This window comes from Hordeum vulgare, chromosome 6H (assembly GCF_904849725.1).
Source record: "Hordeum vulgare subsp. vulgare chromosome 6H, MorexV3_pseudomolecules_assembly, whole genome shotgun sequence".
Classification (NCBI taxonomy): domain Eukaryota; kingdom Viridiplantae; phylum Streptophyta; class Magnoliopsida; order Poales; family Poaceae; genus Hordeum; species Hordeum vulgare.
The window spans coordinates 539,225,099-539,297,187 of NC_058523.1; the positions used below are offsets into that span (position 1 = coordinate 539,225,099).

General features: G+C 45.2%; 4 protein-coding genes across 4 annotated transcripts; 1 reads left to right on the forward strand and 3 right to left on the reverse strand.

The window, feature by feature from the left end:
* Nucleotides 1-21,409: 21,409 nt before the first annotated feature.
* Nucleotides 21,410-22,963, reverse strand: LOC123401326. The gene is made up of 2 exons (XM_045095110.1): nucleotides 22,043-22,963; nucleotides 21,410-21,937 (listed from the first exon to the last, which is right to left on the reverse strand). Exons 1-2 carry the CDS (start codon nucleotides 22,961-22,963, stop codon nucleotides 21,410-21,412), a joined length of 1,449 nt encoding a protein of 482 aa, XP_044951045.1.
* Nucleotides 22,964-23,812: 849 nt separating this feature from the next.
* On the forward strand, nucleotides 23,813-24,176 carry LOC123401332 (elongation factor 1-alpha). The gene is given in 2 exon segments (XM_045095117.1): nucleotides 23,813-23,932; nucleotides 23,934-24,176. Coding segments are annotated over 2 exon segments (327 nt in total). The 5' UTR covers nucleotides 23,813-23,848.
* A 703-nt stretch (nucleotides 24,177-24,879) lies between these two features.
* Nucleotides 24,880-27,194, reverse strand: LOC123401330 (putative F-box/FBD/LRR-repeat protein At4g00315). The gene is made up of 3 exons (XM_045095115.1): nucleotides 26,690-27,194; nucleotides 25,708-26,601; nucleotides 24,880-25,610 (listed from the first exon to the last, which is right to left on the reverse strand). Exons 1-3 carry the CDS (start codon nucleotides 26,720-26,722, stop codon nucleotides 25,083-25,085), a joined length of 1,455 nt encoding a protein of 484 aa, XP_044951050.1. The 5' UTR covers nucleotides 26,723-27,194; the 3' UTR covers nucleotides 24,880-25,082.
* An 8,270-nt stretch (nucleotides 27,195-35,464) lies between these two features.
* LOC123401331 (NADH-ubiquinone oxidoreductase chain 4-like) lies at nucleotides 35,465-36,130 on the reverse strand. Its single transcript, XM_045095116.1, has one exon. It carries the CDS (start codon nucleotides 36,005-36,007, stop codon nucleotides 35,480-35,482), a length of 528 nt encoding a protein of 175 aa, XP_044951051.1. The 5' UTR covers nucleotides 36,008-36,130; the 3' UTR covers nucleotides 35,465-35,479.
* Nucleotides 36,131-72,089: the final 35,959 nt, after the last annotated feature.

Consider the following 72,089-nt stretch of genomic DNA (forward strand, 5'->3'; position numbering starts at 1 on the left):
GTTGCATGTTTTACGTGGTGACCATGGGTATCTAGTAGGATCGCATCTTACTTACGCAAACACCACAACGGAGATATATGAGTTGCTATTTAACCTCATCCAAGGACCTCCTCGGTCAAATCCGATTCAACTAAAGTTGGAGAAACCGACACTTGCCAGTCATCTTTGAGCAACGGGGTTACTCGTAGCGATGAAACCAGTCTCTCGTAAGCGTACGAGTAATGTCGGTCCAAGCCGCTTCAATCCAACAATACCGCGGAATCAAGAAAAGACTAAGGAGGGCAGCAAAACGCACATCACCGCCCACAAAAACTTTTGTGTTCTACTCGAGAAGACATCTACGCATGAACCTAGCTCATGATGCCACTGTTGGGGAACGTCGCATGGGAAACAAAAAATTTCCTACGCGCACGAAGACCTATCATGGTGATGTCCATCTACGAGATGGGATGAGTGATCTACGTACCCTTGTAGATCGTACAGAAGAAGCGTTAGTGAACGCAGTTGATGTAGTGGAACGTCATCACGTCCCTCGATTCGCCCCGCGAACAATCCCGCGATCAGTCCCACGATCTAGTACCGAACGGACGGCACCTCCGCGTTCAGCACACGTACAGCTCGACGATGATCTCGGCCTTCTTGATCCAGCAAGAGAGACGGAGAGGTAGAAGAGTTCTCCGGCAGCGTGACGGCGCTCCGGAGGTTGGTGATGACCTTGTCTCAGCAGGGCTCCACCCGAGCTCCGCAGAAACGCGATCTAGAGGAAAAACCGTGGAGGTATGTGGTCGGGCTGCCGTGGAAAAGTCGTCTAAAATCAGCCCTAAAACCTCCGTATATATAGGTGGGAGGGAGGGGACCTCGGCTGAGTCCAAGGGGGAAGGCTCCCCCCCCCCAAACCGAGTTGGACTTGGTTTGGTGGGTGGGAGTCCTTCCTTCCCTTCCCACCTCCTCCTTTTTTTTCTTTTCTCTTTGATTTTCTTTCCTAGGCGCATAGGGCCCTTTTGGGCTGTCCCACCAGCCCACTAAGGGCTGGTGTGCCACCCTCAAGGCCTATGGGCTTCCCAGGGGTGGGTTGCCCCCCCCCCCCCGGTGAACTCCCGGAACCCATTCGTCATTCCCCGTACATTCCCGGTAACTCCGAAAACCTTCCGGTAATCAAATGAGGTCATCCTATATATCAATCTTCGTTTCCGGACCATTACGGAAACCCTCGTGACGTCCGTGATCTCATCCGGGACTCCGAACATCATTCGGTAACCAACCATATAACTCAAATACGCATAAAACAACGTCGAACCTTAAGTGTGCAGACCCTGCGGGTTCGAGAACTATGTAGACATGACCCGAGAGACTCCTCGGTCAATATCCAATAGCGGGACCTGGATTCCCATATTGGATCCTACATATTCTACGAAGGTCTTATCGTTTGAACCTCAGTGCCAAGGATTCATATAATCCCGTATGTCATTCCCTTTGTCCTTCGGTATGTTACTTGCCCGAGATTCGATCGTCAGTATCCGCATACCTATTTCAATCTCGTTCACCGGCAAGTCTCTTTACTCGTTCCGTAATACAAGATCCCGCAACTTTCACTAAGTCACATTGCTTGCAAGGCTTGTGTGTGATGTTGTATTACCGAGTGGGCCCCGAGATACCTCTCCGTCACACGGAGTGACAAATCCCAGTCTTTATCCATACTAACTCAACTAACACCTTCGGAGATACCTGTAGAGCATCTTTATAGTCACCCAGTTACGTTGCGACGTTTGATACACACAAGGCATTCCTCCGGTGTCCGTGAGTTATATGATCTCATGGTCATAGGAATAAATACTTGACACGCAGAAAACAGTAGCAACAAAATGACACGATCAACATGCTACGTCTATTAGTTTGGGTCTAGTCCATCACGTGATTCTCCTAATGACGTGATCCAGTTATCAAGCAACAACACTTTGTTCATAATCAGAAGACACTGACTATCTTTGATCAACTGGCTAGCCAACTAGAGGCTTGCTAGGGACGGTGTTTTGTCTATGTATCCACACATGTAAATGAGTCTTCATTCAATACAATTATAGCATGGATAATAAACAATTATCTTGATACAGGAATTATAATAATAACTATATTTATTATTGCCTCTAGGGCATAATTCCAACAATGATATCATAGCAAGTCACAACCATTCATAAGTAGCCATACATGAGTTTTATCCATTACATTAAATCTCCAAAGACTAAAAAATGACGAGAATAAAAATTTAACTACGATACATTACTCCCCCTTTGGCACCAAGTACCAAAAAAGGAGCCATCAATAGCACCAACCAAACACAAAGCTCATCACCATCATCATCAGCATCATCAGCCAAACCACTGCCCCCAGCCTCGTCAAAGAATTCAGACCACTCAGGACCAGAAGGGAAGCCAAAATCAATGGAAGGAGCAGCAGGAGGGGCCTCATCATCACTCACATCAAGAGCGCCCGAGGCTCTCAGACAAGCCTTGAGGGCATTCTGGGAGGAAAATAAGCGGGAAACCACATCATGGGTTTGACCACACTGAAAGGAGACAGCCTTCATCAAAGCAGAGTGAGTTTTGCCAAGGAATTTGGCAATGCGACCGAGAGAAGCGGAGCTAGATGAAGGGGTGGCGGCCCGTGCAGCAGTGCGGCGAGTGGTAGTAGAGGAAGAAGGGGCGTTCTTGGGAGCAAAGTCATCCGCCATGTGAGCGGGAATGGACCACTTGCGATGGATGTGAGTGGTGGCCACAGAGAAATCAGCAACGTGGTTAATAAGTGCCTGGATGAAAGGAGCGTGAGGAAAGGCTCGCTTGTACTGAAAGCTAGCAAGCCGAATCTCATGCCATAGGAAATGGGGCACATTGATTTTGCTCTTGGGGTTCTCGAACAAGTGGTACATGATGTCGATACAATAGCCACTGCAAGAACCCTTATCACCCATCTTGGGATAGATGGTGCGGATGACACACTGAAAGATAATGAAGTAAGGTGAGCGCCACATGGATACCTGGTTAAGGTCCTTCAGGCGCTCATCCACATCAAGCTCACGTAGTGGTTTGATTAGGTGTCCACACACGTCAATAGTCTTAGGTGCATGGTTAGGATCATCCTTATGTATTTTATAACCGGAATGGGGAAAACCCAGTGCGGCAACAAAAGTAGCATAAGTGGCTTTGAAGCGAACGTCAGAGGTGATCCAGGTGACAGTGTTGTCGGAGCCAAAATGACATGTGGCATAGAACTGGTGAATAGCAGCAGCATTATAGTCGCAATGAAAAGCAAACGGGGCGGCAAGCCCCGATGACTCAATAAGCTCAATGGCACCCGGAAATTTCACCGGGTGCATGCGAATATGCTCAACATCAATGTAAAGATGATTAGATAACCCCTTAGGAACAATGACGGTGGAAAAGATGTCCGCCTAGACGTTTGTGCGGAAACGTGAATCCGTAGAATCACTGCCGACCTCGTATTGATTTACGTCGCGGCGGAAAGTAAGATAGGAAGCTGCCCCAAGTGTGGTGAAGTTTGTGATATTACGACCTAACGTGGCAGGAGGCTCTAAGGAGATGCGGCGAGCTTCACCTGCAGGCTGGGCAGGAGGCGGTTGTGGCATGTAGGACGCCCTGCGAGACCCGAGCTTGGACCTTCGAGCGACGGGTTGAGGAAGTTCCTCGGCGGCAAGCTCCTCCTCGAAGTCGGGGTCAGCATCATCAGACGGCGAGGGAGACGGCGAACGCCGGGGCGGAGAACGCCGGGCAGTCCGTTTGAAGGGACGGTGTGGCTCATCCGATTCCGACCCCGTGTTCATAGGGGTGCGAGAGGATGAGCCGGCCACGGTCTTCCGAGCGGTGTGCTTGGTCTTTCCCATGAAGCCCTACGCGGATGAAAAATCCCCAAATGAGGAACGAACATGGAGATACATGGGAGAAATCAAATCCAACGCGAAAGGAGACAGAGGAGCGACCTGAGGATGGATCCCGCGAAGAATACGGAGGAAGAAGTAGGGGATCCGCGGAGGAGATCGGCTGGATCTCGAGGATGGCGGCGCTGGGGAGGAGCTCCTCGAGCAGTTCCCTGGGCTGGCGGCGGCGGCAGGGGGAAAAGGGGGCGCTAGGGGTTAGGGCAAAAGCCCAGCCCTGCGCCCAGCTTTATATAGGGGCCCCGAGGCGTCGGACGTCTGAGAGGCGTCGGACGTCCGGAGGTTGTTCTTCCGTCGGACGACCGACACTGGTCGGACGACCAGAGGAGGTTTTGCCGCGTCGGACGTCCGAGAGGCGTCGGACGTCCGGAGGATGTTCTGGCGCCGGACGTCCGAGAGAGAGGAGAAGGGAGAGGCCAGTTCTAGTAATTTTTGTTTTGATGATGATGACTTGCATGGTATATATAAAAAAATACGAGCACTGTTTTCCTAGAAGCATTACATGCATGAAATGATCTGTGCGTACATTGTAAGCTTAAAAACACATAGAATTACGACGCACTCCTCCTAAATATATGCGCACATCAAGACACAACCATAATGTGAGTGTATGTATGTGCGCAAGATTTCAACATATGTTGTCAAGCTCCAAGATACCAAGTTCCCGCCTAAGTTGACAGAACCTAGCTATGCTAAGTGGCTTGGTGAAAATGTCGGCTAACTGCATGTCGGTACCCACATGGGTAATATCAATGTCACCCTTTTGCACATGGTCTCTCAAGAAGTGATACCTAATATCAATATGTTTTGTGCGAGGGTGATCAATGGGGTTCACGGAGATCTTTATGGCACTTTCATTATCACAGAGAAGAGGAACATGTCGATACGTGATACCATAATCCTTCAGTGTTTGCCTCATCCATAGCAATTGAGTAGCACAGCTTGCGGCTGCAATATATTCGGCCTCGACCGTGGAGAGAGAAACACAGTTCTGCTTCTTCGAGGACCAACTTACCAACGAGCGTCCAAGAAACTGACATGCACCGGAAGTGGATTTCTGTCCCACTTTATCACCGGCCCAATCCACATGAGAATACCCAATAAGATCAAACTTTGCATCCTTAGGGTACCATAAGCCTAACTTTGGGGTGTGAACAAGGTATCTAAGAATGTGCTTAACCGCCGTGTGATGGCTTTCCATGGGGGAAGCTTCAAATCTAGCACATATTCCTACACTTAACATGATGTCTGGTCTAGATGCGCAAAGGTAAAGCAGCGAACCAATCATGGAGCGATAAGTAGATGGGTCAAAAGGAATACCGTTTGAGTCTTCATTTAGAACTACATCGGTGGCCATGGGTGTCTTCATTGGTTTAGCATTTTTCATATCAAATTTCTCAAGAATGTCCTTGAGATACTTAGTTTGAGACAAGAAAATCCCTTCTTGAAATTGTTGTATTTGAAAACCAAGAAAGAACTTCAAGTCCGTGTTGAGTGACATCTCAATGCTCTTGGTCATGGAGGCCGCAAACTTGTTGCACAAATGGATGTTAGGAGAGCCAAAAATGATGTCATCTACATAGATTTGGCATAAGATCAAATCACCATTTTCCCTCTTAGTAAAAAGAGTGGGATCGATCACCCCCACCACAAAGCCATCATCGAGTAGGAACTTCTTAAGATGATCGTACCAAGCACGGGGTGCTTGTTTAAGACCATAAAGTGCCTTGTGAAGTTTATATACATGGTCTTTGTGATGAGGGTCAACAAACCCAGGTGGTTGTGATACATATACCTCTTCTTGTAGAGGACCGTTAAGAAAAGCACTTTTCACATCCATTTGATGCAAGGTAAAACCATTGAAAGCAGCATAGGCCAATAAAATGCGAATGGACTCAAGACGAGCAACAGGGGCGAAAGTTTCACCAAAGTCCAAACCTTCAACTTGGGAGTACCCCTGTGCTACTAACCTTGCCTTGTTGCGTAGAACAGTCCCGTTCTCATCTTCCTTGTTCTTGAAAATCCATTTAGTTCCATTGACATTATGTTCCTCAGTTGGTGTTCTACCAATGACCATATTTCATTGCGTGTGAAACTGTTTAGCTCCTCTTGCATAGCAAATAGCCAGTCATTGTCACATAATGCATCCTGAACCCTGTGTGGCACGGTACTAGAGACAAACGAAAAGTGAGCACAAAAGTTTGTTAATTGTTTACGAGTCACTCTACCTTCCGATACGCCTGTGAGGATTTGATCAATATCAACACGACCGGCCACATGTGGCATGATGGAGGTCAAGGTTTCACAAGGTTCAACTTCGTTTCCATCATCAATGTCCTCAACATATGGATCATTTATGTGCGGAGAAAGATATTCCTCTTCGCGTTGCACCTGTTGAGGTTCATCATCAAGCATACCCATACTTTGGTCTATCTCTTGAAGATCAACTTGTTCTTGAGTGTCATCAGGATGAGAGACATGTTCTCCCACTTGATCCTCAACAACTGGCATGATGGGTGTGCTAATATCTTGTGGAGGTGCGGGCAGTGAACTGTCTTGAGGATGCGAGATATTCTCATCATCTTCATCATCATCATGGGGTCTTTGTTCCATAGGCAGAAGTGCACCTACACCCATGTTTAAGATATCTTGTGGGGAGTCTTCTTCACCTGCATCATTTAGATCAACTTTCTCCCCATGGAAGCGGTTAAATTCATCAAACGTCACGTCACAGGTTTCTATAACACATCCAGTGGATTTGTTGTAGACTCTGTAGGCGTGAGAGTTTGACCCATAGCCAACAAAAATACCCTCAGTTGTTTTGGATTGAAATTTCCCTAACCGTTCCCGTTTGTTGAGGATGAAGCATTTGCATCCAAACACACGAAAGTACTTAACATTGGGCTAGTTCCCAGTTAGGAGCTCATATGGAGTTTTCTCCAATATTGATCGGAGGAAGAGCCGGTTTGATGCATGACATGTTGTGTTGACGGCCTCAGCCCAAAAGCTATGTGGTGACTTGTATTCATATAACATGGACCTTGCCATCTCCACAAGTGTCCGGTTCTTCCTCTCTGCCACACCATTTTGTTGGGGGGTGTAAGGTGCGGAATACTGATGTTCAATCCCCTCATCACTAAGAAATTCTTCTAGGGTGTAGTTCTTGAACTCAGAGCCATTATCACTTCTTACTGCCTTAATGTCCTTGTCAAACTTCCGCTAGGCTTGTTTGGCAAAGTCAATGAAAGTGACCTTCGTCTCGTCCTTGGACTTGAGAAAGAACACCCATGTATATCTTGAGTAATCATCAACAATGACTAGGCCATATTTTTTCCCTCCAAGACTTGCCCATGAAGGAGGCCCAAATAGATCCACATGAAGGAGCTCTAACGGCCTCGAAGTGGATACAACGTTCTTGGGTGGATGTCTTGATCGATGTTGCTTCCCAGCTATGCATGCACTGCACACACGATCTTTCTTAAAAGATACATTTGTTAGTCCAAGAATGTGATTACTGTTTAAGAGATTTTGAAGATTTTTCATGCCAACATGGGCAAGCCGGCGATGCCACAGCCATCCCATGTCGGCCTTGGCCATTAGACAAGTTGTATGGAAAGTGCTCTCTTTCGAGAAATCAACTGTGTAAAGGTTGCCATCCAACTCTCCAACAAAAGCCACTTCAAGAGTGTCTCTCTTAAAGACTTTCACATCCATTAGTCCAAATAGTGTGTCATAACCGACGGAAGCCAATTGGTGAACTGAAAGTAAATGATATTGAAGAGATTGGACAAGCATGACATTTGCAATAGACATGTCATTAGTGATTGCCACCTTGCCCAAACCAATTACCTGCCCTTTCGACCCTCCACCAAATACAATGCTCATGTATGGTCGAATGGCTTGCATGAAGTCATAGAGCAAGTTACTATCTCCGGTCATATGATTGGTGCATCCACTGTCGATCACCCATTTTGCTCCATCGGAGAAAACAACCTGTAAAGAATTAAGACTTGGGTTGAGGTACCCATTTTGTCATGGGGCCTTTCACATTAGTTACAAGAGTCTTAGGGACCCAAATAGCATAGAATCGAAATGCATTACGGGGACCAACGAATTTAGCATATACCTCTCCTTCCTTTGATTTGCGTAGTACATAGGATGGCGGCATGAATTTGGTTGTCTTGTTGTGAGTAGACGGACCCCTAGTGGCCGATCCACTCAGAACCTTACCTTTCTCCGTGTGTCCCTCTGGTACAAATATTTCCTTAAGAGGAGTGGTACACTTCAGAGGAGATGCACTTTTCTTGGCATTGCTTGGGTTGAACCCAAGCCCTTCCTTGGCGACACCTCCATTGTGTCGACTTAAGATCTTGTTGGAAACATGCCCTAGAGGCAATAATAAAATGGTTATTATCATATTTCCTTGTTCATGATAATCGTCTATTGTTCATGCTATAATTGTATTAACAGGAAACAGTAATACATGTGTGAATAAATAGATCACAATGTGTCCCTAGCAAGCCTCTAGTTGGCTAGCTCGTTAGTCAATAGATGATCATGGTTTCCTGATCATGGGCATTAGATGTCACCGATAACGGGATCACATCATTGGGAGAATGATGTGATGGACAAGACCCAATCCTAAGCCTAGCACTAGATCGTATTGTTCGTATGCTAAAGCTTTTCTAATGTCAAGTATCTTTTCCTTCGACCGTGAGATTGTGCAACTCCCGGATACCGTAGGAGTGCTTTGGGTGTATCAAACGTCACAACGTAACTGGGTGACTATAAAGGTGCACTACGGGTACCTCCGAAAGTGTCTGTTGGGTTGGTACGAATCGAGATCGGGATTTGTCACTCCGTGTGACGGAGAGGTATCTCTGGGCCCACTCGGTAGAACATCATCATGAGCTCAATGTGACTAAGGAGTTAGTCACACGACGACGTGCTACAGAACGAGTAAAGAGACTTACCGGTAACGAGATTGAACAAGGTATAGGTATACCGACGATCGAATCTCGGGCAAGTTCTATACCGACAGACAAAGGGAATCGTATACGGGATTGATTGAATCCTTGACATCGTGGTTCATCCGATGAGATCATCGTGGAGCTAGTGGGAGCCACCATGGGTATCCAGACCCCGCTGATGGTTATTGGCCAGAGAGGTGTCTCGGTCATGTCTGCCTGTCTCCCGAACCCGTAGGGTCTACACACTTAAGGTTCGATGACGCTAGGGTTATAGGGAATTGTTGTACGAGGTTACCGAAAGTTGTTAGGAGTCCCGGATGAGATCCCGGACGTCACGAGGAGCTCCGGAATGGTCCGGAGGTAAAGATTGATATATAGGACGGATGGTTTTGGACACCGGAAGTGTTTCGGGCGTCACCGGTAATGTACCGGGACCACCGGGACCACCGGAGGTGGTCCCGGGGGACCACCGAAGGGGGGCAACGACCCCGGGAGGCTAGATGGGCTAAGTGGGGAAGGGAACCAGCCCCTAGGTGGGCTGGTGCGCCCCCCACCCAGCCCATGCGCACCAGAGAAAAGGGGGAAGGGGGAACCCTAGCATAGGTGGGCCTAAGGCCCACCAGAGGGGTGCGCCACCCCTCCTCCCTGCCCTGGCCGCCGCCCCCTCTCCCATATGGGGCTGCCGCACCCCTTGGGGGTGGGAACCCTAAGGGCTGTGTCCCGTCCCTCTCCCCCTACATATAGTTGAGGATTCGGGGCTGTTTGACACACGGTTTCATCTCTCTCTCGGCGCAGCCCTGCTCCTCTCCTTCCTCCTCTCTGCCGGCGCTTGGCGAAGCCCTGCCGGGAGACCTCGTCTCTCCACCGACACCACGCCATCGTGTTGCTGGACTTCTTCCCCAACCTCTCCCTCCTCCTTGCTGGATCAAGGTGCGGGAGACGTCACCGGGCTGCACGTGTGTTGAACGCGGAGGTGCCGTGTTCGGCACTAGATCGGAATCGCCGCGAGTACGACTCCATCAACCGCGTTCTAGCAACGCTTCCGCTTAGCGATCTTCAAAGGTACGAAGGTGCTCTTACCCCTCTCTCGTTGCTGGTCTCTCCATAGGAAGATCTGAATATGCGTAGGAAAATTTTGAATTTATGCTACGTTACCCAACAGTGGCATCCGAGCCAGGTTTTCTATGCGTAGATTCTATGCACGAGTAGAACACAAAAGTTGTGGGCGATGATTTGTCAATTTTCTTGCCGTTACTAGTCTTTATTCTTTTCCGGCGGTATTGTGGGATGAAGCGGCCCGGACGGACCTTACACGTACGCTTACGTGAGACTGGTTCCACCGACAGACATGCACATCGTGCATAAAGGTGGCTAGCGGGTGTCTGTCTCTCCTACTCTAGTCGGATTGGATTTGATGAAAAGGGTCCTTATGAAGGGTAAATAGCTTTGGCATATCATCGTTGTGGCTGTCACGTAGGTAAGAAGGCGTTCTTGCTAGAAACCCAAATCAGCCACGTAAAACTTGCAACAACAATTAGAGGACGTCTAACTTGTTTTTGCAGGGTTTGACATGTGATGTGATATGGCCAAAGTTGTGATGTTGCATGTATGATGTATGAGATGATCATGTTATTGTAATAGGTTTCACGACTTGCATGTCGATGAGTATGACAACCGGCAGGAACCATAGGAGTTGTCTTAATTTATTGTATGAGATGCAACGCCATGTGCTTACTACTTTTACTTCATTGCTAACGGTTAGATATAGTAGTAGTGATAGTAGTAGTTGGCATGACGACTTCACGGAGACACGATGATGGAGATCATGGTGTCACTCCGGTGACGATGATGATCATGCGATGCCTGAAGATGGAGATCGAAAGAGCAAAGATGATAATGGCCATATCATGTCACTATATGATTGCATTGTGATGTTTATCATGTTTTACATCTTATTGCTTAAAATGACGGTAGCATAATAAGATGATCCCTCTTAAAATTTCGATAACGTATTCCCCTAAGTGTGCACCGTTGCGAAGGTTCGTTGTCTCGAAGCACCACGTGATGATCGGGTGTGATAGATTCCAACGTTCGCATACAACGGGTGTAAGCCAGATTTACACACGCGAAACACCTAGGTTGACTCGACGAGCTTAGCATGTACAGACATGACCTCGAATACAAGAGACCGAAAGGTCGAACATGAATCGTATGGTTGAATACGATCAGCATGAAGTTGCTCACCATGGTGACTAGTCCGTCTCACGTGATGATTGGACACGGGTTAGTCAACATGGATCATGTATCATTTAGATGACTAGAGGGATGTCAATTTAAGTGGGAGTTCATACTTAATTTGATTAAATGAACTTAATTGTCATGAACTTAGTCTAAAAGTTGTCTTTATAAATATTGTAGATGTCCAACGTCAACCTCAACTTCAACGCATTCCTAGAGAAAAACAAGTTGAAAGATGATGGTAGCAACTATGCGGACTGGGTTCGCAACCTGAAGCTCATCCTTGAAGCAGCTAAAAATGCTTATGTCCTTAATGCGCCGCTAGGTGACCCTCCCGCTCCCGCAGCAGCCCAGGACATTCTGAACGTCTGGCAAGCGCGGAGTGATGACTACTCTCTGGTCAGGTGTGGCATGTTATACAGTTTAGAAACGGGGCTCCAAAGGCGTTTTGAGCAACACGGGGCATATGAGATGTTCCAGGAGCTGAAGCTAGTTTTTCAAGCTCATGCCCGTGTCGAGAGATATGAAGTCTCTGACAAGTTCTTCAGTTGTAAGATGGAGGAGAACAGTTATGTCAGTGAGCACATACTCAAAATGTCTGGGTTACACGGTCGTCTGACTTCACTTGGAGTCGAACTTCCGGATGATGCTATCATTGACAGAATCCTCCAGTCTCTCCCACCAAGCTACAAAGGCTTTGTGCTTAACTACAACATGCAAGGGATGGAGAAAACCATTCCCGAGTTGTACTCGATGCTTAAATCTGCAGAAGTAGAAATCAAGAAAGAGCATCAAGTGTTGATGGTCAACAAGACCACTAGTTTCAAGAAAGGCAAGGGTAAGAAGAACTTCAAGAAAGACGGCAAAGTTGTTGCCGCACCCGGTAAGCCAGATGCCGGGAAGAAGAAAAAGAACGGACCCAAGCCTGAGACTGAGTGCTTCTATTGCAAGGGAAAGGGTCACTGGAAGCGGAACTACCCCAAATACTTAGCGGACAAGAAGGCCGGCAATGTTAAAGGTATATTTGATATACATGTTATTGATGTGTACCTTACCAGCGCTCGTAGTAGCTCCTGGGTATTTGATACCGGTGTTGTTGCTCACATTTGCAACTCAAAGCAGGAACTGCGGAATAAGAGGAGACTGGCCAAGGACGAGGTGACGATGCGCGTCGGGAATGGTTCAAAAGTCGATGTGATCGCCGTCGGCACGCTACCTCTACATCTACCGTCGGGATTAGTTTTAAACCTTAATAATTGTTATTTAGTACCAGCTTTAAGCATGAACATTGTATCAGGGTTTTGCTTAATACGAGACGGCTACTCATTTAAGTCAAAGAATAATGGTTGTTCTATTTATATGAGTGATATGTTTTATGGTCATGCTCCGTTGGTGAATGGTTTATTCTTGATGAATCTCGATCGTGATGTTACACATATTCATAGTGTGAGTACCAAAATATGCAAAGTTGATAATGATAGTCCCACATACTTGTGGCACTGCCGCCTTGGTCATATCGGCGTTAAACGCATGAAGAAGCTCCATACTGATGGACTATTAGAGTCTCTTGACTTTGAATCATTTGACACATGCGAACCGTGCCTCATGGGCAAGATGACTAAGACTCCATTCTCAGGAATAATGGAGAGAACAACCGACTTATTGGAAATAATACATACTGATGTGTGTGGTCCAATGAACGTTGAAGCTCGCGGTGGTTATCGTTATGTTCTCACTCTCACCGATGATTTGAGTAGGTATGGGTATATCTACTTGATGAAGCACAAATCTGAGACGTTTGAAAAGTTCAAGGAATTTCAGAGTGAGGTTGAGAATCAACGTGACAGAAAAATTAAATGTCTACGATCTGATCGTGGAGGAGAATATTTGAGTCACGAGTTTGGCACACACCAAAGGAAGTGTGGAATCGTTTCACAACTGACGCCGCCTGGCACACCGCAGCGCAACGGAGTGTCTGAACGTCGTAATCGCACTTTATTAGATATGGTACGATCTATGATGTCTCTCACCGACTTACCGCTATCATTTTGGGGATACGCATTAGAAACTGCAGCATTCACTTTAAATAGGGCACCGTCTAAATCCGTTGAGACGACACCGTATGAACTATGGTTTGACAAGAAACCTAAGTTGTCGTTTCTTAAAGTTTGGGTCTGCGATGCTTATGTGAAGAAACTTCAACCAGAAAAGCTCGAACCCAAAGCGGAGAAATGCGTATTCATAGGATACCCCAAGGAAACTATTGGGTATACCTTCTATCTTAGATCCGAAGGTAAAACCTTTGTTGCCAAGAACGGATCCTTTCTAGAGAAAGAGTTTCTCACGAAAGAAGTAAGTGGGAGGAAGGTAGGACTTGATGAGGTAATTACACCTCCTCTCGAACAGGAAAGTAGCGCAGCGCGGGAAGTTGTTCCTGTGGCGCCTACACCGACTGAAGAGGAAATTAATGATGATGATCATGAAGCTTCAGATCAAGTTACTACTGAACCGCGAAGGTCCACAAGGGTACGCTCCGCACCAGAGTGGTACGGAAACCCTGTGATGGAAATCATGTTGTTAGACAACGGTGAACCTTCGAACTATGAAGAAGCGATGGCGGGCCCGGATTCCAACAAATGGCTTGAGGCCATGAAATCCAAGATAGGATCCATGTATGAGAACAAAGTATGGACTTTGGTGGACTTGCCCGATGACCGGCGAGCCATAGAAAATAAATGGATCTTCAAGAAGAAGAATGATGCAAACGGTAATGTAACCGTTTACAAAGCACGACTTGTCGCAAAGGGTTTTCGACAAATTCAAGGAGTTGACTACGAAGAGACTTTCTCTCCCGTGGCGAAGCTGAAATCAGTCCGAATCATGTTAGCAATTGCCGCCTTTTATGATTATGAAATTTGGCAAATGGACGTCAAAACAATGTTCCTTAACGGGAACCTTAAGGAAGAGTTGTATATGATACAACCAGAAGGTTTTGTCGACCCTAAGGGTGCTAACAAAGTGTGCAAGCTCCAGCGCTCCATCTATGGGCTGGTACAAGCATCTCGGAGTTGGAAAATTCGCTTTAATGAGGTGATTAAAGCGTTTGGGTTCATACAGGTTTACGGAGAAGCCTATCTGTACAAGAAAGTGAGTGGGAGCTCTGTAGCTTTCCTCATACTATATGTGGATGACATATTATTGATGGGGAATAATATAGAGATGTTGGAGAGCATAAAGGCCTATTTGAACAAGAGTTTTTCAATGAAGGACCTTGGAGAAGCTGCATATATATTAGGCATCAAGATCTATAGAGATAGATCGAGACGCCTCATAGGTCTTTCGCAAAGTACATACCTTGACAAGATATTGAAGAATTTCAATATGGAAAACTCAAAGAAAGGGTTCTTGCCAGTTTTGCAAGGTATGAGATTGAGTAAGACTCAGTCGCCGACCACGGCAGCAGATAGAGAGAAGATGAGTTCTGTCCCCTACGCTTCAGCCGTGGGCTCTCTAATGTATGCCATGCTATGTACCAGACCTGATATAAACCTTGCCATAAGTTTGGTAGGGAGGTACCAAAGTAATCCCGGTGCGGAACACTGGACAGCGGTCAAGAATATCCTTAAGTACCTGAAAAGGACTAAGGAAATGTTTCTCGTTTATGGAGGTGACGAAGAGCTCGTCGTAAAGGGTTACGTCGACGCTAGCTTCGACACAGATCCGGATGACTCTAAGTCACAAACCGGATACGTATATGTGTTGAATGGTGGGGCAGTGAGCTGGTGCAGCAGCAAGCAAGAAGTCGTGGCAGCATCTACATGTGAAGCGGAGTACATAGCTGCTTCAGAAGCGGCTCATGAAGGAATTTGGATGAAGGAGCTCATCACCGACCTTGGAGTGGTTCCAAGCGTGTCGGGTCCTATGACACTCTTCTGTGATAACACTGGAGCCATTGCCATAGCCAAGGAGCCCAGGTTTCACCGGAAGACGAAGCACATCAAGCGCCACTACAACTCCATCCAGGACCATGTCCAGAGTGGAGTGATAGATATTTGTAAAGTACACACGGATCTGAATGTTGCAGACCCATTGACTAAACCTCTTCCACGAGCAAAACATGATCAACACCATAATGCTATGGGTGTTCGATACATCACAATGTAACTAGATTATTGACTCTAGTGCAAGTGGGAGACTGGTGGAAATATGCCCTAGAGGCAATAATAAAATGGTTATTATCATATTTCCTTGTTCATGATAATCGTCTATTGTTCATGCTATAATTGTATTAACAGGAAACAGTAATACATGTGTGAATAAATAGATCACAATGTGTCCCTAGCAAGCCTCTAGTTGGCTAGCTCATTAGTCAATAGATGATCATGGTTTCCTGATCATGGGCATTAGATGTCATTGATAACGGGATCACATCATTGGGAGAATGATGTGATGGACAAGACCCAATCCTAAGCCTAGCACTAGATCGTATTGTTCGTATGCTAAAGCTTTTCTAATGTCAAGTATCTTTTCCTTCGACCGTGAGATTGTGCAACTCCCGGATACCGTAGGAGTGCTTTGGGTGTATCAAACGTCACAACGTAACTGGGTGACTATAAAGGTGCACTACGGGTACCTCCGAAAGCGTCTGTTGGGTTGGTATGAATCGAGATCGGGATTTGTCACTCCGTGTGACGGAGAGGTATCTCTGGGCCCACTCGGTAGAACATCATCATGAGCTCAATGTGACTAAGGAGTTAGTCACACGATGACGTGCTACGGAACGAGTAAAGAGACTTACCGGTAACGAGATTGAACAAGGTATAGGTATACCGACGATCGAATCTCGGGCAAGTTCTATACCGACAGACAAAGGGAATCGTATACGGGATTGATTGAATCCTTGACATCGTGGTTCATCCGATGAGATCATCGTGGAGCTAGTGGGAGCCACCATGGGTATCCAGACCCCGCTGATGGTTATTGGCCAGAGAGGTGTCTCGGTCATGTCTGCCTGTCTCCCGAACCCGTAGGGTCTACACGCTTAAGGTTCGATGACGCTAGGGTTATAGGGAATTGTTGTACGAGGTTACCGAAAGTTGTTCGGAGTCCCGGATGAGATCCCGGACGTCACGAGGAGCTCCGGAATGGTCCGGAGGTAAAGATTGATATATAGGACGGATGGTTTTGGACACCGGAAGTGTTTCGGGCGTCACCGGTATTGTACCGGGACCACCGGGACCACCGGAGGTGGTCCCGGGGGACCATCGAAGGGGGGCAACGACCCCGGGAGGCTAGATGGGCTAAGTGGGGAAGGTAACCAGCCCCTAGGTGGGATGGTGCGCCCCCCACCCAGCCCATGCGCACTAGAGAAAAGGGGGAAGGGGGGAACCCTAGCATAGGTGGGCCTAAGGCACACCAGAGGGGTGCGCCACCCCTCCTCCCTGCCCTGGCCGCCGCCCCCTCTCCCATCTGGGGCTGCCGCACCCCTTGGGGGTGGGAACCCTAAGGGCTGCGCCCCCTCCCTCTCCCCCTATATATAGTTGAGGATTCGGGGCTGTTTGACACACGGTTTCATCTCTCTCTCGGCGCAGCCCTGCTCCTCTCCTTCCTCCTCTCTGCCGGCGCTTGGCGAAGCCCTGCCGGGAGACCTCGTCTCTCCACCGACACCATGCCGTCGTGTTGCTGGACTTCTTCCCCAACCTCTCCCTCCTCCTTGCTGGATCAAGGTGCGGGAGACGTCACTGGGCTGCACGTGTGTTGAACGCGGAGGTGCCGTTGTTCGGCACTAGATCGGAATCGCCGCGAGTACGACTCCATCAACCGCGTTCTAGCAATGCTTCCGCTTAGCGATCTTCAAAGGTACGAAGATGCTCTTACCCCTCTCTCGTTGCTGGTCTCTCCATAGGAAGATCTGAACATGCGTAGGAAAATTTTGAATTTATGCTACGTTCCCCAACAGATCTCATTGAGAGTCTTTTGTCCTTGTGCACATGTCATGAGACCTCTGTCTAGCTGTGCCCTTAACGAACAGTTTTCCTCAAGGATAGATGTCAGTTCACTACTAGGGTTAGTAGTGCAGGTATCAACATTGATAATATGTGAGGAGTAGGCCTTAGCTAGAGTGTCAAGATAAGTGACCTTAAGTGCCTCAAAGCTCTTTGTAAGAACTGTGAGTTTCTCTTCCTTGTCTTTGAGAAACAAGGATAGACGCTCACAGTCCTTAGAAAGAGAAGCATGAGAGTTCACAAGTCGGTCTTTATCATTTAGTAATTCTCTGCACACATTTTCAGCCTTTTTCAAGGAGGCAAGATCATTAGCATGTTTATCAAGGTTTTCACCTACTTTTGAACATAATGCATCATTTTGTGCTTCCTCATAAAGGACTTTCTGCTCAAGGAGTTCATTTCTCTCCTTCTCCTCAGTGACGAGGGTTTCGAGTTCCTTGATGGTATTGGTGTGCTTACTCACCATTTCCATAAGTATGCGAAACATAGTGAGCTTCTTTCCTTTAAGAGAGCACATAAATTTTTTCATTTTAGCAAACATGGGATGATCTAAATCATTATCCTCATAATGATCTTCCGCATCAAGATACTCATCAGAAGGGGTAGAAACTAGACTGAAAGAGTTTAACCATGGGGTTACCTTAACCTTGTCATGGGAGCTTTGGTCTTCCCCATCTCCCATGGCAGTCTTTGCCATCAAACACTTGTGAGCGTTGCCCTTGTAGTCCTTCATATAGTTGTAGTGAACAACATCACCACTTTTGTTGACTAGCCTCAAGGTACTCTGTGTATCTTGAGCTACTCCTGCAACTCCACCAACATCTTCTGGATCTGATTCTTCTTGTGCAACCATTGCTCTTCCATCTATCCTCTTGGACTTGGAGTTCATAGGGTTTGGTAACTTCTTCTTTACAAAGGTCTTTGGAAACCTTGGTTTGTCTTCTCTCTTCTCATAAGGGCAGTCGTTGGAGAAGTGGTTGGTTTGCTCACAGTTATAGCATTTCCTTACCTTCTTCTTTGGAAATCTTCCCTTGAACTTCCCTGCACTGAACTTCTTCACAAAGAGAGCAATGTCCTCAAATGATGGGCTTTCATCAGAGTCAACATCATCACCATCTTGACAGTCATCATCACCTTCTTCTTCTTCACTTTCTTCTTCGTCATACTCATGCTTGGCTTTCAAAGCAAGATTGATCTTTGATGTTGAAGTGCCATGCATGGCTAGGTGCTTTGTTGCATTTGCCTTTGACTCTTCAAATAATTGGAAAGTGGATATGATGTCATCCGGAGTCATTTTTTTGAAAGCATGATGTTGTCGCATGTCCCATACCATTTGATGGTGATATGGAGCAAGAGCGTGAAGTAACTTGTCCACAAGAAATCTCTTGGTCAGATTGAAACCATCTTGCGTCTTGTCACAGTCACATGACTCAATGTCTGCGGCGAGATTCATGAGCCGTTCTAGTAGTTGCTTGGGAGATTCACCCTTTTCCATACAGAAATTCTGTAATTGCCCCTTGGCAATTTCGTATTGAGCAAGACGAAGAGTGGAGGTACCGGTCTTGGTCCTTATGATGCTGTCCCACAATTCCTTGGCACTTGTGATGTGAATGTAAGGTCTTCGTTGCTTGTCATTCATTCCCTTTCTTATGCACATGATCACAGTGTCATTGAGATGCTTGTCATAAGTTTCTCTGGGCGTGAGGCATCTTGGATCAACAGGATTGTACCCATGCTCGAGGATGTCCAACATCTCATCATTGGCGTACCTAAGATGATCCTGCATACCAACTCTCCACAAAGCAAAATCGGAATTGTCATCAAGCAAGGGAGGTTTTCCTCCAGGATTGTACTTAGGTTTCTCAATTTGAGATTTAGCATAAAGCCATGGAACACTGGTTTGGTTCCTCTCCGGAGGAGGTTGGCCAAATGAAGTACCGTGCACGTGGGGCCCTGAGGCCCTCGGGGACGTGGTTGTCCCCGTGGTTAGTGTTGCTAGTCTCATTTGAATTATGGACTCAAGAGAAGCATCATGCTCCTCTTTTTGCTTGGCAAGGGCCCGTTACAGGTCCTCAGAGGTGAAAGACTTGACTTCCGCGGAAGTCCCGTCCCTCTGCACTGGAGCTACCGCAGCTGGATCCACGTCCATCTCACTCTAGGGCGGTTAAGCCACACAAATAGAGCACGAGGCTCTGATACCAATTGAAAAGGATCGAGATGGACCTAGAGGGGGGGTGAATAGGTACAAATCCAAATTTTAATAATTACTTAGCAATTTTAGGCTAAAGTGCGGAATATAAGTGTAAGCCTAATAATTGCTATGACAAAGAGTAAGCTATTAGGAGTGAAGCAAGGCAAGCGGTAAACAATAAGCAAATACAAGTATGTAATAAGGATTAACACAAGTAGAGAGTTAGGGTTAGGAATAACCGAAACTCCGAGAGAGACAAGGATGTATCCCGATGTTCACTTCCTTGGAGGGAAGCTACGTCACCATTAGAGGGGCGGATGTTACCACGAAGGCACAATTCCCTTTGTCTGTCGGTATAGAACTTGCCCAAGATTCGATCGTCGGTATACCTATACCTTGTTCAATCTCGTTACCAGTAAGTCTCTTTACTCGTTCCGTAGCACGTCATCGTGTGACTAACTCCCTAGTCACATTGAGCTCATGATGATGTTCTACCGAGTGGGCCCAGAGATACCTCTCCGTCACGCGGAGTGACAAATCCCGATCTCGATTCGTACCAACCCAACAGATACTTTCAGAGGTACCCGTAGTGCACCTTTATAGTCACCCAGTTAAGTTGTGACGTTTGATACACCCAAAGCACTCCTACGGTATCCGGGAGTTGCACAATCTCACGGTCGAGGAAAGGACACTTGACATTAGAAAAGCTTTAGCATACGAACAATACGATCTAGTGCTATGCTTAGGATTGGGTCTTGTCCATCACATCATTCTCCCAATGATGTGATCCCGTTATCAATGGCATCTAATGCCCATGATCAGGAAACCATGATCATCTATTGACTAACGAGCTAGCCAACTAGAGGCTTGCTAGGGACACATTGTGATCTATTTATTCACACATGTATTACTGTTTCCTGTTAATACAATTATAGCATGAACAATAGACGATTATCATGAACAAGGAAATATGATAATAACCATTTTATTATTGCCTCTAGGGCATATTTCCAACAATATATATATTTCTACTGGAGTTAATCCAATGAAAGATGATATGTGCCTTGTGGACATATGCACCACGAACTCTATACTCAGGGAAGTCCAATGTCTCCACTCTCATTGAGAAAAAGGAGATATTTTAAATTCGCTAAACACGATGAGGTATTTTTGGCTCAACTTGAGTCATATTTACTATCCCTCGGGGTACTCGAGTAATGTCAGGATGCTTTATTGCTCCTGGTTTAACTCATACCCTACTAAACTATAGAGGTATCCATCAAAATAGTTTCCATAGCGAAACTTATGATGACAACAAAGAGAAATGACTTCTCTTTATCATATGCACATTCTCTATGTATCATTTGGATTGTACTACATATACTACAAACCTATAGCACATGTTGCGTACGAGATAGTTTTCCAGAGTGTCTTGTACCTGACAAACTTGGCATACTCGCCTTGGTCATCGAGACATTGGATTGAAACCGAAACTATGAGCAATTCCAATAGTTTATGATTATTATGTTGCTAAAATCTAACAACATTGGATTTTAGGTGTACTACAAGTGACGCAGGGTAGCTAATTTTAAGGCTCGCACACTTTAAAAGCTACGCTGAACCACTCAGACTCCTTGAACGCATCAAGTCGAGGTGAGTGGCTCTTCCCATCCATTGATTAGACTATTCAGGTATTCCGCGGTTCTAAAGAGACATATCTACATGATGGTCTTAAGTGTGTGCTTTATTCACACAAAACCATTGGCTCATTATCCTCACATCGATTTCAAGAAAATTAAATGGACAAATTGTAAAATTCTCTTCGTGTGCCTTCTCTTTGGCCCTTGGATTGAAGTTTAGCAATTTGTCATAATGTCTAGACTCAAAATGGTTTTGTATAATCCTTTATCCAAAGAATTAAGCTCACTGCATTAAGTTTATTGCAAATTATCCAGCTACAAAGACAATAGAACAGATGACTTGCAAAAACGTCTTACATTTACGAACAAAGGTTGTACTACTACATATCATAGTAATGACATGCATCTCATTTTTTCAATTAGGACCGGAAGTGAACCATAGCATGCGAAGCCAAATCCAGCTCCTCAGTTATCCGTTTCCTCTCCTCCGCAGTTCGTGGATATGTTGATGGGCAAACCTTGTCTTTGATCTCGGGATCCAAGTCACCACAACGACCACACACCTTCCTGTCGTATAGAGATATCTCTGTTATATTAATCGCATGTTCCACAACACACCTGATGTATTGCATAAAATTCTCGTCGGGTTGAAAGCCATAGATTATGAGCTTAGCCAGATTCTTGTGCTTGAAATCCGGGGCACATGGCTTCCACTTCACATCTGCCTTGTTGCAGTAACCATATTTCTTCCGAAACTCTTTGTTTGTCATCATTGCGCACCAATGATCCCATACTGTAATGCACAGCTCGTTTAGGGAGGGTGCAGCTTCAAGAATAAACATTGTCCAAGCTAAATCACACCCTTCAGGAAGATTGTCTAGATTCACATGATGTAGTTTGTTGAGCACAGGCTTGAGCAGTTCCGGGCATTCTGGTAGAACCCAGATCTGGGAAAAAAAAGAAGAAAAAAAATTAACAAACTTACTTCTGTTACATATAACAATCACAGAGTGAGAATGGACATATATATGATTCAAATGATTAATGAGTACCTTTTCACTTCTAAAATCCAGATGCAGATCGCCTACGGAAGGAACATTGGCAAGGAGCTGACTTAATTCGATAGTCTTGTCCAAACGGATGGCAGTTTTAATAAGGTTCATCTTTGAAAGCTGTGGTAGAAAACCAAAATACATCGGATCCTCATAAGAGAACCAATTATTATAGGTCAACCGCTGGAGTTTTGGTAGAGATATCAGCTCAACTCTCCGAAATTTCCCATACTCGATCTCAAGCTCAACAAGTTGAGTGTGTTCTACTTGCAGCACAGAATGGATTCCTGAGTCGCAATCAGTTAAATGCAAATACTCCAAGAGCTTGCAGGTGCTGAGGATGTTAGGAATATCCAGTTTACCAAACCTCATATTTTCCAGCCACAGGCGTGTAAGGCCAGCAAATGCATGCGGACAAGCATCAAATAAATAATTGAACTGATTTGCAAAATGGAGGAGATCATCAGAAGAGCACAGGTCATAACGCTTCAACGTTACAATCTCAAACTCAGCAGCATCAATCTTCTGGGTTGCCATGGCGTGGGCAACCGATTTGGCAATGGTGAGAGAGTCAAGTTTCACCAAGACAAATCTGATTCTGAGTTTAGTAATGGTGATGTCAGGACTCCTTATGCGCAAGATGTTATCAGTTACATGAGCCACAGCACAGTTCGTTGCCAGCCCTTCCCTTTGGCTGAAAATGCGAGGTGGTTTCAGATGGTGGCCTGGAATGGAACTAACACTCAGAAAGAAGCGCGAGAGCATGGTGGGGAGCTTCAGCATTCGCTTCGAGAGGATGCAGGTCCTTATAGCATCGAGTGTGTCCACCCTCTCCAGAATATTGAGCAGAAGGTCATTTGGGAGCTTGCTAAGCCTGTCTCCGTCATCGGCAGTTGCTCCGTTGCAAGCTGATTTCTGCATTGCATTTATAGTTAGAACAACAAATTATAACCCTTTTGAGGATGAACCTTACGATGAAGGACAAACACCAGGCACACTTACATTCCGCCTGCGACGACCATTCTTGTCGCCAGCAGCGGCTTCGTTGCCAGCTGATTTCTGCATATACCATTTAATAACAGGAAAAAAACAACAAATCAGCAGTCTAGCCATGAGGATGAATCGAAGGGAAGGACAAACATCAGGAACAAAAGAAGTAGCACTTACATTTCGTCTGCGGCCACCGCTTTTGTTCATGGCTGATCGGATCAGCTTTAACGTATCTACCTTATTGGATCTGTGACAGCGGCGAACTCCTGAGCTGCCCTTATTCGAATGCCCCCTCCTCCTCCTTTATTTAGACCGCCACAACAAAGCAGACTAACGCCGGCGAAAAACAAGTCGGGGACGCCAATTTAGAAGCGGACCCTCCTACTTCGACTCGGCCGGGTCTCGTCCAAAAGGGAGGAGATATCTTTTTGAAAGGAGATTATTCAGAGGAGATGGAGGAGGATCCGGATTACAACTTGTCAACAGACAGGCTCTGGATAAAAATCGCTCCTTTTGGGCTGCCCCCGCCGCAATATCCGAAATCCACATCCTCTCTTCCTCGAATGCACAAGGAAATCAAATCTTCTCCCGCCTCCTTCTTCCGCGAGATTATTCCCACCAAAACGCAGCCAGGCATAATAACGCAGGCAGCAGATGTGGTGGCCGGCGGCGCGGACGGCAGGGCGTGGGTCGGGGTTGTCACAGGGGATGGCGGCGGAGGAGAGTGGTGGGTGGCCGGCGGGCCCACTAATCCCACTTTGTTGCATCCAACTCCCTGCCAAGGAGGCAGCCAACTTCACCTCCCAGGTCATCATTATGAACCACCCTGGTCAGATTGGCAATGGCTACGCCCCAGTGCTGGACTGCAACACCTCCCACATTGCTGTCAAGTTTGCTGAGCTGGTGAGTGGTGACCAAGATCGACAGGCGATCTGGTAAGGAGCTGGAGGCGCTGCCCAAGTTCCTGAAGAAGGGTGATGCCGGTATCGTGAAGATGATTCCCACCAAGCCCATGGTTGTGGAGACCTTCGCCGCCTACCCTCCTCTTGGCCGTTTTGCTGTGCGTGACATGAGACAAACGGTTGCTGTTGGTGTCATCAAGGGCGTGGAGAAGGAGGTTACCAAGGCTGCCATCAAGAAATGAGTGATCCACTTTAACCTGTAGTGTAACGTCCTTAACTGGAGAATTTCTGGTGTCCGTTGTTACAAGTGCTTAACTAATGAACTGCAGTCTGTCTCACGTAGTGCGATTCTCTGGTTTTGTCGGAAAATATTCATAATGTCCATGTTAAATAGTACTCCTACTTTGCTTGCTAACCTTGCACAAGTTTTAGTGTAGACCTTTCTGGAGAATTTAGTGTGCTCAAATCATCCGTTGTAAAAAGTGCTTGAGCAAGAACTTATGAATTGCAATCTGTCTTACGTTCTCTAGGTTCTTCAGAAAATATTGGTATTGTTTTCAGCAAATCTAGTTGCTGTGTGCCAAAAAGGTTTCAGTGATGTTTTGAAAGTTGATGCAGAGATTACATAGATAAAGTAATCAAACAACGTGTCACAATGTACTTGCATATTTTTTAGTGTAAAATCTTTTACTTGGATTCTCACAAGATTTTTTTTCCTTGGATATCTTTTTGTGTTCTTCTCTGGTTTGTCAGAAATATCAAAGTATTTGTTTCAGCACATATGGTGCTTGTGTGTGATGTTCAGAAAATTAGTTTAGAGGTGGATGTGTGTAAAAGCAAATATCTGATCATGCACAATTTTCCTTCAAAAGGAACATCAGAGCACATACCATTGCAATGCATTGTCAAATGATTATTTCAACACTGGTATGGATAAAGATGAACTGATGTCAACTTGTTTACAATAGTTCACAATTATTATTTCCATGCATCACAAACACAGAATACTTCCCAATAGTGCAAAAGCTTCAATTGAAAGGAAAGCAAGAGTACAAGCATAAGAACTACTGAATTATGGAGTTTCATGAACTCCTTCCAGTTATGAAGATGATATTACAGATGACTTAGAAACTGCTACATTTTTTCAATTAGGACCGGAAGTGAACCACATCAACAAAAGACAAACCCAACTCCTCTGTTATCTGCTTCCGCTCCTCGGCTGTCGGTGGATATCTTGATGGACATACACTGTCCTTGATCTCAGGATCCAAGTCGCCACAACGCCCACACACCTTCCTGTCATACAGGGATATCTCTGTTATATTAACTGCATGTTCCGCGACACACCTGATGTATCGCATAAAATTGTCGTCAGGTTGGAACCCGTAGATGGTGAGCTTAGCCAGATTCTTGTGCTTGAAATCAGGGGCATATGGCTTCCACTTCACGTCTGCCTTTTCGCAGAAACAATATTTCTTCCGCAACTCTTTGTTTGTTATCATTATGCACCAATGATCCCACACTGTGATGCACAGCTCTTTCAGGGAGGGTGCAGCTTCAAGAATAAACATTGTCCAAGCTAAATCACATCCTTCAGGAAGATGGTCCAGATTCACATGCTGTAGTTTGTTGAGCACAGGCTTGAGCAGTTTTGGGCATTCTGGCAGAATCCAAATCTGGTATAGAAAAAAACAATTAACAAAATTACTATTGTCACATGTAACCATCATAGAGTGAGAATGGACAGATATGATTCAAATGACTTATTGGTACCTTTTCACTTCGAAAATCCAGACGCAGATAGTCTATGGAAGGAACATTAGCAAGGAGCTGACTTAACTCGAGAGTCTTGTCCGAACGGATGCGAGTTTTGATAAGGCTCAGCTTTGAAAGCTGTGGTACAAAACCAAAATACAATGGATCCTGAGAAGAGAACCAATTATCATAGGTCATCCGTTGGAGTTTTGGTAGACATATCAGTTCAACTCTCTCAAATTTCCCCTGGTCGACCTCGAGCTCAACAAGTTGATCGTGTTCTACTTGCAGCACAGCATGGACCCCTGAGTCGCAATGGGATAAACGCAAATACTCCAAGAGCTTGCAAGTGCTGAGGATGTTGGGAATGTCCAGTTCACCAAACCTCATATTTTGCAGCCACAGGCTCGTAAGGCCAGCAAACGCATGCGGACAAGCACCAAATAAATCATTGAACTGCTTCCCAAACTGGAGGAGGTCAGCAGAAGAGCAGAGGCTATAACGCTTCTTCGTTACAATCTCAAACTCAGCTGCGGCAACCTTCTGGGTTGCCATGGCACGGGCAACAGATCTGCCAATGATTAGAGAGTCATTGGGCAACAAGAGAAATCTAATTTTGAGTTCGCTGATGGTAACCTCCGGGCTCCTTGTGCTCAAGATGTTATCAGTTACATAAGCCACAGCATGGTTGGTTCGGAGCACTCCCTTGAGGCTGAAAGTTAGGTAGAGGCGTGAGAGCATGGTGGGGAGCTTCAGCATTTGCCTGGAGAGGATGCAGGTCCTAATAGCATCGAGCGTGTCCACCCTCTCCAGAATGTTGAGCAGAAGGTCATTGGGCAGCTTGCTGAGCCTGTCTTCGTTTGCGTTGCTAGCAGCGGCTTCGTTGCGAGTTGCTTTTTGCGTTGCGTTTAGCTGGAACAACAGATAATCAGCATTTTGAGGATGAACCCTAGGTTGTGTACAAACTACAAACACCAGGCACAACAGAAGCAGCACTTACATTGCGTCTGCGACGACCGCTTTTGTTCTTCATGGCTGATTGGATTGGATCAACAAGCGGTTTTGGCGTATGTGCTAATTGGATCTGTGACAACGGCGGATGCCTGAGCTGGCCTAATTCGAATCACTCCTGCGGAAGGGAGGAGGAGGAGGGGAGAGGGAATCCTGATTACAACCCTCTCAACAGACGGACTCCGAATTAAAATTACTCCTCTCTTCCCCGATTGCACACGGAAATCAACTCTTCTCCCGCCCCCGTCTCCCGTGAGATTACTTCCCCCAAACGCCGCCAGGCATGACAACACAGGCAGCAGAGTTGGTGGCCGGCGGCGGAGGAGAGTGGTGGTGGCCGGCTGCGGACGGCAGGGCCGGGGGCGGGGTGGTCGCAGGGATGGCCGCGGAGGAGAGACGTGGTTGCCGGCGGCGGACGACGAAGGGGGTGGCAGCGGGGTAGAGTGGTGGTGGACGCCGGTGGAGAGGGCCCAGGGAGGGTTGCCGAAGGGATAGATCCGCACCATCTCGGGCTCTCGGCCATACCTGGCCGGGCCGGCCCGGCACAGCTGCCGAGGCACGTTTATTAAACGGGCTGTATCGTGCCGGCCCACATGTCCGGGGTCCAGGCCCAAACACAGCACGGACGCTATACGGGTCGGTCCATCGACACGTCAGGTCCGTTGGCCTGCTAGGATGTTACTATTTTAAACCGTTATTTGGGATGATTTTAATCTGTTCGGCTATTATTTGGATCGATTTTAATATACTGAGCTGTTTTTTGGTTAATTTTGACCTATTGGACTTTTTTTTAATCTTACTAGCAAAAAACCCGTGCATTGCACCGAAAAAAAACTCGCACTGTTCACATCTTTTTTTCAACATGACGCCCTTCTGTGTCGCGTGCACTCTCCCGTGCACCAGGCTGCTCATGTGTTCGCGACTACCACGAACCTGCTGGCATCTTTATGTGCGTGTACGCGAGCAGATGCGAGCGCACTCTGCCGCGCACCCGGCTGCTCCATTGCCGATAGTAACAAATCTCTCTCTTTCTCTCTCGCTCGGTCGTTCCAACTGGTTTCAAATAGATCGCCCTGCATAAAAGCCACTCATTTCTCCCACTCGCTCACTCTGTTTCTGCTCTTCTCCTCATCATCCTCTCTGCCACTAACCACCTCCCTCTGCATCATACCCACCTCCCTCGTTCCCTCCCCTGTTTCTCGCTTTTCCCCCGCGACCGAATCTCGTGCGGCGCCGTCTGCCTCCAAGTCCAATGGTGAACCAGCGGGAGCTCTACCACCGGATCCTCGACGTCCCCAGGGGCACCTCGTTGCAGGGGCTTCGCACCGCGTACAAGGGCCTCGCCAAGAAATGGCACCCGGACAAGCACCCGTCGGCCTCCAAGCCCGAGGCCGAGGCGCGCTTCAAGGCCATCACCGAGGCCTACGAGGTGAGTGCCCAGCCGCCTCATCCCCGGTCATCTCCCTGCGTGCGGGCGTCGTCGCCGTGGGAATCGCGTTCCTGATTCGATGTGCTCGCGCGCGTCGGCGTGGGCTTCTTTTGGTTGTGCAAGCGCTCCTGGACCAGCGCACCGTAGCTCCTCCATCCATCGGAATCCTGCGAGAAACTTCAGAGCTTCAACTACTAATTAGGAATAATTATGTCAGAGTTGCTGATTCCTCGCCGTCCCAAGCCGCCGCCGTCGCTCGCGTGTCGCTCGCCCACAACGACCATCTCGGGCTCTCGGCCATACCTGGCCGGGCCGGCCCGGCACAGCCGCCGAGGCACGTTTATTAAACGGGCTGTGTCGTGCCGGCCCACGTGTCCGGGGTCCAGGCCCAAACACGGCACGGGCGCTATACGGGTCGGTCCATCGGCACGTCAGGTCCGTTGGCCTACTAGGATGTTAGTATTTTAAACCGTTATTTGGGCTGATTTTAATCTGTTCGGCTATTATTTGGGTCGATTTTGATATACTGGGCTGTTTTTTGGGTTAATTTTGACCTATTGGACTTTTCTTAATTTTATATATATTAAAAAATAAAAATAAAAATTTAAAACGATAAACGGGTCGTGTCGTGCCGGCCCACGTGCCCAGCCTCCAGGCTCAGGCATGGCCCGAGGCGTGCTTCGTGTCGGGCCCGTGTCGTGCCGGGCACGCGGGCTGTCGGGCCGGGGCCGTGTCGTGCCAGGCACGCGGGCTGTCGGGCCGGCCCGGTTACACGACCCGTTTGACCAGATCTGCTCTCAGCTATGCTTCCCAGTATGCATTTTTTTTCTTTTTACGGAAATTGTTTTTGGAGGCCAAACTCTATGAAGGCCTTCAAATGCAAAATTCAAAATTCGTGAAAATTTATATTATTGCATGTTAAAAACATTTGTTAAAAATACAAGAATAAATGAAGGCATAACACACATGTATGTAAATTTTCAGGACAAATTACGTTGAAATGTGGCCTTTGCAAAAAAGACAAATCTAAATCTTTTTAACATATGATACTATTCATCCTTCGAAGCCATACATTTATCTTTTTGTATAGATCGTATTTTAAGTTATTTGATCTTAAAAAATTACACAGTACAAATAACATTGATGTTTACTTGTAAAACTTTTTTTTAGATTTCTTTGAAATCTGGGATTTTGAATTTTGAATTCTTCAAAACTTACGAGTTCCACTATGCTCGGTCACCAAAGTTTCGTTCTCATTTTTTTATAGTTATTTTTTTTTACAATTAAAATCTTAACATGGCCGAGTTTCTGGGCAACATGGTTCGCTTCTCTAGGGCAGTGCAATTTTTATTTATTTTTTGTTGTGAGAGAGAGAGCTCCTGTAGCTAAAATCCTAGATTTTAGAGCCCAGAAACCTTCATTCTTCGTATAAAAATAAAACAATTTCTAAACTAGCACCTAAATCTTAACACCCTAATGAATCTTCTTCGTCAATTTTTCTAACTTTTGATTTGCATACTTCATTTCAACTACATATTTACACACATGGCAAATCCAAACTTGATAATTAACGTTCACACAATTCACGGTCATTACAAATTAAATAATAATAATAATTTAATTATTCAAATTCAAACACACAAAAAGGTCCAAATGAAGTAATAATCCAAATAAAGAGCATTATAGAAGCACAACAATCAAGTGTTATGAAGTTCCCACAAGTGTTCAACAAGATCATCTTGGAGTTGGATATGTACTTGTCGGTTCTCGATACTTCAATGCGCCGCAAGGAGCCTTCATATCACGTTTGCATTGTGTTCCGAATCGATAGGATCCCCTTCGAAGATGTATTGAAAGTTCTCTCGTAATGCCTCTCTCATTCTTAATGATCAAGTTGTGTAAGATGATGCAACATGTCATGATTTTTCATAGGACAATGGTTTTCAATACTTGGCAGGGCTACGAATAATTCTGAAACGGTTTTGAGCCACGCCGAAAGCTCTCTCTTCATGCCGACTCTTGACATGGTGTAAGGTGGGGCCTTTTGTTGACTCGAGGACGCTTGTCTTCCATGTTGAATTTGATTTTGAAAAAGTAGAATACAATGAAAAAGGCAAAAAAATACATACGCAATTTGTCGAACACTTTGTTGTCGGGCTCCTTGTAAAGAAGCCAACCCCAACGTATTACATCAGCAGTTGCCACCACCAAAGCTAGCAGAAGCTCCATCTCCCATCATCTCGGTCCAAGACATCCGTGATTGCAAGGTCCCCCCTTCTAATCTCCCAATATTCCCTCACCTTCTCGTCCATCCCATTGGGGTCCATAATCATGATCCGGTTCTCCTCAACAATGATTTCCTTCCTCATCTGGGTCTCCTCGAGAAGAAGCCTACAATCCTCAAAGTCGGCCTTGTGCTTCTCCTCGGCCAACTTGTTGTCTTCATTTTCTTGAACTTATTACCACTTTTCCATCTTCTCTTGTTGCTTCTTCTGAGCCAAATCCCTGCTCATTTGCAAAGCTTCAGCCGCCATTGCCTTTGTTGTCAACAACTAATCGATTTTCTCCCCCGTGCTTATGGCTTGGCCACATACACCTTTGCCCACTTCCTTACATCTGGCCTCCCCTTGCTTGCCATTGGCATTGTAGTACGCCTTGTTTCATCCTCCTCCTCCTCGTCGTCATCCTCATTGATGGAGGGGCTACTTGATCTTGCTTTGTTTGGGCGAGGACCTTCTAGATCCCTTAATTTCCACTTCACTATTTTCTAGAAATTCCCAACAATGTTGGAACATAAATGGTTTGCCCTTGGAAGAGGCCATTTTCCCGTACCTTTCTTGTGCAATAAGATTGTACATTCACAAATTTGGAAGAAGACAAGCTTGAGCACATTCATACAAGACACATTCACCAAAAATGAGACGATGTTATACAAACAAAGAACTCGCATATTCATGAATGGTGGAGACATTTGGAGGATCATTCCCCAACTTGCTCCAAACAACCACTCCACCAACTACAAAAACTTTTGATCAAATTATATATGCCTTGTAGAGATCTCATTGTGGGACTTGATGTATCTCGCATAAACCGTTGGAACAAGTCCTCTGGTTTGATCATTTCCGGTCACCGCATCAAGTGAGATTTTTTCCATGCACTCACCAATTCCATGTCTCATCATTTGTGTAATCCATTTTCCTCTTACCTTTTTGACTATGTTGGTTTTGGGAAGAATCAAACACTTCCTCAACATCCATCGAGTGATCATAAGCATTCATTCAATAAAATTGATCAACTGATGCAAAAATCTAGTATGACTGGTTTCACCCTTGGCATGAACTATAGGTGTCCATCGGCATCGGCATCGACATCTTGCTACTGGCCCTCGTTGCCATAGTGGCGATGTGCTCGTGCTGCTGAAGTGTAGGCCGCCATGAGTGTTGGAATTAAATATGCCCTAGAGGCAATAATAAAATAGTTATTATTATATTTCCTATTTCAAGATAATCGTTTATTATCCATGCTATAACTGTATTGAATGGAAACATAAATGCATGTGTGGATATATAGACAAAACTGTATCCCTAGTGAGTCTCTAGTTGACTAGCCTGTTGATCAAGGATGGTTAAGGTTTCCTAGCCATAGACAAGTGTTGTCACTTGATGACGGGATCACATCATTAGGAGAATGATGTGATGGACAAGACCCAAACTATGAACGTAGCATATGATCATGTTATTTTGTTGCTATTGTTTTCTGCATGTCAAGTATTCATTCCTATGACCATGAGATGATGTAACTCACACACACCGTAGGAATGCCTTGTGTGTATCAAACGTCGCAACGTTACTGGGTGACTATAAAGGTACTCTACAGGCATCTCCGAGGGTGTACGTTGAGTAAGCATGGATCAAGACTCGGATTTGTCACTCCGTGTGACAGAGAGGTATCTCGGGGCCCACTCGGTAATACAACATCACATATAAGCCTTGCAAGCAATGTGACTAAAAAGTTAGTCACGGGATCTTGTATTACGGAACGAGTAAAGAGACTTGTGAGTAACGAGATTGAAATAGGTATAGAGATACCGACAATCAAATCTCGGGCAAGTAACATACCGAAGGACAAAGGGAATGGTATATGGGATTATATGAATCCTTGGCATAGAGGTTCAACCGATAAGATCTTCGTAGAATATATAGGATCCAATATCGACTTCTAGGTCCCGCTATCGGATATTGACCGGGGAGTGTCTCAGGTCATGTTTGCATAGTTCTCGAACCCGTAGGGTCTGCACACTTAAGGTTCGGTGACATTTCGGTATGGTTGAGTTATAGGTGCTGGTGATCGAAGTTTTGTTCCGAGTCCCGGATGAGATCCCGGACATCACGAGGGTTTCCGGAATGGCCCGCAAACGAAGATTGATATATAGGAAGTTGGTATTTGGATTCCGGAAGAACTTTGGGCATTGTCGGCAGTGTACCGAGAGTGACGAACCTCTCCATTCTGGATGAAGGAAAGGAACGGAAGTAGATCGATCCTCAGATCATGGGATCACGGTACCCCGAAAAAGCTCCAGTCAGGAAAGCTAGGGCTCTGAGCTCTTATCCCTTCATGGGTAAGAGCGAAAGCCCGCAATCCTGAGTTCTAGGCTGCTTCAGTAGAGTTAGCAGCCGTAAGCCCAGGATAGGGGAGACATGGCCTTTAGGCCATATCGACCCGATGCCGAAGGACTGTTCCTAGCCTCGAGGAGTGAATCCACGAGGCGTGACTGGAGTCACTGAGGGGTACTGTGATCCGTAGAGATGAGGTGAGATCTACCGGAGAGGGAGAAATAAGATTACGTGGAGTGGAGTGTACTCCTCCAGCGAGTCCTGTCTTTAACTTAGCTTTCTTTTCCGTTGTCCGCTGAATTAGTTTCCTGTTCAAATCTTCCTTTTAAAATAGTAGGGAAAGCTAGACTTTATCTATAGAATAGGTCTAGTCTTTTCCCTTCTACTCGTTTTGGAAGGGGGTTCGGGGGAAACCTTTTTTCGGAAAAAAGAACCGAGTCAATTTGCCCAAATTTTCAATTTGAAAATTTCATTTGAAAAAAGTCTATACCTTTCTTTAATCTTTCCGGTATAGCATCGCGTCGGTCGATGTCGCGGAGTCCAATCCTTTTTCGGACTGGAACTCAGTGGGTTCCAGCAGCTAGGTTACACTGGAGAAGAACCACTCCATGTGCCGTCTCGTTCTCAGCGGTTATAGTCTCTTTTTCACTTCATTACCAGGGAAAATGGAATGACGGTGATCCAATCTCTGGTCTATTTGTCATGATATTCCTGGTTGACTGAAGGAACGCACATTCAAGGAATGTGTGGTAAGGCAGGTTGCCTTGCACTGCCCATTATCCCTGGGGGATGGTTATTACTCGATAGGATCTTAATGGCACTTCGAAAGCTAGTCTATCGAATGTTTGTCGAAGCAACTGTCGTACGCGCTGAGAGTTCACAGGTCAAGCTATGCCAATTCCAAACGGCCTAAGTTGGAATGAAATTCCAGATCTGAAATAGGATCGGTTTCAGTACTTCCTAGTTTTTCTGACTAAGTGCGTTAGAGGAATGACCTAAAGTAAGGTTTCCAGTTCGTTACTTGACTGCTCCGCGTTAACGGAAAAAAATAGGAAAAGTTCATTTCTTTTTTCTCGGTTAAAGTGCAAGGAACTTGAATAGGGTCCTACTTGTTTTTTGTGGAACGCGTTTGAAGGCGGATTCCTTTAAGAAAAGAGGCCTTGTGGTACCTAAAATATCCCTTGTGAAAACAAGGCTTCGATAGGTAGGGTCTCAAAGAGGCCTCCCTCGTTCTTGCTCGTAAAATCAGTATCTCCTTTGGTTTTGGTTTTTTTGGGCTTCCTAAATTTTAGGAAATCAAGCTGTTCGACCACAGATAGGATCGGTAACTCGGTAAAAGCCACCGTTTCAAGTGCTTTTTTGAGCAAGGAAATATTGGTTTTATTCGGAAAAGTTGCTTGGTGCAAAGCTAGGGTCAACATAAAGTTTCCGACGTTAGGAGGAATTCCCGTGAATTGCAAGATTGTATTTCCATGGTATGCATGTTTGGGTTCACATGACCCAGCCGGGGAGGCCTGATTTCATAGTCAAATGCGTGAAATACAGGGACTTTGGGTAGGCACTTTGACGGCAAAAGAGGCAAAAAAGCAATCCATAGAAGGATTTGGCGCCACTCACTAAATTCAGTGGTTAATAAAATTTGTAAATCGGTGGTTCCTGTTTGGAGAAGAATCAACAAAATAGCTAATAGCATAAAAACGGATCCAAGTAAAGTATATAGGAAAAACTGATATGCTGCCTTGATCTTTCTTTGTCTCGAACCCCATACCCCTATAATGATGGTAGAGTCAAGGGTGGCCCCAAAGAGGAATTAACAGGTGGTAGTTGGTCGAAGCTCCAGTGGGTAGCCACTCCCTTCTCCGAGAACCGTACGTGAGACTTCCGCATCATACGGCTCCGTCCCGAGCTTCCGTCGTCGGCCCTTGTCATTAGACCACTATGCTTGTCTTTTCCGCCTTGACTCTCGAATCTTTTGCTTCTCGGGTGGTGGCGAACAATGCTGCTTGCGTAGCGGGAGATGCCCGCCCGTCGTTTAGGCCTGCTTCCTGCCCGAAAGAAGGCTAGCCGGACTAGTGGTAGGGGACCCGACCATAAAAAACCCTACCCTATTCTCGAACCCTCTGCCGAGCTCTACCCTGCCCACATTTATTTGGAAGGGGGCCAAAGAAATGTCTCCACCTGCTGCCAATAGTATTTCTTCAGAATTCTACTGAACGGGTCGATCCACCCCTCCGTTTGTTTTAGCAACTTATCCTAAGGTCTCTTCGCCAAGAACTCTCCGGCAACGACAGAGGAACTAACCTGCCTGCAGTGGCACGGCAATTTTTTTTTGAAATAAGACCTGAACGATTATCACTACCCTCTGTAGCTTACGAGTTTACGTCCATCCCTGGTCAGGTACAGTTTCCTTTATTTTTATCCCTTGTAGTCGTTACCCAAATTCGCGCAAGTGTGTCCACACCCCCCTGACTTGACGAGGAATCCATTCTCGCGAACAAACACACCCCCTACACACACCTAGGAGCACCCCTTCGTGCATATCCATACAAGACCTGAGTAGGCGGGTCGAGGTCCTACGAGGTGCCCACTACTCGGAGTACCCTCTCACCAAAAAAGATGTGTGGTTCGGTGGTTCGACCAGAAAATGCTATGCTTACGCACAAGACTACCCCTCTTCCCGAAATCTTCGTGGGGACCTTTACTACTTTACGACGACGGGGGACCGCCCGTAGGGGCTTTACTGCACAAGGCCCCTGCAGAGGAAAAGCTTGATCCCAGTGAATAGAAGATGCTCAACTCCGCACAACATAGGGATTGTCACGCTTTCGGAAAGAACACAGAATAGTAGAGGATCCTGCATGCAGGACACAACGATCATTAGAAATTCACGAATTATAAATGTTGTAATATACTCTTTCCCAAAACTTCTCATACCAGACCAACCCACTGAAATGCAAATAGGGATCAGAAATGTGGTCAATATCACGAAGAATAATGGAAGACCGTCTATACCCATATACAAATGGATGTTTTCATAAGGAAGCCATCTAAGGCTTTCCACAAATTGAGATTTGGCCGTAGAAGGATCGAATTGTATCCGAGGAACATGGGGATACAAAAAAGTAATAAGAGAAACACACATACCAATCAATCGTATCTGTCTTGTTGAAGAATTTGGAATGAAAAGAGGAGTAATGGTTCCTAGCACGGGACAGAGAATAGGACCACTTAGATCGAAATAGCATTCACAGAAATGTTCTAACATAGAGTAGAATTGAACATTGAAAAGATTAGTTGACAACAGTCAATCAAAAGATGGGGCGCCAAATTACTAAACAATAGGGGTCTTTCTGTGCAAGTCAGTTGAACACCGTAATTGATGAGTGAGTAGGTGGGTTAGGTGCACCTCTCGCCCAGTGGGAAGTCATGAGGCTAGCCCCCCCCCTCAATGAAGAAGTAGTGGGCCTCCCTGCCCACCCACGTATGCGCCTTTATTTAGACTCTAACTAAATATTATACTGAACTTTATCCGGGAATCTTTCTAAAGAATCCATCTGGCAAAATGAAATTTGTCGATTTCAATCTAAGGTGCACCTTGCCTTTTTCAGGTAGCTTTGTTACGCTTATTCAGCTAGGTGGGGCATTGGTCATAGCTGAAGTCGACGGGAAAAAATAAGGTAATGAGATGATGGTGCCATCAAGAAGTTTTCGACGAACGTAGTAGCGGCAAATGAAACTCTTGCATGAAAGTCCGGATTTGACGCAAGATGAATGGCGTTGGCGGTTTTCAAATGAAACCCGCGATCAAAAAGTCACCAACGGAGCCATACAATCTATCTAGTAGTGTGCCATGGCACGGTACTCCGCTTCGACAGTAGAAGGAGAAATTGTCTATTGCTTTTATCTCATCCAAGATAGTGTCTCGTCTCCCCATAAAATAGATAAGCCTATAGTTGAGCACCTATCTGAAGGCCCAATCGGCATCAGTAGTTGCACGCAACTCTAAAGAAGACGATGACGGAAAAAAGGACGGCTCGAGAAAAGGTACCTCGAATATATCTAAGAATCTGATGAACTGCTGCAAAGTGAACTGACCGGGGGGCAGCCATGAAAGGTTGACTTTCTTAGGAAAAGCCATCTGGGCAAGAGATCGTCAGATAAACCAAACTGCCAACCTAATGTATGTACTGCATCGGATCAGATAATGGTGAGCCATCAGTCAGACGGAGTTTAATGTAAAGCTCCAAGGGAGTGTCAACAGTCTTCTTATCATTGAGTTGAGCTCGAGTGATCAAGTCATGACGTTATTTGATCTGAGATACCAAATATCCACGAGGAGAATGTGCGACCTCCAAGCCAAGAAAAGGCTTAGGGCGCGTCAGCGCCTTCATAGCAAATAATTGATGAAGGCGACACTTGATCAGCGAAATGGTAACGGAGTAATCACCAGTCAGTTTGATATCATCAACATACAACAACAGAATAGCACATCCTCGAGGATAAACTGATACAGACATGGACGAATCATGATCACTCCGAGCAAACCCTGCCTGGATAACATGACCACTCCCCAAGAGGGACACGTGGACTTGATGGTGGTGCAATAGCTCTTAGTGGGCTGACTAGTCAACCAAAGAAAGCCCATGAGGTAAAAGTGGAAAAAACCAAAAGAGGTGGACAACTTGGGGAGGAGTCCTAGTCCAAGTAGGATTGGAGGAGGACTCCTCCTCTCTAGGTTCTGCCGAGCCCAAGGGGGTTTCCCTTGGTTCTCAAGGCTAGCCCCTCCTTCCTCCTATATATACTAGAGGTTTTAGGGTTTTTGAGACAAAATTTCAGCCACGTGCAACCCTCTCCTCTAGTTTGCAGTTCTTGCTCTAGATCGGATTTCTACGATGCTTAGGCGAAGCCCTGCACGAACAGATCACCACCACCACCGGCGTGTCGTCACGCTGCCGAAGAACTCATCTACTTCCCCGTCTCTCTTGCTGGCTGAAGAAGGCGGAGATTGTCATCGAGCTGTACGTGTGCTGAACACAGAGGTGTCGTCTGTTCGGTACTAGATCGGGACGGATCGTGGGACGGCGATGATTTGGATCGCAAAGACGTTCCACTACATCAACGCGTGTCTTAACGCTTCCCTCTTAACGATCTACAAGGGTATGTAGATCCAATCTCCCTCTCGTAGATGATCATCACCATGATAGGTCTTCATGTGTGTAGGATTTTTTCCCCATGCAACGTTCCCCAACAGTGGCATCATGAGCTAGGTTCATGCGTAGATGAAATCTCGAGTAGAACACAAAAGTTTTTGTGGGCGTTGATGTTCAATTTGCTGCCCTCCTTAGTCTTTTCTTGATTCGGCGGTATTGTTGGATTGAAGCGGCCGAGACCAACCTTACTCGTACGCTTACGAGAGACCGGTTTCATTGACTAACATGCAACTTGTTGCATAAAGATGACTGGCTGGTGTCTGTTTCTTCAACTTTAGTTGAATCGGATTTGACCCATGCGGTTCTTGGCAAAGGTTAAATAAGAATTGGCATATCACCATTGTGGCTTTGCGTAAGTAAGATGCGATCATACTAGATACCCATAGCAACCACATAAAACATGCAACAACAAATTAGAGGACGTCTAACTTGTTTTTGCAGGGTATGCATGTGATGTGATATGGCCAAAGACATGATGTGATATATTGGATGTATGAGATGATCATCTTTTAATAGTTAAATATCGACTTGCACGTCGATGCTACGGCAACCAGCAGGAGCCATAGGGTTGTCTTTAAACTAACGTTTGTGCTTGCAGATGCATTTACTATATTGCTAGGTAGTAGCTTTAGTAGTGATAGCATAGATAGCATGACAACCTCGATGGTGGCACAATGATGGAGATCATAGTGTGGCGCCGGTGACGATGAAGATCATGCCGGTGCTTTGGTGATGGAGATCAAGAAGCACAAGATCATGGCCATATCATGTCACTTATGAATTGCATGTGATGTTAATCCTTTTATGCACCTTATTTTACTTAGAACGACGGTAGCATTATAAGGTAATCCCTCACTAAAATTTCAAGATAAAATTGTGTTCTCCCCGACTATGCACCGTTGCAACAGTTCGTCGTTTCAAGACACCTCGTGATGATCGGGTGCGATAGACTCAACGTTCACATACAACGGGTGCAAAACAGTTGTACACTTGGAACACTCGGGTTAAACTTGACGAGCCTAGCATGTACAGATATGGCCTCGGAACACAAGAGACCGAAAGTTCTAGCATGAATCATATAGTAGATATGATCAACATGAAGATGTTCACCATTAAAACTATACTCAACTCATGTGATGATCGGACTTGAGTTAGTGAATTTGGATCATGCGACACTCGAATATCTAGAGGGATGTCTATTTGAGTGGGAGTTTATAAGTAATATGATTAGCTAAACTCAGTTTTCTTGAACATATCTAAGTAATCTTTGCAAAATTTTATGTTGTAGATCAAAGGCTCGGATAGTAGCAACCCTGAATTTCAATGCATTCCTAGAGAAAGCTAAGATGAAAGATGATGGTAGCAACTTTGTAGACTGGGCTCGAAATCTGAGGCTTATCCTTCAAGTTGGACAAAATAATTATGTCCTTAATGCAGCGCTAGGAGATGAACCACCCGCTACGGCTGACCAAGATGTTTTGAACGTTTGGCAAGCTCGTAAGGATGACTACTCACTAGTTCAATGTGCAGTTTTGTATGGCTTAGATCCGGGACTTCAACGACGTTTTGAACGTCATGGAGCATATGAGATGTTCTAGGAGTTGAAGTTTATCTTTGAGAAGAATGCCCGGATCGAGAGGTATGAGACCTCCGATAAATTCTATGCTTGAAAAATGGAGGAGAATTCGTCTCTCAGTGAACATGTGCTCAAAATGTCTGGGTACTCAAACCGTCTAGCCGAGCTGGGGATCGCTCTCCCGCAAGAAGCTATCACTGACAGAATTCGTCAATTACTGCCACCTAGTTACAAGAGCTTTGTGTTGAACTATAACATGAAAGGGATGAATAAGTAACCCAACGAGTTATTTGCGATGCTGAAAGTCACTGAGTCAAAAATCCAGAAAGAACATCAAGTGTTGATGGTCAATAAGACCACTAGTTTCAGGAAGAATGGCAAAGGCAAGAAGGGTAACTCCAAGAAGAGTGGCAAAACTGTTGCCCCTCCGACGAAGAAACCCAAGGCTGGGCCTAAGCCAGAAACTGAGTGCTATTATTGCGAGGGGACTGGTCACTGGAAGCGCAACTCCCCAAGTATCTGGCCGATAAGAAGGCGCCCAACTCCAAACAAGGTATATGTGATATACATTTTATTTCTGTGTACCTCACAAACTCTCGTAGTAGTGCCTGGGTATTTGATACTGGTTCTGTTGCTCACATTTGCAACTCGAAACAGGAACTACGGACTAAATGAAGGCTGGCGAAGGATGAAGTGACGATGCGCGTGGGAAATGGTTCCAAGGTTGATGCGATCGCCGTCGGCATGGTCTCACTTCAGTTACCATCGGGATTAGTTATGAACTTAAATAATTGTTATTTAGTGCCTCCGTTGAGCATGAACATTATATTTGGATCATGTTTATTGCGAGACGGTTACTCATTTAAGCCTGAGAATAATGGTTGCTCTATTTATATGAGTAATATCTTTTATGGTCATGCACCCAATGTGAGGAGTTTGTTCATGTTGAATCTCAATAGTAATGACACACATATCCATAACACCGAAGCCAAAAGATGTAGAGTTGATAATGATAATGTCACTTTCTTGTGGCACGGACGCTTAGATCATATTGGTATAAAATGCATGAACAAACTCCGAAGGTGTCCGTTGAGTAAGCAAGGATCAAGACTGGGATTTGTCACTCCGTGTGATGGAGAGGTATCTCGGGGCCCACTCGGTAATACAACATCACATATAAGCCTTGCAAGCAATGTGACTAAAAAGTTAGTCACGGGATCTTGTGTTATGGAACGAGTAAAGAGACTTGCCGGTAACGAGATTGAAATAGGTATAGAGATACCGACAATCAAATCTCGGTCAAGTAACATACCGAAGGACAAAGGGAATGGTATACGAGATTATATGAACCCTTGGCATAAAGGTTCAACCGATAAGATCTTCGTAGAATATGTAGGATCCAATATGAACATCCAGGTCCGCTATTGGATATTGACCAGGGAATGTCTCACGTCATGTCTGCATAGTTCTCGAACCCGTAGGGTCTGCACACTTAAGGTTTGGTGACGTTTTGGTATAGTTGAGTTGTAGGTGCTGGTGACCGAAGTTTTGTTCGGAGTCTTGGATGAGATCTCAGATGTCACGAGGGTTTCCGGAATGGTCCGGAAACGAAGATTGATATATAGGAAGTTGGTATTTGGATTCCGGAAGAATTTCGGGCATTGTTGGCACTGTACCGGGAGTGACGAATGAGTACCGGGGGCCCACATGTTGGGCCCACCACTCCCCAAGAGGGCCACGTGGACTTGATGGTGGCGCAATAGCTCTTAGTGGGCTGACTAGTCAACCAAAGAATGCCCATGAAGTAAAAGTGGAAAAAACCAAAAGAGGTCGACAATTTGGGGAGGAGTCCTTCTCCAAGTAGGATTGGAGGAGGACTCCTCCTCTCTAGGTTCGGCCTAGCCCAAGGGGGTTTCATTGGTGCTCAAGGATAGACCCTCCTTCTTCCTATATATACTAGAGGTTTTAGGGTTTTTGAGACAAAATTTTAGCCACGTGCAACCCTCTCCTCTAGTTTGCAGTTCTTGCTCTAGATCGGATTTCTACGGTGCTTAGGCGAAGCCCTGCAGGAATAGATCACTGATACGTCTCCAACGTATCTACTTTTCCAAAATCTTTTGCCCTTGTTTTGGACTATAATTCGCATGATGTGAATGGAACTAACCTGGACTAACGCTGTTTTCAGCAGAATTGCTTTGGTGTTATTTTTGTGCAGAAATGAAAGTTCTCCAAACGTCCTGAAAATTTACGGGGAGCAGTTTTGGAAAATATCAAAAATACCTGCGCCAGAATCCACCTGAGGGGGTGGGCCAGTGTGCCACAAGCCCCTGCTCCGCCACCACCCCCTGGTGGTGGTGGGCAGGCTTGTGGGGCCCACAGGCCTCTGCCTTCCCCAACTCCAGCTCTATAAGTTGTCTTTCGTCCGAGAAAAAATAAAAAGAGAAGTTTTCGTCGCGTTTTCGATACGGAGGTGCCGCCACCTCCCGTTCTTCATCTAGAGGGCAGATCTGGAGTCCGTCTTGGGCTCCGGAGAAGGGAAATCGTCGCCATCGTCATCATCAACCTTCTTCCCTCTCCAATTCCATGAAGCTCTTCGTCGTTCGTGAGTAATCTATTCGTAGGCTCGCTGGACGGTGATGAGTAGGATGAGATCTATCATGTAATCGAGTTAGTTTTGATGGGGATTGGTCCCTAGTATCCACTATGTTATGAGATTTGATGTTGCTACTACTTTGCCATGCTTAATGCTTGTCACTAGGGCCCGAGTGCCATGATTTCAGATCTGAAATTATTATGTTGTCACCAATATATGTGTGTTTTAGATCCGATCTTGCAAGTTGTAGTTACCTACTATGTGTTATGATTCGGCAACCCCGGAGTGACAATAACCGGAACCACTCCCGGTCATGACCATAGTTTGAGGAGTTCATGTGTTCACCAAGTGCTAATGCGTTGGTCTGGTTCTTTATTAAAAGGAGAACCTTAATATCCCGTAGTTTCCTTTTGGACCCCGCTGCCACTGGAGGGATGGACAATAGATGTCATGCAAGTTCTTTTCCCTAAGCACGTATGACGACAGACGGAATGCATGCCTACATCACATTGACGAACGGGAGCTAGCCACATATCTCTCCGTGTTATAGCCGTTGCATGATGAATATCATCCAAACAAATCACCGACCCAATGCCTACAAGTTTGTCCTACCGTTGCTACTGTCGTTACTTGTCTTGCTCTGCTCCTACTACTCTTGCTACTGTCGTTACTTGTCTTGCTCTGCTGCTACTATTGTTGCTACTGTTGTTACTTGTTTTGCTCTGCTGATACTGTTGATACTACTGTTGCTTGCTATTGTTGCTACTTGCTACTGCTGTCACTACTTCTGTTCCTTGCCACTGCTATTGCTCGTTACACTGCCGATACCCGCTACTTCGTTGTTACTACTTCGCTGTTACTATTGTGCTTGCAGATACTAATCTTTCAGGTGTGGTTGAATCTGACAAATTAAGCTTCTAATACTTGAGAGTATACTCTCACCTCGTGACTGGCGTACCTACAAATTGGGTCGAATACTCTACCCTCGAAAACTGTTGCGAACCCACGTGCTGGTGGGCCATCAACAACATTCTTCCAGTTTCGTTGCCGGGGAGTGCTATCAACATTCTTCTGGCGCCGTTGCAGGAGAAGGTTAGTTGTTATAAGCATTCGTCTAGCTAACACTAGTGATTGCAGGATCAGCCCTTTTCTGGAGTTATTGCCAGGGAAGCACAGCTGACGTCAGCACTTTTCTAGCGCCGTTGCCGGGGAGGTATTGCTATATTCTCTGAGTCACTTGGGATTTATATCTGCTGATCACTATGAAGAATCTGAAGGATCCGAAGACCAAAGTCTTGCCCTCAACTATGAGGGGAGGTAAGGAATTGCCATCTAGCTATGCACTTGATTCACCTTCAGTTATGAGTAAGTTTGCGACATCACCTCCTGCTAGAAATCTTGATATGTCGTCTGTGCTCGATGATGCTTGTGATACTACTGCTAGAGATGCTATGCTTGATACTATGCCTGATGATGCTATGCGTGATACTACTGCTAGAGATGCTATGCTTGATACTATGCCTGATGATGCCATGCCTCATACTATGCGTGATAGTGCTAGAGATGCTATGCTTGATACTGCTTTGCCTGATGATGCTAGAGATACTATTATGCCTGATGATGCTATGCTTGATACTGCTAGAGATACTCCTTTGCCTGATGTTCCACTGGGAGCGTTCCTTGATGCTCATATTGCTAGAGTTACTGCCAATGCTCGTAATGCTTCTGATACTGCCGATGCTATTGAGATAGAACCTGCTTTTGCTCCTGTTAGACCTAGCTCTCCTAGATATGAATTGCCTGATATACCTGAGGGTTACATTATGAAGGGAGAGATAGCTGAGGATTTTCTTGCGTGCAAGGATGCCTATGACGCTGAGAAATTAGTTCTCAAGTGGAAGGAAGAATCTCGGGAAGTTAGGATGAGAAATGATCCGAAGTTTGCCACTTCGCCTATCTTTGTCACAGATAAGGATTATGAATTCTCTGTCAACCCTGAGATAATATCTCTAGTCGAATCTTATCCTTTTCACGGTTATGAGTCTGAGACGGTCATAGCCCATCTTGGCAAACTATCCGAAATAACCAACCTTTTCACTAATGAGGAGAAGATCCGCCACTACTATATCCTTAAGTTGTTTCCTTTCTCTCTAAAGGATGATGCTAAAGCCTGGTTCACCTCTCTTGCTCCTGGATGTGTGCTTAGTACCCATGAGATGGTCTATTACTTCTGTGAGAAATATTTCCATGCCCATAAGAAGCGAGCTGCCTTGCAGGAAATATACAACTTTGCTCAACTCCAAGAAGAGTCTTCCACAAGCTTGGGGGAGGCTCGTCCAGCTACAGAATGCTTTGCCCGATCACCCTCTCAAGAAGAACGAGATACTTGATATCCTCTATAACGGACTTACCGATGCCTCTAGAGACCACCTAGACAGTTGTGCCGGTTGTGTTTTTAGGGAACGAACTGTAGAACAAGCAGAGACCCTACTGAATCACATCTTGATCAATGATAATGCTTGGACTATTCCCGAACCACCTCCTAAGCCAACTCCGAAGAAAAGAGGTATTATATTCCTCAGTCCCAAAGATATGCAAGAAGCCAAGAAATCTATGCAAGAGAAAGGCATTAGATCTGAAGATGTCAAAAACCTACCACCTATCAAAGAGATCCACGGTCTTGATAACCCGATACAGGTAGTGGAAGTGAATTCTCTGCGTAGGTTTGATGAGAGTGATATTCCTTTTGATAAACCTGCTAGCCTATGCTTTGATGAATTTGACAACTTTGTTGCCAAACAACAGAGTTTCAATGATTATGTTAGCAGACATTTGGAACAAAGTGCTCGTATGCTTAGCCATTTAAGTGCTTGTGTAGACAGAAATGTCAATGCTCTGAAGCTTCTGAGTAAACATGCCTCTATGATTACTACTCAGGTAGAACAAGTACTTAAAGCTCAGAATTACCTGCTCAATGAATTAAATGACAACTCTGTCAGAGTCATTACTAGAGGAGGCAAAATGACTCAGGAACCTTTGTATCCTGAAGGTCATCCTAAGAGAATTGATCAAGATTCTCAAGGAATCAATGCTGATACACCTAGTCATCCTAAGGAGAAGAAGAAGGATGATAGAAACCTGCACGCCAGTTCGCCAAATACTATCACACCTGAAGAACCTAATGATATTTCTGCGTCTGATGCAGAAACACAATCAGGTGATGAACATGAACCTGGTGACAATATGGACAGTGATGTTCATAATAATGCTCAACCTAGCCATGATGAGGATGTGGAGATTGAACCTACGGTTAATCCTGATAACCCACAACCTAAGAAATACGATAAGAATGACTTCACTGCTAGGAAGCATGGTAAAGAAAGAGAGCCATGGGTTCAGAGACCTATGCCCTTTCCTCCTAAGCCATCCCAGAAAAAGGATGATGAGGATTTTGAGCGCTTCGTTGAGATGATAAGACCCGTCTTTCTGCAGATGCGGTTAACTGATATGCTCAAGATGTCTCCGTATGCCAAGTACATTAAAGATATCGTGACTAATAAACGGAAGATACTAGATCTTGAGATCTCCACCATGCTTGCCAACTACACTTTCAAAGGTGGAACTCCTAAGAAACTTGGTGATCCCGGAGTGCCCACTATACCTTGCTCCATCAAAGGAAACTACGTAAGAACTGCCTTATGTGACCTTGGAGCCGGTGTTAGTGTTATGCTGCTCTCTCTTTATCGTAGACTTGAGTTGGATAAGTTGACACCCACAGAAATTTCTCCTCAAATGGCCGACAAATCAACTGCTTTTCCTATCGGCATTTGCGAGGATGTGCCTGTTGTGGTTGCTAATACCACTATCTTAACAAACTTTGTTATCTTGGATATTCCCGAGGACGATGCTATGGCTATCATCCTCGAAAGACCCTTTTTAAACACCGCAGGGGCTGTTATAGATTGCAACAAAGGCAATGTCACTTTCCACGTCAACGGTAATGAGCACACAATGCACTTTCCGAAGAAACGATATAAAGTACATTGCATCAATGCTATCGAAAAGACTTCATCGATTCTCATTGGGAGCTTTGAATGCCCTATTCCTCGTGTCAAGATGAAGTATGATTTGCTTGTTGGGGAGATCCATATCCCCATTGAGGTGACTTAGTGTCTATTTGAAAATTCTCCGTTCTCTCTTGCGATTCGAGAAGGTTTTGTCACAAGAACTTGATCAACCCCATTGACGAAATTCTTCCGATGACCATGAAACGGATGAATCAGAGAGTCACATACCTCTGTTTTGAGTCTTCATTTTCTGTTGCTTAGAAGAAAAATGATAGAATTAGTTTAGCTTTTCCTGTTTTCTGTTTTAGCGTCCTGGAGAAAAATACCTCGAAAATAAAAGTTCTCCGATGGTCCTGAAAATTTAGTATGATTTTTTCTGGAATTTTTGAAAATTTCTGGGCCTGAGAGCTGGTCAGGGGGACTGACCAGTGGGCCACAAGCCCACCCACCGCCACCTACCCCCCTGGTGGCGGGGTGCAAGCTTGTGGGGCCCACAGGTATCCCCTCCACTCATTCCAACTCCCAGCCTCTTCTTCCACCTCCAGAAAAAAATGTTTCGCAGCTCAAACCCATGTTCTTGCTCATTTGGCTGTGATTTTCGATCTCCTTGCTCAAAGCACCATTCTCCGAACTGTTTTGGGGAAATTACTCCTTGGTAAGTGACTCCTCCATTGGTCCAATTAGTTTTTGCTCTAGTGCTTTATCCTTCGCGAATTCTTGCTACCTTGTTGACCCTGTTCTTGAGCTATAAAAGTTGATTTTAGCTGGTCCCAAGTAGTTTTAGCGAGTGATACGGTCTCTAGGCACTAGTAGGAGTAGTTGCTACAAGTGGAGTTGATCCTTGTTCACTTTTCTTTCGAAGTCTCTAAAAATTTCAGAATTTTTCAGAGCTATAAAAAGGAAAAGATGAGGAGGTTCTTGAGAGGCTCTTCAAGCCGTAATCACAAGGAGGATGAGAAGAACCACCCCAAGTACGTAGTCCCTCGAGTCACAGAAGTTCGAGCGTGCGAGTGGCCAAGTGATGAATTTTTGCGCGCCGCCGGACTTTATGAAGACTTTTATTACTTGGTGGAGAACGCAGGTCTCACTGCGTTTGTTGAAGATAAGTGCCCACAATATCTCCTCCTCACCAATATTTTCGTTCAAAGCTTCAACTTTCATCCGAGGAAGAATCCTCCCATGGTTGAGTTCATGATATACGATGTCCCCCAGTGCATGACGCTACAGGATTCTTGCAATGTATGCAAATTACCTTATGTTGGTGATATCTGTGACCCTTGTCCATGGGACTTGAAGGATTTCATTGGTTCTATTGCTGTTGGAGAGGATAGAGGAGTGTCTCGCGCTAGAATTGCTAGCATACATTTTCCTGTGCTTCGGTACTTCTCACTATTTGTGGGAAAATGTTTGATTGGCCGTGGGGAGGCTGGATCACTTAGTTCTCCAGACCTTGCGATTTTGCGCGAAGGCCTTTATAACGATAAGACTTATAGCTTGGGCGCTATAGTAGCTCAACGGTTGAACCAGAACCGTTCTAAATGTGTTGTCTATGGAGGTATCTACACTACCCGTCTTGCCAGACACTTTGAGATACCCATTAGACTGGGAGAGGAAGGAGAGATGCTTCTCCCTGAGAGATATCTGGATTATGACAGCATGGTTCGCCATGATTTTCTGGATAGAGATGCTAGTAGACGATGATTTATAACCTGGTGTTTAGTCAGGGTACTCGGGAGACTATTACTTTGTCTGCTCCTTCTTTGTTTGATCTTCATGCAGGCAGGTACACTATTATGCCCGCGGACATCTACGCATATTGGGGCTTGGCCCAACCACAGGCACCCGTGCCCGAGTCGCCAGTCGAGTACCAGACGCTAGTTTATCAGTGGGAGCCAGAGGAGCTCACACAACAGTGGCATCCACAGTCTGCTCCAGAGTATCCTGGAGCTGGTTATTTCCCACCTTGGGAGTAGACCAATCTAGGCCAAAAGCCTAAGCTTGGGGGAGTACGTGTTCTCACCGACTTTACATTCATGCTTATGCTTTCACTCTGTTAGCCGGTGTTTACACTTTGCCACTGTATTATCCATGCTAGTTTCTTTTCTTTTTCTTGTTTTTCTTGTTTTGCCTCCTTTTGAGAAAACCCAAAAAGATTTTTCTTTCTTCTTTTGCTTGTTGGGAGCTTTCCCGTGTAAATAATTTTCTTTTTCTTTGTGTCAAGGTAGAAGATATTGGTTACAATGCTTAGTGGTTCTTACATGCTTACCTGTTTAGCTTTCAAAGAGCCATATTATTTTGTCTTCTCCTTTGTGTTTGCCTGCAGATTCAGCTTAGTCCAATGCGTTTATTATCGTTTTCGTCGTTCGATCGTGCAAATGAAAGGCAACAATGATGATATATGATGAAGTGACTGAGACTGAAAAGCTGGTATGAACTCTATCTATTTTGTTTTTGTAAATATGACTAGCTTGTCAACCCAGATTTAGCTTTGTTGTGAGAGAACCATGTTTGCAATGACAACTTAGAGATCATAGTTTCTGATGCCATGCTTATTTAGCTGAGAGCTTATAATGGTTTGTCTTGATTGCCAACATAGATTTTGAGATGACTGTGATGTAGTATGATAGGATGGTATTCTCCTTTGAATGTTTCAAGTGGCTTGACTTGGCGCATGTTCATGCATGTAGTTGAAACAAAATCAACATAGCCTCTATGATGTTCGTGTTCATGGTGATTTATATCCTGTTCATGCTTGCATTTAATGTTAGTCAAACTCATTGCATCTTGATGACCGTTGTCGCTCTCTAGTTGATCGCTTCCCAGTCTTTTGCTAGCCTTCACTTGTACTAAGCGGGAATGTTGCTTGTGCATCCACCTCCATAAACCCAAAAGTTTTTCCATGAGAGTCCAGCATACCTACCTATTTGCGGTATCTACCTGTCGTTCCAAGTAAATTTGCATGTGCCATTCTCTAAACCTTCAAGAAATAAATCTGTTTTGCATGCCCGAACCGCTCATGTGGTGACAGAGGGCTATTGGTATCTTCCATGCTAGGAGTGTTATCCTCGACATGTATTTATTCACAGTCATTCACGAGAAGGGGGCCGGTATTTGGGATGCCCAGTTCCATGCTTAAATCGAAAACATAAGTGTAAAACAAGACTCCCCCTTGGATTGATGTTAGTATGGACGGTACCCGAGGATTCGGCTAGCCATGGAATGTCATTGATTGGTGGTTGGGGGAGTTAAAACTTTACTTTTCTGTTTGGGAACCGCCTATAGCATGAGTAGCATGGAAGATATTAAGAACTCTTGGTCATTGCGTTGACAATGAAAGCATGCCACCCAAAATTATTATCTGTGTTTTCAAAGCTTGAGCTCTGGCACCTCTGCAAATCAATGCTGTTTGAATTATGCCCTAGAGGCAATAATAAATGTATAGTTATTATTATAATTCCTGTATCAAGATAATAGTTTATTATCCATGCTATAATTGTATTGAATGAAGACTCATTTACATGTGTGGATACATAGACAAAACACCGTCCCTAGCATGCCTCTAGTAGGCTACCAGTTGATCGATGATAGTCAGTGTCTTCTGATTATGAACAAGGTGTTGTTGCTTGATAACTGGATCACGTCATTGGGAGAATCACGTGATGGACTAGACCCAAACTAATAGACGTAGCATGTTGATCGTGTCATTTTGTTGCTACTGTTTTCTGCGTGTCAAGTATTTATTCCTATGACCATGAGATCATATGACTCACTGACACCGGAGGAATGCTTTGTGTGTATCAAACGTCGCAACGTAACTGGGTGACTATAAAGATGCTCTACAGGTATCTCCGAAGGTGTTAGTTGATTTAGTATGGATCAAGACTGGGATTTGTCACTCCGTGTGACGGGGAGGTATCTCGGGGCCCACTCGGAAATACAACATCACACACAAGCCTTGCAAGCAATGTAACTTAGTGTAAGTTGCGGCATCTTGTATTACGGAACGAGTAAAGAGACTTGCCGGTAAACGAGATTGAAATAGGTATACGGATACTGACGATCGAATCTCGGGCAAGTAACATACCGAAGGACAAAGGGAATGCCATACGGGATTATACGAATCCTTGGCACTGAGGTTCAAACGATAAGATCTTCGTAGAATATGTAGGATCCAATATGGGCATCCAGGTCCCGCTATTGGATATTGGCCGAGGAGTCTCTCGGGTCATGTCTACATAGTTCTCGAACCCGCAGGGTCTGCACACTTAAGGTTCGACGTTGTTTTATGCGTATTTGAGTTATATGGTTGGTTACCGAATGTTGTTCGGAGTCCCGGATGAGATCACGGACGTCACGAGGGTTTCCGGAATGGTCCGGAAACGAAGATTGATATATAGGATGACCTCATTTGATTACCGGAAGGTTTTCGGAGTTTCCGGGAATGTACCGGGAATGACGAATGGGTTCCGGGAGTTCACCGGGGGGGCAACCCACCCCGGGGAAGCCCATAGGCTTTGGGGAGACACATCAGCCCTTAGTGGGCTGGTGGGACAGCCCAAAGGGGCCTATGCGCCAAGAGAAAGAAAATCAAAGGAAAAGAAAAAAAAAGAGGGAAGAAGTGGGAAGGGAGGGGGACTCCTCCCACCAAACCAAGTCCAACTCGGTTTGGGGGGGGAGTCCTCCCCCCCTTGGCTCGGCCGACCCCTTGGGAGTCCCTTGGACCCCAAGGCAAGGTCCCCCTCCCTCCTCCTATATATATGGGGCTTTTAGGGCAGATTTGAGACGACTTTCTCACGGCTGCCCGACCATATACCTCCATAGTTTTTCCTCTAGATCGCGTTTCTGCGGAGCTCGGGCGGAGCCCTGCTGAGACAAGATCATCACCAACCTCCGGAGCGCCGTCACGCTGCCGGAGAACTCTTCTACCTCTCCGTCTCTCTTGCTGGATCAAGAAGGCTGAGATCATCGTCGAGCTGTACGTGTGCTGAACGCGGAGGTGCCGTCCGTTCGGTACTAGATCGTGGGACTGATCGCGGGATTGTTCGCGGGGCGGATCGAGGGACGTGAGGACGTTCCACTACATCAACCGCGTTCTCTAACGCTTCTGCTGTATGATCTACAAGGGTACGTAGATCACTCATCCCCTCTCGTAGATGGACATCACCATGATAGGTCTTCGTGCGCATAGGAAAAATTTTGTTTCCCATGCGACGTTCCCCATCAGTGGCATCATGAGCTAGGTTCATGCGTAGATGTCTTCTCGAGTAGAACACAAAAGGTTTTGTGGGCGGTGATGTGCGTTTTGCTGCCCTCCTTAGTCTTTTCTTGATTCCGCGGTATTGTTGGATAGAAGCGGCTTGGACCGACATTACTCGTACGCTTACGAGAGACTGGTTTCATCTTTAGGAGTAACCCCCTTTGCTCAAAGATGACTGGCAAGTGACGGTTTCTCCAACTTTAGTTGAATCGGATTTGACCGAGGAGGTCCTTGGATGAGGTTAAATAGCAACTCATATATCTCCGTTGTGGTGTTTACGTAAGTAAGATGCGATCCTACTAGATACCCTTGGTCACCACGTAAAACATGCAACAACAAAATTAGAGGACGTCTAACTTGTTTTTGCAGGGTATGATTGTGATGTGATATGGCCAATGATGTGATGTGATATATTGGATGTATGAGATGATCATGTTGTAATAGAAATATCGACTTGCACGTCGATGGTACGGCAACCGGCAGGAGCCATAGGGTTGTCTTTATACTAACATATGTTCTTGCAGATGCGTTTACTATTTTGCTAGGATGTAGCTTTAGTAGTAATAGCATAAGTAGCACGACAACCACGATGGCAACACGTTGATGGATGATCATGGTGTGGCGCCGGTGACAAGAAGATCGTGTCGGTGCTTTGGTGATGGAGATCAAGAAGCACGTGATGATGGCCATATCATGTCACTTATGAATTGCATGTGATGTTAATCCTTTTATGCACCTTATTTTGCTTAGAACGACGGTAGTATTATGAGGTGATCTCTCACTAAAATTTCAAGACGAAATTGTGTTCTCCCCGACTGTGCACCGTTGCTACAGTTCGTCGTTTCGAGACACCACGTGATGATCGGGTGTGATAGACTCAACGTTCACATACAACGGGTGCAAAACAGTTGCGCACGCGGAACACTCGGGTTAAGCTTGACGAGCCTAGCATGTGCATACATGGCCTCGGAACACATGAGACCGAAAGGTCGATCATGAATCATATAGTTGATATGATTAGCATAGGGATGCTTACCACTGAAACTATACTCAACTCACGTGATGATCGGACTTGGGATAGTGTAAGTGGATCATGAACCACTCAAATGACTAGAGAGATGTACTTTTTGAGTGGGAGTTTAGCATATAATTTGATTAAGTTGAACTCTAATTATCTTGAACATAGTCTAAGTCCACTTTGAATATATTTGTGTTGTAGATCATGGCTCACGCAAGTGTCATCCTGAATTTTAATACGTTCCTAGAGAAAGCTAAGTTGAAAGATGATGGAAGCAACTTTGTAGACTGGGCTCGTAATCTTAAGCTAATCTTACAAGATGGAAAGAAGGATTATGTCCTTAATGCTGCGCTAGGAGATGAACCACCCGCTACGGCTGATCAGGATGTTAAGAACGCTTGGCTAGCACGTAAGGAGGACTACTCAATAGTTCAATGTGCAGTCTTGTATGGCTTAGAGCCGGGACTTCAACGTCGCTTTGAGCGTCATGGAGCATTTGAGATGTTCCAGGATTTGAAGTTTATCTTTCAGAAGAACGCCCGGATCGAGAGGTATGAGACCTCCGATAAATTCTATGCTTGCAAGATGGAGGAAAACTCGTCTGTCAGTGAACATGTGCTCAAAATGTTTGGGTACTCAAACCGTCTAGCTGAACTGGGGATTGAACTCCCGCAAGAAGCTATCACTGACAGAATCCTTCAATCACTGCCGCCAAGCTATAAAGGCTTTGTGTTGAACTACAACATGCAAGGGATGAACAAGTCTCCCGGCGAGTTGTTTGCGATGCTGAAAGTCGCAGAGTCTGAACTCCGTAGAGCATCAAGTGTTGATGGTGAGCAAGACCACTAGTTTCAAGAGAAACAGCAAAGGCAAGAAGGGAAATTCAAAGAAGAGCGGCAAGCCTGTTGCCAATCCGCCGAAGAAACCCAAGGCTGGACCTAAGCCTGAAACAGAGTGCTTCTATTGCAAGGGTATGGGTCACTGGAAGCGCAATTGCCCCAAGTATCTGGCAGATAAGAAGGCGGCCAAAGAAAAATCAGGTATATTTGATATACATGTTATTGATGTGTACTTAACCGTCTCTCGTAGTAGTACCTGGGTATTCGATACCGGTTCTGTTGCTCACATTTGCAACTCGAAGCAGGAACTGCGGAATAGACGAAGGCTGGCGAAAGACGAAGTGACGATGCGCGTAGGAAACGGTTCCAAGGTTGATGCAATCGCCGTCGGCACAGTGTCACTTCAACTACCATCGGGATTAGTGATGAACTTAAATCATTGTTATTTAGTGCCTGCGTTGAGCATGAACATTATATCTGGATCTTGTTTATTGCGAGACGGTTACTCTTTTAAGTCTGAGAATAATGGTTGTTCTATTTCTATGAGTAACATCTTTTATGGTCATGCACCGAATGTGAGAGGATTGTTCATATTGAATCTCGATAGCGATACGCATATACATAACATTGAGACCAAAAGAGTTAGAGTAAACAATGATAGCGCCATATTTTTGTGGCACTGCCGCTTGGGTCATATTGGTGTAAAGCGCATGAAGAAACTCCATGCTGATGGACTTTTGGAGTCACTTGACTTTGATTCACTTGACACGTGCGAACCATGCCTCATGGGCAAGATGACTAAGACTCCGTTCTCCGGAACGATGGAGCGTGCAAGTGACTTGTTGGAAATCATACACACCGATGTGTGTGGTCCGATGAGCGTGGAGGCACGCGGCGGATATCGTTATTTTCTCACATTCACTGACGATTTAAGTAGATATGGTTATGTCTACTTGATGAAGCACAAGTCTGAAACATTTGAAAAGTTCAAGCAATTTCAGAGTGAAGTAGAAAATCATCGTAACAAGAAGATCAAGTTCCTACGGTCTGATCGTGGGGGTGAATATCTGAGTTTCGAGTTTGGTACTCACTTAAGACAATGTGGAATTGTTTCGCAGTTAACACTGCCTGGAACACCACAGCGTAATGGTGTGTCCGAACGTCGTAATCATACTTTGTTACAGATGGTGCGATCTATGATGTCTCTTACTGATTTGCCGTTATCATTTTGGGGTTATGCATTAGAAACAGCTGCATTCACTTTAAATAGGGCACCATCGAAATCCGTTGAGACGACACCATACGAACTGTGGTATGGCAAAAGGCCAAAGTTGTCGTTTCTTAAAGTTTGGGGATGTGATGCTTATGTCAAAAAGCTTCAGCCTGAAAAGCTGGAACCCAAAGCGGAAAGGTGCGTCTTCATAGGTTACCCAAAAGAGACAGTTGGGTACACCTTCTATCTCAAATCCGAGGGCAAAGTGTTTGTTGCTAAGAACGGAACTTTTCTCGAGAAGGAGTTTCTCTCGAGAGAATTGAGTGGGAGGCAGATAGAACTTGACGAGGTTGTCGAACCTCTCATCCCTCTGGATGGTGGCGCAGGGCAAGGGGAGACCTCTGTCGTTGCGACGCCGGTTGAGGAGGAAGTAAATGATGATGATCATGAAACTCCAGTTCAAGTTTCTGTTGAACCACGCAGGTCGGCGAGATCACGCACTGCTCTAGAGTGGTACGGTAATCCCGTCTTATCAATCATGTTGTTAGACAACAATGAACCTGCAAATTATGAAGAAACAATGGTGGGCCCAGATTCCAACAAATGGCTAGAAGCCATGAAATCCGAGATAGGATCCATGTATGAGAACAAAGTGTGGACTTTGGAGATACTACCTGAGGGCCACAAGGCTATTCAGAACAAATGGATCTTTAAGAAGAAGACGGACGCTGACGGTAATGTGACCGTTCATAAAGCTCGACTTGTGGCAAAGGGTTTTTCACAAGTTCCAGGAGTTGACTACGATGAGACTTTCTCACCCGTAGCGATGCTTAAGTCCGTCAGAATCATGTTAGCAATAGCTGCATTTTTCGATTATGAAATCTGGCAGATGGATGTCAAAACGGCGTTCCTTAACGGTTTCCTTAAGGAAGAGTTGTATATGATGCAACCCGAAGGTTTTGTCGATCCTAAAAATGCTGACAAGGTGTGCAAGCTCCAGCGATCCATTTATGGACTGGTGCAAGCATCTCGGAGTTGGAACAAACGCTTTGATGAGGTGATCAAAGCATTTGGGTTTATACAAGTGGTTGGAGAATCTTGTATTTACAAGAAAGTGAGTGGGAGCTCTGTGGCGTTTCTAATATTATATGTGGATGACATATTACTGATTGGAAACAACGTAGAGCTTTTGGAGAGCATAAAAGGTTACTTGAATAAAAGTTTCTCTATGAAGGACCTAGGAGAAGCTACTTACATACTAGGCATTAAGATCTATAAGGATAGATCAAAACGCCTGATAGGACTTTCACAAAGCACATACCTTGATAAAGTTTTGAAGAGGTTCAAAATGGAACAGTCCAAGAAAGGGTTCTTGCCAGTGTTACAAGGTACGAGATTGAGTAAGACTCAGTGCCCAGCGACTGATGAAGATAGAGAGCATATGCACTCCGTCCCCTATGCTTCGGCCATAGGTTCTATCATGTATGCGATGCTGTGCACTAGACCGGATGTTAGCCTGGCCATAAGTATGGCAGGTAGGTTCTAGAGTAATCCAGGAGTGGATCACTGGACGGCGGTCAAGAATATCCTAAAGTACCTGAAAAGGACTAAGGAGATGTTTCTCGTGTATGGAGGTGACGAAGAGCTCGCCGTAAAAGGTTACGTCGATGCAAGCTTTGACACAGATCCGGACGACTCTAAGTCGCAAACCGGATACGTATTTATTCTTAATGGGGGTGCAGTAAGCTGGTGCAGTTCCAAGCAAAGCGTCGTAGCAGATTCTACATGTGAAGCAGAGTACATGGCTGCCTCGGAGGCGGCTAAGGAGGGTGTCTGGATGAAGCAGTTCATGACGGATCTTGGAGTGGTGCCAAGTGCATTGGATCCAATAACCTTGTTCTGTGACAACACTGGTGCCATTGCCTTAGCAAAGGAACCAAGGTTTCACAAGAAGACCAGACACATCAAACGACGCTTCAACCTCATCCGCGACTACGTCGAGGAGGAGGACGTAAATATATGCAAAGTGCACACGGATCTGAATGTAGCAGACCCGCTGACTAAACCTCTTCCACGGCCAAAACATGATCGACACCAGAACTGTATGGGTGTTAGATTTATTACAATGTAATTCACATGGTGATGTGAGGGCTAGATTATTGACTCTAGTGCAAGTGGGAGACTGTTGGAATTATGCCCTAGAGGCAATAATAAATGTATAGTTATTATTATAATTCCTGTATCAAGATAATAGTTTATTATCCATGCTATAATTGTATTGAATGAAGACTCATTTACATGTGTGGATACATAGACAAAACACCGTCCCTAGCATGCCTCTAGTAGGCTAGCCAGTTGATCGATGATAGTCAGTGTCTTCTGATTATGAACAAGGTGTTGTTGCTTGATAACTCGATCACGTCATTGGGAGAATCACGTGATGGACTAGACCCAAACTAATAGACGTAGCATGTTGATCGTGTCATTTTGTTGCTACTGTTTTCTGCGTGTCAAGTATTTATTCCTATGACCATGAGATCATATGACTCACTGACACCGGAGGAATGCTTTGTGTGTATCAAACGTCGCAACGTAACTGGGTGACTATAAAGATGCTCTACAGGTATCTCCAAAGGTGTTAGTTGATTTAGTATGGATCAAGACTGGGATTTGTCACTCCGTGTGACGGAGAGGTATCTCGGGGCCCACTCGGTAATACAACATCACACACAAGCCTTGCAAGCAATGTAACTTAGTGTAAGTTGCGGGATCTTGTATTACGGAACGAGTAAAGAGACTTGCCGGTAAACGAGATTAAAATAGGTATACGGATACTGACGATCGAATCTCGGGCAAGTTACATACCGAAGGACAAAGGGAATGACATACGGGATTATACGAATCCTTGGCACTGAGGTTCAAACGATAAGATCTTCGTAGAATATGTAGGATCCAATATGGGCATCCAGGTCCCGCTATTGGATATTGGCCGAGGAGTCTCTCGGGTCATGTCTACATAGTTCTCGAACCCGCAGGGTCTGCACACTTAAGGTTCGACGTTGTTTTATGCGTATTTGAGTTATATGGTTGGTTACCGAATGTTGTTCGGAGTCCCGGATGAGATCACGGACGTCACGAGGGTTTCCGGAATGGTCCGGAAACAAAGATTGATATATAGGATGACCTCATTTGATTACCGGAAGGTTTTCGGAGTTTCCGGGAATGTACCAGGAATGACGAATGGGTTCCGGGTGTTCACCGGGGGGGCAACCCACCCCGGGGAAGCCCATAGGCTTTGGGGAGACACACCAGCCCTTAGTGGGCTGGTGGGACAGCCCAAAGGGGCCTATGCGCCAAGAGAAAGAAAATCAAAGGAAAAAAAAAAAAAGAGGGAAGAAGTGGGAAGGGAGGGGGACTCCTCCCACCAAACCAAGTCCAACTCGGTTTGGGGGGGGAGTCCTCCCCCCCTTGGCTCGGCTAACCCCTTGGGAATCCCTTGGACCCCAAGGCAAGGTCCCCCTCCCTCCTCCTATATATATGGGGCTTTTAGGGCAGATTTGAGACGACTTTCTCACGGCTGCCCGACCACATACCTCCATAGTTTTTCCTCTAGATCGCGTTTCTGCGGAGCTCGGGCGGAGCCCTGCTGAGACGAGATCATCACCAACCTCCGGAGTGTCGTCACGCTGCCGGAGAACTCTTCTACCTCTCCGTCTCTCTTGCTGGATCAAGAAGGCCGAGATCATCGTCGAGCTGTACGTGTGCTGAACGCGGAGGTGCCGTCCGTTCGGTACTAGATCGTGGGACTGATCGCGGGATTGTTCGCGGGGCGGATCGAGGGACGTGAGGACGTTCCACTACATCAACCGCGTTCTCTAACGCTTCTGCTGTACGATCTACAAGGGTACGTAGATCACTCATCCCCTCTCGTAGATGGACATCACCATGATAGGTCTTCGTGCGCGTAGGAAATTTTTTGTTTCCCATGCGACGTTCCCCAACAAATGCTTCCCTCTGCGAAGGGCCTGTCTATTTATTTTCCTGTCGAGTCATCCTCCTCTTATATAAGCACCAATTAAAGAGCACCTTTGTCATTTTTATGCTTTGCTTTTGATTGATATTGAGTATGACTATGATTGGATCTTTGTTGCTATGAATTACAATGTTTAGTCAGCCCTTTATCTTTGAAAGTGCTCTGCATTTATGTTTTGCGGTCTTAGAAAGAGCTAGCGAGATACCACCTATTCATATTGCTTCATACTTGTCTTGATTGAAGTGTTGGTGTTTGAAACTCATTATTATTTGCTCGTTAGCTGATTATGCCATTGATATTAGTTTACCGTGAGACCTTTGTGTCATTTGCTTATGTGGTTAACTTGTGATCTTGCTGAAATTCTGGTTATGAGTTAGACATAGTTGCAACAAAAAGATCAAACAGAGTTTGTCAAAGTTTTTCTTTCTCTCTCAGTTTGTCAACTGAGTTGCTTGAGGACAAGCAAGGTTTTAAGCTTGGGGGAGTTGATACGTCTCCAACGTATCTACTTTTGCAAACTCTTTTGTCCTTGTTTTGGACTATAATTTGCATGATTTGAATGGAACTAACCTGGACTGACGCTGTTTTCAGCAGAATTGCCTTGGTATTATTTTTGTGCAGAAATCAAAGTTCTCCAAACGTCCTGAAAATTTACGGGGAGCAGTTTTGGAAAATATAAAAAATACCTGCGCCAGAATCCACCTGAGGGGGTCGGCCAGTGGGCCACAAGCCCCTGCTCCGCCACCACCCCCTGGTGGCGGTGGGCAGGCTTGTGGGGCCCACACGCCTCTGCCGCCCCAACTCCAGCTCTATAAGTTGTCTTTCGTCCCAAAAAAATAAAAAGAGAAGTTTTCGTCGCGTTTTCGATACGGAGGCGCCGCCACCTCCTGTTCTTCATCTGGAGGGCAGATCTGGAGTCCGTCTTGGGATCTGGAGAGGGGAAATTGTCGCCATCGTCATCATCAACCTTCTTCCCTCTCCAATTCCATGAAGCTCTTCGTCATTCGTGAGTAATCTATTCGTAGGCTCGCTGAATGGTGATGAGTGGGATGAGATCTATCATGTAATCGAGTTAGTTTTGATGGGGATTGATCCCTAGTATCCACTATGTTCTGAGATTTGATGCTGCTACTACTTTGCCATGCTTAATGCTTGTCACTAGGGCCCGAGTGCCATGATTTCAGATCTGAAATTATTATGTTGTCACCAATATATGTGTGTTTTAGATCCGATCTTGCAAGTTGTAGTTACCTACTATGTGTTATTATCCGGCAACCCCGGAGTGACAATAACCGAAACCACTCCCGGTGATGGCCATAGTTTGAGGAGTTCATGTGTTCACCAAGTGCTAATGCATTGGTCCGGTTCTTTATTAAAAGGAGAACCTTAATATCCCTTAGTTTCCTTTTGGACCCCGCTGCCACAGGAGGGATGGACAATAGATGTGATACGTATCAAACGTATCTATAATTTTTGATGGTTTCACGTTGTTATCTTGTCTTCTTTGTATGTTTTATGTACCTTTTTATATCTTTTTGGGGACTAACTTATTGATTCAGTGCCAAGTGCCAGTTCCTGTTTTTCCGTGTTTTTGACTCTTTTCAGATCTGATTTTGGAAGGGAGTCCAAACGGAATAAAATCCCCGAAATGATTTTTTTCCCGAACGAAAGAAGACCAGGGAGCCTTTGGGCCAGGCCAGGTGGGCCCCAGGGAGCCCACAAGCTTGCACCACGCCACCAGGGGAGGAGGCGGCGGTAGGCAAGCTTGTGGATTCCCTGGCCGCCTCCTGACCTAGGTTTTGCGACTATATATTCCCAAATATTCCGCAAAAAATCAGGGGAGCCTCGAAAATACTTTTCTGCCGCCGCAAGCTTCCGTTTCCGCGAGATCTCATCTGGAGACCCTTCCCGGCGCCCTGCCGAAGGGTACTTTGGAGGTGGAGGGCTTCTTCATCATCATCATCGCCCCTCCAATGACTCGTGAGTAGTTCACTTCAGACCTACGTGTCCGTAGTTAGTAGCTAGATGGCTTCTTCTCTCTCTTGTATCTTCAGTACAAAGTTCTCCATGATCTTCATGGAGATCTATCCGATGTAATCTTCTTTGGCGGTGTGTTTGTCGAGATCCGATGAATTGTGGACTTGTGATTAGATTATCTATGATATATATTTGAGTCTTTGCTGATTTCTTATATGCATGATTTGATATCCTTGTAAGTCTCTCCGAGTCTTGGGTTTTGTTTGGCCAACTAGATCTATGATTCTTGCAATGGGAGAATGTTGGAAATATGCCCTAGAGGCAATAATAAATTAGTTATTATTATATTTCTTAGTTCATGATAATCGTTTATTATCCATGCTATAATTGTATTGATTGGAAACACAATACTTGTGTGGATACATAGACAAAACACTGTCCCTAGTAAGCCTCTAGTTGACTAGCTCGTTGAGCAAAGATGGTCAAGGTTTCCTGGCCATAGGCAAGTGTTGTCACTTGATAACGGGATCACATCATTCGGAGAATCATGTGATGGACTAGACCCAAACTAATAGACGTAGCATGTTGATCGTGTCTTTTTGTTGCTACTGTTTTCTGCATGTCAAGTATTTGTTCCTATGACCATGAGATCATATAACTCACGGACACCGGAGGAATTCTTTGTGTGTATCAAACGTCGCAACGTAACTGGGTGACTATAAATATGCTCTACAGGTATCTCCGAAGGTGTTCGTTGAGTTAGTATGGATCGAGACTGGGATTTGTCACTCCGTGTGACGAAGAGGTATCTCGGGGCCCACTCGGTAATACAACATCACACACAAGCCTTGCAAGCAATGTGACTTACTGTAAGTTGCGGGATCTTGTATTACGGAACGAGTAAAGAGACTTGCCGATAAACGAGATTGAAATAGGTATGCGGATACTGACGATCGAATCTCGGGCAAGTAACATACCGAAGGACAAAGGGAATGACATACGGGATTATATGAATCCTTGGCACTGAGGTTCAAACGATAAGATCTTCGTAGAATATGTAGGATCCAATATGGGCATCCAGGTCCCGCTATTGGATATTGACCGGGGAGTCACTCGGGTCATGTCTACATAGTTCTCGAACCCGCAGGGTCTGCACACTTAAGGTTCGACGTTGTTTTATGCGTATTTGAGTTATATGGTTGGTTATCGACTGTTGTTCGGAGTCCCAGATGGGATCACGGACGTCACGAGGGTTTCCGGAATGGTCCGGAGACGAAGATTGATATATAGGATGACCTCATTTGGTTACCGGAAGGTTTTCGTGCATTACCGGAAAAGTTTCGGGCTCATCGGTAGTGTACCGGGAGTGCCGGGAGGGGTGCCGGGGACCATCGGGAGGGGTGTCACGCCCCAAGGGGTCTCATGGGCTATGGGAAGAGATAAACCAGCCCCTAGTGGGCTGGAATAAGTTCCCACTAAGGCCCATAAGGTTTGAGAAGGAAAAAACACAAGGTGGAAAGAGTTTCCAAGTGGGAAGATGGAATCCTGCTCCAAGTAGGATTGGAGTAGGACTCCTCCACCTCCAATTTCGGCCAAACCTTTAGGTTTTGAGGCTGCCTCCTCCCCTCCCTCCCACCTATATATACGGAGGTTTTAGGGCTGATTTGAGACGACTTTTCCACGGCAGCCCAACCACATACCTCCACGGTTTTTCCTCTAGATCGCGTTTCTGCGGAGCTCGGGCGGAGCCCTGCTGAGACAAGGTCATCACCAACCTCCGGAGCGCCGTCACGCTGCCGGAGAACTCTTCTACCTCTCCGTCTCTCTTGCTGGATCAAGAAGGCCGAGATCATCGTCGAGCTGTACGTGTGCTGAACGCGGAGGTGCCGTCCGTTCGGTACTAGATCGTGGGACTGATCGCGGGATTGTTCGCGGGGCGGATCGAGGGACGTGAGGACGTTCCACTACATCAACCGCGTTCACTAACGCTTCTGCTGTGCGATCTACAAGGGTACGTAGATCGAATATCCCCTCTCGTAGATGGACATCACCATGATAGGTCTTCGTGTGCGTAGGAAAATTTTTGTTTCCCATGCGACGTTCCCCAATAGAGAAGTGCTTGGTTTTGGGTTCTGCCATGTGGTGACCTTTCCCAGTGACAGTAGGGGCAGCAAGGCACACATCAAGCAGTTGCCATCAAGGGTAAAAAGATGGGGTTTTTATCATTGGTTTGATATTATCCCTCTACATCATGTCATCTTGCTTAAGGCGTTACTCTGTTCTTATGGACTTAATACACTAGATGTATGTTGGATAGTGGTCGACGTGTGGAGTAATAGTAGTAGATGCAGAAAGTATCGGTCTACTTGTTTCGGACGTGATGCCTATAGAAACAATCATTGCATAGATATCGTCACGACTCTGCACAGTTCTATCAATTGCTCGGCAGTAATTTGTTCACCCACCGTCTACTTGCTTTCATGAGAGAAGCCACTAGTAAACACTACGGCCCCCGGGTCTATTCACATCCATCATTTACATCTCCGCTTTTACTTTGCTTTCTTACTTTGTTACTTTCAGTTCTCACTTGGCAAACAATCTATAAGGGATTGACAACCCCTTACTAGCGTTGGGTGCAAGCTTTTGTGTTTGTGCAGGATCTTAAGATACTCTTCCGCCGGATTGATACCTTGGTTCTCAAACTGAGGGAAATACTTACCGTCGCTGTGCTAGATAACCCTTTCCGCTTCGAGGGAATACCAACGTGCTGTAGTAGGAGTATTTCTGGCACCATTGCCAGGGATACACAGCGAACATCAAGATGTCATGCAAGTTCTTTTCCCTAAGCACGTATGACGACACACGGAATGCATGCCTACATCACATTGATGAACGGGAGCTAGCCACATATCTCTCCGTGTTATAGCTGTTGCATGATGAATATCATCCAAACAAATCACCGACCAAATGCCTACGAGTTTGTCCTACTGTTGCTACTGCCGTTACTTGTCTTGCTCTGCTGCTACTACTATTGCTACTGCCGTTACTTGTCTTGCTCTGTTGCTACTACTGTTGCTACTGTTGTTACTTGTTTTGCTCTGCTGCTACTGTTGATACTACTATTGCTTGCTACTGTTGCTACTTGCTACTGCTGTCACTACTGATGTTCCTTGCCACTGCTATTGCTCGTTACACTGCCGATACCCGCTACTTCGCTCTTACTACTTCGCTCTTACTATTGTGCTTGCAGATACTAATCTTTCAGGTGTGGTTGAATCTGACAAATTCAGCTGCTAATACTTGAGAGTATACTCTCACCTCCTGACTGGCGTACCTACAAATTGGGTCGAATACTCTACCCTCAAAAACTGCTGCGAACCCACGCGCTGGTGGGCCATCAACAACATTCTTCCAGTTTCATTGCCGGGGAGTGCTATCAGCATTCTTCTGGTGCCGTTGCAGGAGAAGGTTAGTTGTTATAAGCATTCATCTAGCTAACACTAGAGATTGCAGGATCAGCCCTTTTCTGGAGCTATTACCAGGGAAGCACAGCTGACGTCAATCACCACCACCACCGGCGCGCCGTCATGCTACCGGATAACTCATCTACTTCCCCGTCTCTCTTGCTGGATCAAGAAGGCGGAGATCGTCATCGAGCTGTACGTGTGCTGAACGCGGAGGTGTCGTTCATTTGATACTAGATCGGGACGGATCGTGGGACGACGGCGATTTGGATTGCAAAGACGTTCCACTATATCAACCGCGTTTCTTAACGCTTCCCACTTAGCGATCTACAAGGGTATGTAGATCCGATCTCCCTCTCGTAGATGATCATCACCACGATAGGTTTTCGTGTGCGTAGGAATTTTTCCCGTGCAACGTTCCCCAACAATGAGTTGGCAGCGGCAAACAACGGGCATCAAGTCCACCCGATGGACGCCGACACGTTCTACACGGCGATTTCTGCTCCAACAATCCAGAAACACAGTGGCTCTAGCTTTGGCAAAACAATGATGATCATATTACCATCTTTGATGTCTCTTATGTTATTTATATACAATAGTAAACGGGCCTACCCCGATGGTGATTATATTAGTGGCGGAGCTACATATGACTTGTTGTTAATGGGCCTTCAGACTTGTCAATGTTGATAATTGGTGTGTCATGGAGTCTTATTTGTTGATCATCTGTCCATTTTCTATAACAATCATGTGATTTGATATTCCACTAATATTTCTTGTTGTGATTAGTTGTAGGATCTTAATAATATGCTTACTTTTTGGCCAATTTGCAATATGTACTCTCAAGAAGATAATATCTTTTTTAAACGCACAAACTAACATGAAAATATGTTTGAAGGGTATCCATACATAAAGTGTCAAAATATCATCAAAATATACCAACTTATATTAAGAGGAAAGTAAGTAACTATCATAATTTTGTTTTGGCCCAAACATTTTCCAAACTAGAGGATTCCCCGCGCATCGGAGTGGGGATTTTGAGCAAATAATTTGCAAGAAAAAAATGTCAACTATATTAATATATGTGCTAGCAAATAATGTACTAAAACGGAAGCGGTGCAAGTATTAGTGCATCTAATGGTAATTCTGACATTAAGAAGATATTTTCAATACACAAAAATGGGCGAGTTGGTACAATCTAGAAACACATTTATATACACCACATTTACATATTTCTTGCACAATGTATGCGTGTTGCTACGAAACTATAAAATAGAGGAGTTAGGTCACTGGATTACAATGTTGTCAAAATATATTGGCCTCATGTAGCCTTTGCGTGCAATTCATGGTTAAAAGAACGGAAATACAACGAAAAACCTTATGAAAAACATTGGAGAATTGTAAGCGATCGTACTTGGTACACTAGAAGACACAACTGTTAGAATGTTGGATATTATGAAAATAGGCATTAGAAAGTTGATTGAACAAGGTCTATCATCGCTTAGGAATTACAATTTTCTCACTCTACTATAAGAACTTGGTTGGGAAGAGAAACTAAAAATAAAAACATAATTTTGAGTTGGAGTTGCATTTCTCACTAGTAGAAAATTGATCTTCTGTTTGGCCCTTTAGTCCCGGTTTGGTTTTGGCCCAGGACTAATGTCACCATTAGTCCCGGTTGGAGAAGCTAGGCTTTTGTCCCAGTTCATTAAGGGCCTTTAGTCTCGGGTTGAGCCACGAACCGGGACTAAATGTTTGGTGGCAACCGTTCGCTTGATGCGAGACCCTTTAGTCCCGGTTAGTGTCTCAAACCGGGACTTAAGGGGTCATGGCGACCATTTGGCTGCCCCTTTAGTCCCGGTTGGTGGCATAACCCAGGACTAAAGGTCCAAACAGTTCGCATCCCGTGTCGTTTCACGCGATGAAAACATAACCGTACCGCGAGGCACATTATTCTCTCTCGCTCTGTTTGTCTCCTCTCTCGCTCTGTTCGTCTCCTCTCTCGCTCTCTCTTCTTCCCCTATATTCTTCCACCATGAATGATACAATCACTCACTACGGAGAGGTGCTCACACATGGCACGACTAAACTCAATGTCATCTACACAGACGCCGCCGCCATGGTGTTGCATTTTCTTTCCTATTTCGAGGAATGACTTGAAGATGCGGAGGAGAAAGACAAGTTCATGGGGCTTGATCTCAAGTACACGACCAATCAAGAAGGTGTTTCCGTCATCCAACTTTGTTTCAAGAGAAATGTCATGGCCTTCCAATGGGCGAGGTAAGTTTTGAGGCTTTTCTTTCATCAAAGGTTACGAAAATTGCATATAGGATAACAATATGTTCCATTGGAATCCTAAAGATCAATTCCTCTTTAGTTGTAGTGAAAAAAAATTCCTTGTTGCATAGTGGCAAAACCGTGGGAGAACATATATATATATCATTGTTAATTTAGGGTTTCTTGATCAATTCATAGGATATGAAAATTGCATAGGATAGCAATATGTTCCATTTGAATCCTAAAGATAAATTTCTCTTTAGTTGTAGTGAAACAATTTTCCTTGTTGCATATTAGCAAAACCGTGGGAGAACATATATATATGTCATAGTTAATTTAGGGTTTCTTCATCAATTCATAAGATATGAAAATTGCATAGGATAGCAATATGTTCCATTGGAATCCTAAAGATCAATTTCTCTTTAGTTGTAGTGAAACAATTTTCCTTGTTGCATACTGGCAAAACTGTGGAAGAACATATATATATATATATATATATATATATATATATATATATATATATATATATATATATATATATATATATATATGTCATAGTTAATTTAGGGTTTCTTCATCAATTCATAGGATATGAAAATTGCATAGGATAGCAATATGTTCCATTTGAATCCTAAAGATAAATTTCTCTTTAGTTGTAGTGAAACAATTTTCCTTGTTACATATTGGCAAAACTGTGGGAGAACATACACTAGTGGGGACAGGGCCTATAGTCCCGGCCCGTAAGGGGCTTTAGTCCCGGTTCACCAACCGGGACCAAAGAGGCGGGACTAAAGGCCTAACCTTTAGTCCCGGCCCTGTTCCAAGCCGGGACCAAAGGTGCTCCACGTGGGCGCCTCGGAGCGTCCTCAGGGGCAGGCCCTTTAGTCTCGGGTCTTAACACGGACCGGACTAAAGATTTTCTGCAGATTTTGTTTATTTTAGGGTTTTAGGGTTTTAGGGTTTAGGTGTTCGGGAGATTAACGTGATGCCTCGTTTGGTGTTCGAGAATTAGTTTTCATATAATTCTAAATATACATGTTTATGCATATATATATATAAGATTAACTTATCTTACAAGCAAGCATATATATACAATTATATGGAGATCTGAATTATCGGGACTAGAGCCCGTCTATTCGATTACATGGACCAACATCAATAATGGCCCCTAGCTACACTAAATCGTCCTTTGTCATCTATAGCTTCCGTCCTCACAATGGTCGCAAGCTTCTCTGCAACAGCAATCGCGCGTTGCTCTGGTAGGTACTTCTCCCTCATGGCCGTGTACTATATAAGAAGAGGAGATGAATATGAATATCAATCATGATAACAAAGAATGACGGGTAAAAATAGAGGTGTGAATGTTCATTGCTTACGTCGTATCTGTAATCCTTGTGCTCAGAGGTAAACGTGCGAATGGTCTCGCAAACATAGTATCCGCATAGATGCGTCCCCCGTGGCTGCTGGTCGCACTTTACGAGAATAGAATATATATAATCAAAATAATAATCTAGCATCATAAATGTATTGAAAATAGAAGTATATCATACTACTACTTACCTGAGCCGCTCTAAAGGTCAGCTTCTCATGCTCGATACCGTCAGTCACGCACTTGAACCGCTTCCAAACCCTGCCTGACAAGGAAAATGATTTGCTAAGTTTTTCATTAATTGATATATCAGAAAATCATCGTAAGAGACCGATAGAGCGCAAGAATGATTGAAATTACCCTTGGAGCATGTCCTGCAAGCTTTGGAACTGTTCCAAGGGTCTCGATAATGGGTCGAAGGCATCAACTCTTCCCTTATCAATTTGAATGTCCAACAGAATCCAGTGGTAGCTGCACATGTATATATATATATATATATGTCAGTAACTTATCAATTACACTTATAAGTGAATGGACACAACAGAGTAAAGACCCTCACTTGAAGTTGTATGGAAACAGTATGTGGTCACAAAAATTTTGATCTGTTAGAAACCTTAGAAGGTTTTCCTCCGTCTCGTTGGGTTTATCAGTTAGCGTCGCTATATGTATTTTATCTGGGTCAATAAACCCAATATTTAGGATGTTCCTACTTTTACATTCCAGAATCTTCATTCTGCATAATAGAGTACAAGTTATATGTAGACAATGAATTGAAATAACTAAAGAAGTTATATGTAGACAATGAATTGAAATAACTAAAGAAGTTATATGTAGACAATGAATTGAAAAACTTACAGACAATAGCAACTCATAAGCGATTTGTCGAGGGCGTCGGCATTGTGCATCTGGAAGAGTTCATCAAAGTCGATATGGATGTCTTCGGGGCGGCCGTAGTACTCCCGTGGGACACGTGCCACGATCATCATTCTCCCATTCTTTGATTCACTTAAGTACCATGTATGCAAGTAACGCATATTTGTTGGTAGATCATCAAACTTATCTTTGCTGACCAAAGGCGCTCTCATGACAAACTGTGGCTTAGGGGCTACCACAGCCTTGGTAACCTGTCGTCTTGGGAAGCCAGAACGTCTTCAACCGGGATACCCCATTCATCCGCCCACTTCTTTGCTAATTCCAAATCTTACCCCTGCACCAGAGAGGGAATATTCTCGGGTAACACCCTGAGGGGTGGGATCGACTGTTTGGCCTGTTGTCCAAGCCGAGGAACGTCTGATCTTTTTTTGCTTGTAGTTGAACTTGATTTGCTCCCACTTGCACGTGCACGTAATCTGCTCTTTTCCCTTCCTTCTGCAATGTGCGTGTATAGTCATCAGGCTTATGGTGTAAGTCATACTGTGATGGAAGGGTCGTGAAGTATTTTGCATATGCTATTTGCTTCTCGGTGTATTCCGGGCGGGGCTCGGGTTCCTTCTTTTTCATCTGCGCATCATAATGTTCCTTTGCTATCCTGGCGTTTTCCTCGTCGGTACGATCATAAGGTCTGATAGGAATATTAGCATGAGGTACCTTTGGGAGGGGCGACAGTTTGCGCTTTGGGGAGCTCCGTCGCTTAGAACTCATCGATGGAGCGTTCTTGGTGGCACGCTTCCGCTTAGTATCCTTAGCGGGCGGCGGCGGAGACGGACGACCCAAGTCCGGCGGCGGTGATCGAGATGGACTCGTGTTGTGCTGGCCGTCGTCATGTGGAGGGCTTGGAGGTGATGGAGGTGTAGGTGACCTGCGGCGACTCGGAGGCGGTGTTGTCCTTGGGGCCGAGCCTGGAAGCTTGATGTAGTTCTTGTCCCATAGGATGACTCCACCCAGTACTTCTCCGGGTGTCCTCTCATCTTCGGGTCCAGCTATGTCGAGCTCCATATCATGAAACCCCGCCATGATTTCATCCACCCCGACTTTAGCAAAGCTAACTGGAATCTCACGGCCATGCCAGCGTGCATCAGGGCCAGAAGGTAAAGCCTGTCCGATGGCCACCTTCATGGACATGTTCTTGAATTTCTGATGGAGTTCACATGATGCTGACTCCTTGATTCCATCCACGGGGTAGACGGGACCGCCCTCTATCATTCTTCGTGCATCGTCGGGCGGGGCCTCAGATTCAGCCATGCTGCTTTTCCGCTTAGATGGGGCGCCGGTAATATCGAGTGCAGGATCTTCCTCGCACGCTACTCCTCTAAGCTCATCAATCTGCTTCTGTTGCTTGTTAAGCCTGGCAAGCAACTGGTTGAACTTGTCATTCTCCTCATCCTGTTGTCCCTTCTTTGCTCTCTCTTGGCTTCTGTAAGTGTCTTGGTCTCTGGCAAACCCAAGCCACCACGGGTAAGAAGGACCAAAGCCTCGCGTTCGTCCTCCATGTTCGTCATTGCCGAGGACCAGTGTGAGCAAATCTTTCTCTCTATCTGCAGTGAACTGTCTTTTTCCCTCCTTAATTTCTTTCACTATCTTTTTCCAATTCTCTCTGGGTATCCTAAGACCGTCAGTGCAGATGAGGTCCCCTGTTTCTTCGTCGTACGAACCACCAAGCGCAAGGAACCAATTTCTTGCTCTCAATTCCCACTCATCACGGATGGGTTCAGGTATGATGCCTTTAGCTAGCAGATCTTGCTCTTTCTTATCCCACTTTGGGATGGCAGTCTCATAGCCCCCTGGCCCCAGCGTGTGGTGATATTTCTTCTTGTCGGTATTTTTCTTGTTCTTTTCTGATAATGCCTTGGCATCTTCTAACTCCTTGTACTCTTGAAATGCCTTCCAGTGATTCGCCTGCTTGGCTAGATACCCCTCGAATACTGGCACTTTCTTTGTCTTCCGATAGTTTTTCCATAGCTTCTTCTTCCAGCTACGGAACAGTTCGGCCATCTTCTTTAGAGTCCACTGCTTGACTTTGGCCCTTAGTTTTTTTTGCGGCGTCTTCATTCTCACATTCTCGCAGGTTGAAATGTGTCATGAGATCATTCCAAAGATTGTCTTTGTACCTTTCGGCGACATAGTCACTATCGGCTGCCCCTTTGCGCTTGTTCCACTCCCGAACGTTGATCGGGACGTGATCCCTAACGAGAACTCCGCATTGCTTCTTGAATGTGTCAGCAGCATTCTTAGGAAGCTTTGGTTCGCCCGTAGGCAATTTCACCTCAAAGGTGTAATGCGTCCGTGCATCCAACTTTTTAGTCGGGCCTCGTTTCGTAGCTTTGCTCGATGTGGAGGCCTAAGAAGGAGAAACATTCGTCAAATGAATGTATATGTATACAATATAGAGTTATCTCCAATATTTTTCACATATTACAAGTGATTGTCGAACTTCATATGTATACCTCGCCGGACTTTATTATTTCTCCACCGGCTTCTCCATCAGTGGAGCTATCACCTTCTCCGTCATTGGAGCTATCTCCTGCTCCATCGGCTTCATCTTCGTGTCGGTCGACCTCCATTCCATCTCCGGAGGGGTTTAGATATGACGACGGAGATTCAGCTGGTTCAACGTCGGGGGCGTCTTTGATTATATCTTCGAGAAGTTCTTCCTCTTCGAGGTTCCTGCTATGTGGATCCATAGTTCTGCAAAAAACGGACATTTGATTAACTAATAAACTAACAAATTATATATAATGCAAAATAATTCTATTTCTATTTGCAAATAAATTCTAACTAAATAATTCTAACTAAAATAATTCTATCTCTATTTGCAAATAAATTCTAACTAAATAATTCTAACTAAAATAATTCTATTTCTATTTGCAAATAAATTCTAACTAAATAATTCTATTTCTATTTGCAAATAAATTCTAACTAAATAATTCTATTTCTATTTGCAAAATAATTATAACTAAATAATTCTATTTCTATTTGCAAATAAATTCTAACTAAATAATTCTAACTAAAATAATTCTATTTCTATTTGTAAATAAATTCTAACTAAATAATTCTAACTAAAATAATTCTAACTAAAATAATTCTAACTAAATAATTCTAACAAAATAAATACTAACTAAAATATTTCTATATCTAACTATAACTATATCCAACTAAATTCTAACTCTAAAATAATTCTATATCTAACCCTAATTCTATATCTAACTAAATTCTAACCCTAATATTTAACCCTAACCCTAACACTAACTAATTAACAAAATAACTAATTAACAAAAACCTTGCAGATATGGCGGGCTGGCGGCGCGGCTGGACGGCGGCACTTCGCGCGGCGGCGGGCACTGCGGCGGCGGCGCGGTGGGCTGGCGGGCACTACGCGCGGCGGCGGCGCGGTGGGCTGGTGGCCCGCGCGGCGGCTGGACGGCGGCGCGGTGGGCTGTGGGCGCGGGCAATGCGGCGGCACGGCGGTGCGGTGGGCTGGCGGCGCGGTGGGCTGACGGCGTGGCAGCCTGACGGCGTCC

What these genes read in the sequence shown, in the direction of transcription:
- LOC123401330 (XM_045095115.1), bottom strand. Translation starts at nt 26,722, where the DNA reads ATGAAGAACAAAAGCGGTCGTCGCAGACGCAAT. An exon ending in GCGGTCGTCGCAGACGCAAT is followed by an intron (nt 26,602 to 26,689) that starts GTAAGTGCTGCT and finishes CTGTTGTTCCAG; the next exon opens with CTAAACGCAACGCAAAAAGC. An exon ending in TGGATTTTCGAAGTGAAAAG is followed by an intron (nt 25,611 to 25,707) that starts GTACCAATAAGT and finishes TTTCTATACCAG; the next exon opens with ATTTGGATTCTGCCAGAATG.
- LOC123401326 (XM_045095110.1), bottom strand. Translation starts at nt 22,963, where the DNA reads ATGCAGAAATCAGCTTGCAACGGAGCAACTGCCGATGACGGAGACAGG. An exon ending in TGGATTTTAGAAGTGAAAAG is followed by an intron (nt 21,938 to 22,042) that starts GTACTCATTAAT and finishes TTTTTTTCCCAG; the next exon opens with ATCTGGGTTCTACCAGAATG.
- LOC123401331 (XM_045095116.1), bottom strand. Translation starts at nt 36,007, where the DNA reads ATGTTAGAACATTTCTGTGAATGCTATTTCGATCTAAGTGGTCCTATT.